The 72,089-nt window shown below is 45.4% G+C and overlaps 1 protein-coding gene across 1 annotated transcript; it reads left to right on the top strand.

Moving 5' to 3' along the window:
• Positions 1 to 12,758: 12,758 nt before the first annotated feature.
• On the top strand, positions 12,759 to 19,480 carry LOC137547660 (probable ATP-dependent RNA helicase DDX46). Its single transcript, XM_068271113.1, has 5 exons — positions 12,759 to 12,893; positions 13,876 to 14,065; positions 14,216 to 14,437; positions 14,608 to 14,694; positions 19,213 to 19,480. The coding sequence occupies exons 1-5, from the start codon at positions 12,759 to 12,761 to the stop codon at positions 19,446 to 19,448; spliced, it is 870 nt and encodes a 289-aa protein (XP_068127214.1). The 3' UTR covers positions 19,449 to 19,480.
• The last annotated feature ends 52,609 nt before the right edge of the window (positions 19,481 to 72,089 follow it).

Here is a 72,089-nt window from a genome sequence, read left to right as displayed (position 1 = left end):
ATGATCAGCAGATTGACAGACAGGAGTACAACAACTAAACACACTGACACTGCTCACTCAGCAGCAGCACAGCAGCAATAATCTGTAGTATTAGCACTGTCTGCAACTACACAATATAAAACCACAGTAGCAGTAGAAATAGCAGCCCAGCCAGCAGCAAGGAGCCTGGAGTGTGTGCACACAGACACAGCACACACAAAGACACAGGACCTAGTAGCAGGCACAGGCAGCTGCTGCAGCTGAAAGACTGACTGACAAGACTGACTGACACTAACAAATTACACAGACTAGCTAAGCTAACTACAACACAGTAAAACAGTAAAAACAGAAGGTGTTTTAGTGTTAAAACGCTGGGTTATCACTGGGATAATGTACTTGCTTCAGCCAAACACACTGGACAAACTATCTCAGTGGCAGTCACAAAGCAAGGACGAGATTCTTAACATGGCCCCCTCCTTATATACAGGAGGGACTGGACAAGGTTCCCCTCTGTGATTGGGTGCTTGGGCTTAGGCTGGGAGCGCTCTGATTGGCTGAATGACGTCATGGACATTATGTCCATGGTTACAGTACCCGGATTCGGATATCCGACCGGTATCCGCGGATATCCGGGTTATGCGACCAACTATCCGCATAGAGCTATCCGGATTTCCGTCCAGCTATCCGGAGACCGGATCCGATCGGATAGGCCTAAAAAGTTCGGATATCCGAGTCTATTCGGATATCCGGTATCCTGATGAGCAGCACTGCTACTTAGCACCCTGGTTAGCACGTCTAAAGACGTGCTAAGTACGTTAGCACCACTTTGTGAATCAAGCCCATAATCTGCTGAATCTTGAAACTCCAACAAATTTCCCACTTATCATTAAAAAAAATCTTATCCTGCTGAAGAGCAATCTGATTATCCATGTCCTTCAGCACATTAACTTTACCTACCCATTATTTAATGGTATTGGGATCTTGACATTTCTACTTAATTGGAATCAAACCTTTAGCAGCTATCAGCTATCAGCATTTGGGGAACAATCAATCTCTTATAACTTCCAACACACTTCAACGTATCATGCAACAACACCTTGGGAGGATCCCAGTCAATACTTTCCTCACCCAATCTATCTATACATTTTAATACATTCTCCCTCTCCCAAAACCTAGAAATAATAGGACATTCCCACATACGATGTATTAATGTGGGCACTCCAGATAGGTTCCACTGCAACATCATACCCTGAATTAAACTCAGTTATACCAGGGATGGTCGTAGTTAGCCAACTTCGCTACGCTGGAACTACCCATAGTTTTACGCAATTACGCTTCGCCAAACTACGGCATCGAAATCAAATATTTGCTTCGTATGCATTTCGTAGACTACGCATTCAAATATGCAATTACGCGTAGTGCGAAGCGTAGTGTATGCGGACGCTCATGCTATTATGCGGAAAAATTTATGCAATAATTCCTCTGCAAATGCTTGTACCAGGAACACTTCTATGCGTACATTCCCCTTTCCAATGCGCAATTTTGTAAGCATACAATCGTACGCGGAAAAATAGATGCGAATAATGCATTCGTAGTTTACTTCGCAATACACATGTGAACTATGTGTAGGGGGTAAACTACACGTAACGATTCTTCGCTATGCATTAAATCGTAAGCGTAGTTTTGAAACTTTGCCTGCGAACTACGATGCGTAGATGCGAACTACGATGCGTAAATTCTCACTGGCGTAGTTTCTGCTCATCCCAGAGTTATACTTGTTTTTAAAGAAAGCCATATACAGTGGGGTGCGAAAGTTTTGGCAACCTTGTTAATCCTCATGATTTTCCTGTATAAATCGTTGGTTGTCACTAGGGTTGCTCGGAATTGCAAATCCGTGTACCGCGGTAAATTCCGCATACCGCCGATCCGGAATTCCGTTACCGGGTCATTCCGCGGTATTCCGGATGGTTTCCGCGGTATTCCGGAGGGTTTCCACGGTATTCCGGCTATATTCCGGAATTTTCCGAGTGTATGTTTCCGTATTTTTATTACGGACTTCCGTAAATTACGTTAGCGTTGTTCATTCCGTCTTTTTGCTTATTGAATAAAGTTTTTGTGTATGGTTTAAATTTGTGATAACAGCGTGCTTTCGTCAGTTTCCGCCCATTTTTCCGGAATTCCGTTTTTTTTTCAATGATACACTGGGGGGCGGATCCCTGGAGGAATTCCGTGGTTTGCTCACTTCCAGGAACTTGTTGTGGAGTCTGGTGAGGCAGAGAGACCTGGAGGAGCAGATTGCACCTGCTATTGAGGTAAGTGAATAATATGTACATATATTTGTTTACATAGATGTTTATTATGTTTAATGATGAATGCAATTATTCCTTTTTTTTAGGTTAGAAAAACAAGTTACCATATTTGTGTGTTTGACACTGACCTGTCAGTCATTTGATTAGGAATAGGATAGCATCATGTTTCATTTGATGGAGATTTGTGGCATGCACTTTCTGTGCATGAAGTTACCTTCGTGGGCATGTAGCGCGGTTTTTATTCCAGACCACATGGTGGAGGAGGGCCAGTGTTAGGAGTTGGACCCAGGAATCTAAATTGGGTTGCAAGGGTTAGTGCTGCTGATGGGCATTATGGGGTTAATGTATGACTTTGCACGTGTTCAATTTCATTTGTATGCTATTTTGTCGGGTATGCTGAAATGTTGGAACAAAGTGCAGACTGATTAGTCGCAGCTGTGCCCACAAAGTGCAGTCTGATTGGTCGCAGATGTGCCCACAAAGTAAAGTCCGATTGGTCGCAGATGTGTCCATAAAGTGCATTCTGATTGGTCGCAGCTGTGCCCACAAAGTGCAGTCTGATTGGTCGCAGCTGTGCCCACAAAGTGCAGTCTGATTGGTCGCAGCTGTGCCCAGAAAGTGCAGTCTGATTGGTCGCAGATGTGCCCAGAAAGTGCAGTCTGATTGGTCGCAGATGTGTCCACAAAGTGCAGTTTGATTGGTTGCAGATGTGCCCAGAAAGTGCAGTCTGATTGGTCGCAGATGTGTGCACAAAGTGCAGTCTGATTGGTCGCAGCTGTGCCCAGAAAGTGCAGTCTGATTGGTCGCAGCTGTGCCCAGAAAGTGCAGTCTGATTGGTTGCAGAGGTGTCCACAAAGTGCATTCTGATTGGTCGCAGATGTGTCCACAAAGTGCATTCTGATTGGTCGCAGATCTGGCCACAAAGTGCAGTCTTATTGTTCGCAGCTTTGCCCACTAAGTGCAGTCTGATTGTTCGCAGCTGTGTCCACAAAGTGCAGTCTGATTGGTCACAGCTGTGCCCAGAAAGTGCAGTCTGATTGGTCGCAGATGTGTCCACAAAGTGCAGTTTGATTGGTTGCAGATGTGCCACAAAGTGCAGTCTGATTGGTCGCAGATGTGTCCACAAAGTGCAGTCTGATTGGTTGCAGCTTTGCCCACTAAGTGCAGTCTGATTGGTCGCAGCTGTGCCCACTAAGTGCAGTCTGATTGGTCGCAGATGTGGCCACAAATTGCAGTCTTATTGTTCGCAGAAGTGTCCACAAAGTGCAGTCAGATTGGTCGCAGCTGTGCCCAGAAAGTGCAGTCTGATTGGTCGCAGATGTGCCCAGAAAGTGCAGTCTGATTGGTCGCAGATGTGTCCACAAAGTGCAGTTTGATTGGTTGCAGATGTGCCCAGAAAGTGCAGTCTGATTGGTCGCAGATGTGTGCACAAAGTGCAGTCTGATTGGTCGCAGCTGTGCCCAGAAAGTGCAGTCTGATTGGTCGCAGCTGTGCCCAGAAAGTGCAGTCTGATTGGTTGCAGAGGTGTCCACAAAGTGCATTCTGATTGGTCGCAGATGTGTCCACAAAGTGCATTCTGATTGGTCGCAGATCTGGCCACAAAGTGCAGTCTTATTGTTCGCAGCTTTGCCCACTAAGTGCAGTCTGATTGTTCGCAGCTGTGTCCACAAAGTGCAGTCTGATTGGTCACAGCTGTGCCCAGAAAGTGCAGTCTGATTGGTCGCAGATGTGTCCACAAAGTGCAGTTTGATTGGTTGCAGATGTGCCACAAAGTGCAGTCTGATTGGTCGCAGATGTGTCCACAAAGTGCAGTCTGATTGGTTGCAGCTTTGCCCACTAAGTGCAGTCTGATTGGTCGCAGATGTGGCCACAAATTGCAGTCTTATTGTTCGCAGAAGTGTCCACAAAGTGCAGTCAGATTGGTCGCAGCTGTGCCCAGAAAGTGCAGTCTGATTGGTCGCAGATGTGCCCAGAAAGTGCAGTCTGATTGGTCGCAGATGTGTCCACAAAGTGCAGTTTGATTGGTTGCAGATGTGCCCAGAAAGTGCAGTCTGATTGGTCGCAGATGTGTGCACAAAGTGCAGTCTGATTGGTCGCAGCTGTGCCCAGAAAGTGCAGTCTGATTGGTCGCAGCTGTGCCCAGAAAGTGCAGTCTGATTGGTTGCAGAGGTGTCCACAAAGTGCATTCTGATTGGTCGCAGATGTGTCCACAAAGTGCATTCTGATTGGTCGCAGATCTGGCCACAAAGTGCAGTCTTATTGTTCGCAGCTTTGCCCACTAAGTGCAGTCTGATTGTTCGCAGCTGTGTCCACAAAGTGCAGTCTGATTGGTCACAGCTGTGCCCAGAAAGTGCAGTCTGATTGGTCGCAGATGTGTCCACAAAGTGCAGTTTGATTGGTTGCAGATGTGCCACAAAGTGCAGTCTGATTGGTCGCAGATGTGTCCACAAAGTGCAGTCTGATTGGTTGCAGCTTTGCCCACTAAGTGCAGTCTGATTGGTCGCAGCTGTGCCCACTAAGTGCAGTCTGATTGGTCGCAGATGTGGCCACAAATTGCAGTCTTATTGTTCGCAGAAGTGTCCACAAAGTGCAGTCAGATTGGTCGCAGCTGTGCCCAGAAAGTGCAGTCTGATTGGTCGCAGATGTGCCCAGAAAGTGCAGTCTGATTGGTCGCAGATGTGTCCACAAAGTGCAGTTTGATTGGTTGCAGATGTGCCCAGAAAGTGCAGTCTGATTGGTCGCAGATGTGTGCACAAAGTGCAGTCTGATTGGTCGCAGCTGTGCCCAGAAAGTGCAGTCTGATTGGTCGCAGCTGTGCCCAGAAAGTGCAGTCTGATTGGTTGCAGAGGTGTCCACAAAGTGCATTCTGATTGGTCGCAGATGTGTCCACAAAGTGCATTCTGATTGGTCGCAGATCTGGCCACAAAGTGCAGTCTTATTGTTCGCAGCTTTGCCCACTAAGTGCAGTCTGATTGTTCGCAGCTGTGTCCACAAAGTGCAGTCTGATTGGTCACAGCTGTGCCCAGAAAGTGCAGTCTGATTGGTCGCAGATGTGTCCACAAAGTGCAGTTTGATTGGTTGCAGATGTGCCACAAAGTGCAGTCTGATTGGTCGCAGATGTGTCCACAAAGTGCAGTCTGATTGGTTGCAGCTTTGCCCACTAAGTGCAGTCTGATTGGTCGCAGCTGTGCCCACTAAGTGCAGTCTGATTGGTCGCAGATGTGGCCACAAATTGCAGTCCTATTGTTCGCAGAAGTGTCCACAAAGTGCAGTCAGATTGGTCGCAGCTGTGCCCAGAAAGTGCAGTCTGATTGGTCGCAGATGTGCCCAGAAAGTGCAGTCTGATTGGTTGCAGATGTGCCACAAAGTGCAGTCTGATTGGTCGCAGATGTGTCCACAAAGTGCAGTCTGATTGGTTGCAGCTTTGCCCACTAAGTGCAGTCTGATTGGTAGCAGCTGTGCCCACTAAGTGCAGTCTGATTGGTCGCAGATGTGGCCACAAATTGCAGTCTTATTGTTCGCAGCTGTGTCCACAAAGTGCAATTTGATTGGTCGCAGCTGTGCCCAGAAAGTGCAGTCTGATTGGTCGCAGATGTGCCCAGAAAGTGCAGTCTGATTGGTCGCAGATGTGTCCACAAAGTGCAGTTTGATTGGTTGCAGATGTGCCACAAAGTGCAGTCTGATTGGTCGCAGATGTGTCCACAAAGTGCAGTCTGATTGGTTGCAGCTTTGCCCACTAAGTGCAGTCTGATTGGTAGCAGCTGTGCCCACTAAGTGCAGTCTGATTGGTCGCAGATGTGGCCACAAATTGCAGTCTTATTGTTCGCAGAAGTGTCCACAAAGTGCAGTCAGATTGGTCGCAGCTGTGCCCTCAAAGTGCAGTTTGATTGGTTGCAGATGTGTCCACAAAGTGCAGTCTGATTGGTCGCAGATGTGTCCACAAAGTGCATTCTGATTGGTCGCAGATCTGGCCACAAAGTGCAGTCTTATTGTTCGCAGCTTTGCCCACTAAGTGCAGTCTGATTGTTCGCAGCTGTGTCCACAAAGTGCAGTCTGATTGGTCACAGCTGTGCCCAGAAAGTGCAGTCTGATTGGTCGCAGATGTGTCCACAAAGTGCAGTTTGATTGGTTGCAGATGTGCCACAAAGTGCAGTCTGATTGGTCGCAGATGTGTCCACAAAGTGCAGTCTGATTGGTTGCAGCTTTGCCCACTAAGTGCAGTCTGATTGGTCGCAGCTGTGCCCACTAAGTGCAGTCTGATTGGTCGCAGATGTGGCCACAAATTGCAGTCTTATTGTTCGCAGAAGTGTCCACAAAGTGCAGTCAGATTGGTCGCAGCTGTGCCCAGAAAGTGCAGTCTGATTGGTCGCAGATGTGTCCACAAAGTGCAGTTTGATTGGTTGCAGATGTGCCACAAAGTGCAGTCTGGTCGCAGATGTGTCCACAAAGTGCAGTCTGATTGGTTGCAGCTTTGCCCACTAAGTGCAGTCTGATTGGTCGCAGCTGTGCCCACTAAGTGCAGTCTGATTGGTCGCAGATGTGGCCACAAATTGCAGTCTTATTGTTCGCAGAAGTGTCCACAAAGTGCAGTCAGATTGGTCGCAGCTGTGCCCTCAAAGTGCAGTTTGATTGGTTGCAGATGTGTCCACAAAGTGCAGTCTGATTGGTCGCAGATGTGTCCACAAAGTGCATTCTGATTGGTCGCAGATCTGGCCACAAAGTGCAGTCTTATTGTTCGCAGCTTTGCCCACTAAGTGCAGTCTGATTGTTCGCAGCTGTGTCCACAAAGTGCAGTCTGATTGGTCACAGCTGTGCCCAGAAAGTGCAGTCTGATTGGTCGCAGCTGTGCCCACTAAGTGCAGTCTGATTGGTCGCAGATGTGGCCACAAATTGCAGTCTTATTGTTCGCAGAAGTGTCCACAAAGTGCAGTCTTATTGTTCGCAGCTGTGTCCACAAAGTGCAATTTGATTGGTCGCAGCTGTGCCCAGAAAGTGCAGTCTGATTGGTCGCAGATGTGCCCAGAAAGTGCAGTCTGATTGGTCACAGATGTGTACACAAAGTGCAGTTTGATTGGTTGCAGATGTGCCACAAAGTGCAGTCTGATTGGTCGCAGATGTGTCCACAAAGTGCAGTCTGATTGGTTGCAGCTTTGCCCACTAAGTGCAGTCTGATTGGTAGCAGCTGTGCCCACTAAGTGCAGTCTGATTGGTCGCAGATGTGGCCACAAATTGCAGTCTTATTGTTCGCAGAAGTGTCCACAAAGTGCAGTCAGATTGGTCGCAGCTGTGCCCTCAAAGTGCAGTTTGATTGGTTGCAGATGTGTCCACAAAGTGCAGTCTGATTGGTCGCAGATGTGTCCACAAAGTGCATTCTGATTGGTCGCAGATCTGGCCACAAAGTGCAGTCTTATTGTTCGCAGCTTTGCCCACTAAGTGCAGTCTGATTGTTCGCAGCTGTGTCCACAAAGTGCAGTCTGATTGGTCACAGCTGTGCCCAGAAAGTGCAGTCTGATTGGTCGCAGATGTGTCCACAAAGTGCAGTTTGATTGGTTGCAGATGTGCCACAAAGTGCAGTCTGATTGGTCGCAGATGTGTCCACAAAGTGCAGTCTGATTGGTTGCAGCTTTGCCCACTAAGTGCAGTCTGATTGGTCGCAGCTGTGCCCACTAAGTGCAGTCTGATTGGTCGCAGATGTGGCCACAAATTGCAGTCTTATTGTTCGCAGAAGTGTCCACGAAGTGCAGTCAGATTGGTCGCAGCTGTGCCCAGAAAGTGCAGTCTGATTGGTCGTAGATGTGTCCACAAAGTGCAGTTTGATTGGTTGCAGATGTGCCACAAAGTGCAGTCTGATTGGTCGCAGATGTGTCCACAAAGTGCAGTCTGATTGGTTGCAGCTTTGCCCACTAAGTGCAGTCTGATTGTTCGCAGCTGTGTCCACAAAGTGCAGTCTGATTGGTCACAGCTGTGCCCAGAAAGTGCAGTCTGATTGGTCGCAGATGTGTCCACAAAGTGCAGTTTGATTGGTTGCAGATGTGCCACAAAGTGCAGTCTGATTGGTCGCAGATGTGTCCACAAAGTGCAGTCTGATTGGTTGCAGCTTTGCCCACTAAGTGCAGTCTGATTGGTCGCAGCTGTGCCCACTAAGTGCAGTCTGATTGGTCGCAGATGTGGCCACAAATTGCAGTCTTATTGTTCGCAGAAGTGTCCACAAAGTGCAGTCAGATTGGTCGCAGCTGTGCCCTCAAAGTGCAGTTTGATTGGTTGCAGATGTGTCCACAAAGTGCAGTCTGATTGGTCGCAGATGTGTCCACAAAGTGCATTCTGATTGGTCGCAGATCTGGCCACAAAGTGCAGTCTTATTGTTCGCAGCTTTGCCCACTAAGTGCAGTCTGATTGTTCGCAGCTGTGTCCACAAAGTGCAGTCTGATTGGTCACAGCTGTGCCCAGAAAGTGCAGTCTGATTGGTCGCAGATGTGTCCACAAAGTGCAGTTTGATTGGTTGCAGATGTGCCACAAAGTGCAGTCTGATTGGTCGCAGATGTGTCCACAAAGTGCAGTCTGATTGGTTGCAGCTTTGCCCACTAAGTGCAGTCTGATTGGTCGCAGCTGTGCCCACTAAGTGCAGTCTGATTGGTCGCAGATGTGGCCACAAATTGCAGTCTTATTGTTCGCAGAAGTGTCCACAAAGTGCAGTCAGATTGGTCGCAGCTGTGCCCAGAAAGTGCAGTCTGATTGGTCGCAGATGTGTCCACAAAGTGCAGTTTGATTGGTTGCAGATGTGCCACAAAGTGCAGTCTGGTCGCAGATGTGTCCACAAAGTGCAGTCTGATTGGTTGCAGCTTTGCCCACTAAGTGCAGTCTGATTGGTCGCAGCTGTGCCCACTAAGTGCAGTCTGATTGGTCGCAGATGTGGCCACAAATTGCAGTCTTATTGTTCGCAGAAGTGTCCACAAAGTGCAGTCAGATTGGTCGCAGCTGTGCCCTCAAAGTGCAGTTTGATTGGTTGCAGATGTGTCCACAAAGTGCAGTCTGATTGGTCGCAGATGTGTCCACAAAGTGCATTCTGATTGGTCGCAGATCTGGCCACAAAGTGCAGTCTTATTGTTCGCAGCTTTGCCCACTAAGTGCAGTCTGATTGTTCGCAGCTGTGTCCACAAAGTGCAGTCTGATTGGTCACAGCTGTGCCCAGAAAGTGCAGTCTGATTGGTCGCAGCTGTGCCCACTAAGTGCAGTCTGATTGGTCGCAGATGTGGCCACAAATTGCAGTCTTATTGTTCGCAGAAGTGTCCACAAAGTGCAGTCTTATTGTTCGCAGCTGTGTCCACAAAGTGCAATTTGATTGGTCGCAGCTGTGCCCAGAAAGTGCAGTCTGATTGGTCGCAGATGTGCCCAGAAAGTGCAGTCTGATTGGTCACAGATGTGTACACAAAGTGCAGTTTGATTGGTTGCAGATGTGCCACAAAGTGCAGTCTGATTGGTCGCAGATGTGTCCACAAAGTGCAGTCTGATTGGTTGCAGCTTTGCCCACTAAGTGCAGTCTGATTGGTAGCAGCTGTGCCCACTAAGTGCAGTCTGATTGGTCGCAGATGTGGCCACAAATTGCAGTCTTATTGTTCGCAGAAGTGTCCACAAAGTGCAGTCAGATTGGTCGCAGCTGTGCCCTCAAAGTGCAGTTTGATTGGTTGCAGATGTGTCCACAAAGTGCAGTCTGATTGGTCGCAGATGTGTCCACAAAGTGCATTCTGATTGGTCGCAGATCTGGCCACAAAGTGCAGTCTTATTGTTCGCAGCTTTGCCCACTAAGTGCAGTCTGATTGTTCGCAGCTGTGTCCACAAAGTGCAGTCTGATTGGTCACAGCTGTGCCCAGAAAGTGCAGTCTGATTGGTCGCAGATGTGTCCACAAAGTGCAGTTTGATTGGTTGCAGATGTGCCACAAAGTGCAGTCTGATTGGTCGCAGATGTGTCCACAAAGTGCAGTCTGATTGGTTGCAGCTTTGCCCACTAAGTGCAGTCTGATTGGTCGCAGCTGTGCCCACTAAGTGCAGTCTGATTGGTCGCAGATGTGGCCACAAATTGCAGTCTTATTGTTCGCAGAAGTGTCCACGAAGTGCAGTCAGATTGGTCGCAGCTGTGCCCAGAAAGTGCAGTCTGATTGGTCGTAGATGTGTCCACAAAGTGCAGTTTGATTGGTTGCAGATGTGCCACAAAGTGCAGTCTGATTGGTCGCAGATGTGTCCACAAAGTGCAGTCTGATTGGTTGCAGCTTTGCCCACTAAGTGCAGTCTGATTGTTCGCAGCTGTGTCCACAAAGTGCAGTCTGATTGGTCACAGCTGTGCCCAGAAAGTGCAGTCTGATTGGTCGCAGATGTGTCCACAAAGTGCAGTTTGATTGGTTGCAGATGTGCCACAAAGTGCAGTCTGATTGGTCGCAGATGTGTCCACAAAGTGCAGTCTGATTGGTTGCAGCTTTGCCCACTAAGTGCAGTCTGATTGGTCGCAGCTGTGCCCACTAAGTGCAGTCTGATTGGTCGCAGATGTGGCCACAAATTGCAGTCTTATTGTTCGCAGAAGTGTCCACAAAGTGCAGTCAGATTGGTCGCAGCTGTGCCCAGAAAGTGCAGTCTGATTGGTCGCAGATGTGCCCAGAAAGTGCAGTCTGATTGGTCGCAGATGTGTCCACAAAGTGCAGTTTGATTGGTTGCAGATGTGCCCAGAAAGTGCAGTCTGATTGGTCGCAGATGTGTGCACAAAGTGCAGTCTGATTGGTCGCAGCTGTGCCCAGAAAGTGCAGTCTGATTGGTCGCAGCTGTGCCCAGAAAGTGCAGTCTGATTGGTTGCAGAGGTGTCCACAAAGTGCATTCTGATTGGTCGCAGATGTGTCCACAAAGTGCATTCTGATTGGTCGCAGATCTGGCCACAAAGTGCAGTCTTATTGTTCGCAGCTTTGCCCACTAAGTGCAGTCTGATTGTTCGCAGCTGTGTCCACAAAGTGCAGTCTGATTGGTCACAGCTGTGCCCAGAAAGTGCAGTCTGATTGGTCGCAGATGTGTCCACAAAGTGCAGTTTGATTGGTCGCAGATGTGGCCACAAATTGCAGTCTTATTGTTCGCAGAAGTGTCCACAAAGTGCAGTCAGATTGGTCGCAGCTGTGCCCAGAAAGTGCAGTCTGATTGGTCGTAGATGTGTCCACAAAGTGCAGTTTGATTGGTTGCAGATGTGCCACAAAGTGCAGTCTGATTGGTCGCAGATGTGTCCACAAAGTGCAGTCTGATTGGTTGCAGCTTTGCCCACTAAGTGCAGTCTGATTGGTAGCAGCTGTGCCCACTAAGTGCAGTCTGATTGGTCGCAGATGTGCCCAGAAAGTGCAGTCTGATTGGTCGTAGATGTGTCCACAAAGTGCAGTTTGATTGGTTGCAGATGTGCCACAAAGTGCAGTCTGATTGGTCGCAGATGTGTCCACAAAGTGCAGTCTGATTGGTTGCAGCTTTGCCCACTAAGTGCAGTCTGATTGGTAGCAGCTGTGCCCACTAAGTGCAGTCTGATTGGTCGCAGATGTGGCCACAAATTGCAGTCTTATTGTTCGCAGAAGTGTCCACAAAGTGCAGTCAGATTGGTCGCAGCTGTGCCCTCAAAGTGCAGTTTGATTGGTTGCAGATGTGTCCACAAAGTGCAGTCTGATTGGTCGCAGATGTGTCCACAAAGTGCATTCTGATTGGTCGCAGATCTGGCCACAAAGTGCAGTCTTATTGTTCGCAGCTTTGCCCACTAAGTGCAGTCTGATTGTTCGCAGCTGTGTCCACAAAGTGCAGTCTGATTGGTCACAGCTGTGCCCAGAAAGTGCAGTCTGATTGGTCGCAGATGTGTCCACAAAGTGCAGTTTGATTGGTTGCAGATGTGCCACAAAGTGCAGTCTGATTGGTCGCAGATGTGTCCACAAAGTGCAGTCTGATTGGTTGCAGCTTTGCCCACTAAGTGCAGTCTGATTGGTCGCAGCTGTGCCCACTAAGTGCAGTCTGATTGGTCGCAGATGTGGCCACAAATTGCAGTCTTATTGTTCGCAGAAGTGTCCACAAAGTGCAGTCAGATTGGTCGCAGCTGTGCCCAGAAAGTGCAGTCAGATTGGTCGCAGCTGTGCCCTCAAAGTGCAGTTTGATTGGTTGCAGATGTGTCCACAAAGTGCAGTCTGATTGGTCGCAGATGTGTCCACAAAGTGCAGTCTGATTGGTCGCAGATGTGCCCTCAAAGTGCAGTCGGATTGGTCGCAGATGTGCCCACTAAGTGCATTCTAATTGGTCGCAGCTGTGCCCACAAAGTGCAGTCAGATTGGTCGCAGCTGTGCCCACAAAGTGCAGTCAGATTGGTCGCAGCTGTGCCCACAAAGTGCAGTCTGATTGGTCGCAGATGTGGCCACAAAGTGCAGTCTGATTGGTCGCAGATGTGGCCACAAAGTGCAGTCTGATTGGTAGCAGATGTGCCCTAGATTGTCCACGCTCCTCCTATGCAGCGTGGACAATCCAGAACGCCGCACGCTGCCAGCTCCAGATGACACCAACGCTCTCTCCGTGTTCCCAGAGGCGGAAGCAGCGCTGTCTTCCGCCAAAATGGTAATTTTCTTATTCATTACTGCTCCCTAGCAAGTACATCAGGAATTTCTAGCACTTCAGAAGTATATGAAAGTATTAGATATCCACTTCCGTATTACTATTAATCAGATGATTTGTAACTAGATAGCCATTTACACAATAGTCATTGTACAGAGTATAGAACGCTATGTCGCTGTGTTTGCCTCAAAACAGCAAACTCATTGCAATTATACATGTTTTGATCATAAATAATTTCTCGTATGTGAAAAAATATATTTGATATTTTGCAATGTTATTATTCATAGAGTTGTACGATCATGGCAGATGCTGCTGAAGCCGGTGGGAGTGGTGGTGGTGATGGTGATGGTGGGAGGAGCAGGACGTCAGCCTCTGCTGCCTCCGCTGCACGCCTGCGGAAGCGGGAAAAGAATTTGATTATTAAAGTAAGTTTATTTATTTTTTTCTTCACTGTATTAATCCATGACTTTCAATTTATTTTGCTTGACTGTGTAATGCATGCTGCATCTGTAGCTACTTTAATAGTACCATGAAGCTTTGCAATTGAAGGGCTTAATGTTCAGACTACACAACTGTACGCCCCATACACACACTCAAGTCAACACTCAACAGCGGTCTGTAAAGGCCGCCGGGCGGATTGCTCAGAACCTCAGAAAGAGCCTTATCAGTCAGCCGACAGCCTGTAGACACGTCGGACTGTCCACGGAAAATCTGACCAGCGGGAGATGACTACAGACCCGTCGTTGCCTCCCGTGTAGCGTTTGTACTGGCCTTTAGGCTCTCATAACTTTGATTTCGATTAACTTACTGAAAATCTACTTCTATTGTTCAAGGAGTTGATAAGACTGCTGATGATAAGTCAATTGAACATTAAATTGACTTTTCATCAGTCTTATCATATGTTAGTACAATAGCAAGCGATGTAGGTATTGTAAAGGTTACTTTTAGCGGATCATTAATTTTGTTGTTGTTTTTTTTTTTTCAGACAATGTTACGAGGGGCCTACGATAAGAGGAAGAGGGAGGAGAAGAGGGCTATCCTGGACCAGCTACAGCGGGACCTTGAGACCCGATACCACCGCACATGGTCGGTCAAGAAGATCCAGACCATGTGGAGCGACTTCAAGTCGAAGACACCATGTGCGGTGAGGAGAATTAAAGACCAGCTTCGGGAATGTAAGTAAATAATGTGTTTTTCATATATGTAGCGTGATGTGTACGTGTTTTCAACCTTGGAAATCCTTACGATTTTCATGTCTAACAAATTGTCTCTCCTATTGGGTATGTAACTCACAATTTTAAAAACAATCTCACATTCTTTTTTAGTGGATCGGTCTCAGGCACGCAGGCGGGCCCGTTCCGCCTCTGCTCCTCCCTCTTCCCGCAATATTGTGGACCCCACTCAGGAGGATCCTGCTGCTGCCTCCCCCCCTGCTGATGATGAGGCTGGACCCAGCAACAGCCAAAGGCCCCGTAGCAGCCGGCAGCGTGGGCGAAGGCGCTGCCGGCAGCGTGGGCGAAGGCGCTCCCGGAGCCGATCTGTGGCATGTAAGTATTTTTTTAACAAAGTTGCAACATTAATCAGATGACAGTGCTACGTCTCTTAGGAGATTAGTACATAATGTTTTTTTTGTACAGAATATAATTTTTTTTTTTTTTTACAGTCCCAAAAAAAAAAAAAAAAAGGTGAATGATACCATGTCTTCTTTTTATCTTAGCCTCTATCTCTGTGCGATTGCGCAGACGCCGGCCACGGCAACTTTCCTCCGGCAGGCCAGAAAGTGGTGCCATTGAAACAGCTGAGTGTAAGTGAAATTTATTGTTGTAGAACAAAATACATTAATAAGTGTTTGATGCAGCTTATTGATTTGGAGCCATTGTGTAGTGTATGTATCGTATTGTACTCTAGGGTCTATTCAGGGGGAAGCCAAGTATACTAGTTGTAGATGTTTTGGATGTGGGCGGAAGAATGAGTGCTAGGAGGAAAACAATACAGACCGAAGTAAAAATAATTTTCTTCATCATAATTTTTTATTACATTTCAAATACAGAGTTCCATAGTAATGAAAACAGCTGACTGCATAATATTCATCATACATTCAAATACACTTGCAAACTATTCTATGAATAACACCCCTGGTCTGTCTTATTCCCATGAAGAACAGAGGGAGGTAATACATGAAGCACTCCTATGCGCTTAGTCCAGCCTGGGAGTTTTAACTTGACCCATAATAGGTAACCCCCAGGGCTCGGACATCAATGTACTGTATCAATTCAGTGGCCCGAAGGTTAGCCCTTGATACAGGGTTACAGGGATCCTGTTTCAGTGCTAGAGTGTCTACATAATGCTCGTCGCTGTAGTGAGTATAAAGTACAACACCTGTGGGAAGGACGGACGAGGTCTGACTAGTCTACCATAAGTAACACTACCTACTTAACTTATAGTGTATAGTATACCAGGAGCTATATTGGAAGTGAGATTCTAGTTAGTGTATTCCAACCAGGTACTAGGAAGGGTGAAGATCTTATGGTCCACTGAGGATCTTAGTCTAATTTTATATTCCATATTCAGGTTGCTGTTTACTAGGGAGATTAGTTGGGTAATAGATAGGTAGTCGGCCGATTTCCAATTGCTAGTTATCTGGGAGAGTGCCGACAGAATGATATGCATAACCTGGGGCTGCAAATTTAGTGGGATCTCCTCTAGCCCTACTAAGAGTAAAGCTAATTTAGCTGATAGACGTACGTAAGTAGGGAAGGAAAAAGCTATTAATTAAGGGCTGGTTCAGACGGACGTTTGCAGAGCGTTTACAGCCAGCGTTCAGGGCTTGGTGCTAAACGCTCCCATTCAAGTGAATGGGAGCGTTTGTACCAAGCTTTCAAGCACGTTTACACAAACGCGGCGTTTGGGTCCCGATTTTCCCTGGCGTTCAAGGAGCCCCTGGAAGCTACATGTAGCTTCCAGGGGAGGTTAACCGCGACGGCTAATGTCCCCCTAGGGGAAGAAAAAACGCGACCGCATCCAAACGCACACGAACGCTGCTGAACGCGACGCCAACGAACGCAACGCCTCCAAACGTCCATCTGAACCAGCCCTAAGAGTTCCACATGGTCCCAAAACTGAGCAATATTAGGGCACTCCCATAGCATGTGGAGTAGAGTCCCCACTGAGTTCTTACAATGCCAGCAGTTGGGGGAGTTATCCTCTGAGAACGAGGCCATTCTTCTGGGGGTCAGATACCACCTGAAAATAACTTTACGTGAAAGTTCACAGTGGGAGTTGTTCTTTGAGAGTTTTAGGCTTTTAGAAGTGGTCCTGACTGAGCACATGCTGGTCAGTTATGTTAGATTGTAGGTCATTGGACCAGGCTAAAGCATATCTTTTCAGTGAGGCATCACTCACTTCTAGTATCGACGTATACCAAGTGGAGATACATCCGGCCAAAATGTGTGTGTGGGGGGGGGGCCTTTATTGTTAATGGCTGTTAGGATTAGGATATGACTATTGAGCTGGGGTATATTAATTGTGTTATTTTTGATCAGGCTATATATCCTATGGTAGGTAAAGAGTTGGTTGAATGGTAATTGGAATTCTTTATGTAATTCCTCAAATGTTTTAAGCTGAGAGCCTTGTGACAGTTGGTTTAGTGAGGTGATTTTAACTTTATCCCATGCGGATAGGTTCAAATGGGGGCTGAGGATTTTAAGGGCATTTAAAGAGATGGTAGGACTATGAGTCAGGGACGACTTAGGCGGGAATTTGATAAAGTGTTCCCATGCCAGCAAGAGAGCCTGGATAGTTGTGTATTGGGAAGATGGTCTCTTTGCTCCCAGGAGCATAGCTTCTGACAGAAGTAAAAACTTAAAGGACCACTATCTTGAACAAAGTTGGCAGTTAAAATGGGACAGATGACAGGTTTTGGGCCAGTCCATGTTTTTAAGGGGGATTCTCAGGGATTTCTTTGTTTGCAACAGCATTTCCTGAACATTTGCAAAATGTCACTGACATAATACAGTGGACTGTTCAAGTGATTAGTGTGGCCGGCTGGTTTCTTGCTAATTTTTCAGTTAATCAGATGTTATTGTTCAGGAAATGCAGTTGAAAACAAAGCAAACCCTTGAAATACCCTATGAGGAGATGGATTGTCCCAAAATCTGTCGGTTATGTCAGATTTTCAATGCCTACTGTTTTTTGCGCTCGTGGTCCTTTAAGGCATACAGTAAAAAATGGCGCGGAGGAAATAATGGCGCACCGTTCTGCCGATTATAAAACGCTATTTACCGTTTTAATGTAAATACATTAAAACGGTAAATAGCGTTTTATAAAACAGCAGAATGGTGCGCCATTGAAAAATGCAGGGAACTAGCAGAGGGGGTCGGGCTGGCAGCGGGGGTCGGGCTGGAGAGGCAGCGGGCAGTGGGCTGGCAGCGGTGTCAGGGTGGAGAGGCAGCGGGCTGGCAGCGGGGGTCGGGCTGAAGAGGCAGCGGGGTGGAGGGAGGATTACGCAGCATGTGTATATTGTGTATACATTACCTTGTCCCGGCCGGCGATCGCTCCTTCACTTCATAGCTTGCACGAGTTCTGCATCCAGCCAATCACCATGCGGCTTCAGTTTCCGCATGGTGATTGGCTGGATGCAGAACTCGTGCAAGCTATGAAGTGAAGGAACGATCGCCGGCCGGGACAAGGTAATGTATACACAATATACACATGCTGCGTAATCCTCCCTCCACCCCGCTGCCTCTTCAGCCCGACCCCCGCTGCCAGCCCGCTGCCTCTCCACCCTGACACCGCTGCCAGCCCACTGCCCGCTGCTTCTCCAGCCCGACCCCCTACTGCCCGCTGCCTCTCCAGCCCGACCCCGCTGCCAGCCCGCTGCCTCTCCAGCACGATCCCTGCTAAAAAAATTGAACATATAAAACGTTAAATATCGTTGTAATGCAGCGCCATTCTGACACTATTGGCGCTGTGCGCCATTTTTGCCTGTCCCCCCTTTAAGAACTACATCCCGATGTTGAAGGGATTGGAATCGTTGAAAAGCAAGAGCACTAACACACCAACCACCACTACATCACCCTGCCTCCAAATTAGAACACTTCTTCCGGCCAGTGATTATGTCCATAGTAAAACTAGTGTATCATCTGTAAATATAATGTAAGGACATGCTTTAATTTCACAACTTCAAAGGAAGCTTCATTCAAATTTGGCCATAAATAAATGTACATAATGGGGCAACATATCACTTGAAGAAATGTTGACAAGCTGCAGTACTATGCATGTGTGGAATGGTAGTATAAAGGTATTTCACATCCATTGTAGCCACAACAAGTTCTAATACATGTTTGATTTTTTTGGGTGGATTGCAAGGCACTACTTTTGGCAGTCATATTTCATTACTCTTTCTTTACTTTAGGTAAAACCAGGAGTTTTGTTTTTGAATCTGGATGATACCATTCATTGTCAAACTTAGACATGAGTAAACAGTGAGCTTTCGGATTTTAAAATGCCTTCGGCGGACTGGTTCCTGACTAAAAATGAAAACCACACTTTATGTACACTGACATACAGAGTTGAATAATTTTTCGGCAAACATTAATGTATTTTTACATGTCTTAACTGTTACTCAGAACACTTTTCCTGGCCTCTGGGCTAAATTGATAAGTTAAACAGTTCCCTTCATGTAACGTAAAGTACACTCTGGTGATGATGATGGGTAACTATTGGAAATTCCAAGTTGAAATACTAACTGGGCTAGTAGTCATATGCCACATTAATTTTAAACTAAAGAGCATTCTGGCATTTCAAACCAGCAAATGCAAGTAAAAAATAATGCATAGTGACAGTAAACAGTAAACACCATCAAACGCAAGCATATAACAGAAAAATTGAATTGAAAAATTAAAAATAAAATAAAAAGAATATTGTAATATTGAAAAGCCATTGTACCAGCAAGAGAAGTTGTAAACAAGAGTCCTGGTTTTAACCATGTTGTACAGATATGATCCAATGTATGTACTTTGTCTCTTTTTTAAATCTCATTTCTGACTTTAAGCCACCCATTAATACAGTGAATGTCAATGTTTGTAAGCCGTGTTTTCAGTGTTGGTCAGGGAAAAGTACAAGGAAGCCTTTTTATAATTAGAAAAATCTCATGTTATTTTTCTCAAAAACAGCCAATAAATGCTATCATCCTGTTTCAAAACTCCTTGTTTTTATGGCTAATACGGTACCACACTGTACTGGTTTGACTTTTATTAAACGTTATTGTACAATGTCCATGTATAGTGTAATTTTGTAATTTTGTACATCTTGTTTTTTACAGCTTCTGAAGTAACCGCCCGTGTTGCTGCCCTTGAGCAACAAGTACAGCAGCAGCGGGTGGAATATGAAGCGCGCCTCCAGCAGCTACAAGCTGCTTTTCAGCAGCAGATAGAGCAACTGCAACAACAGCTGGAGGCACAGATTGAGGACCAACGGCAGAGGATTCTGGCCTGCAGGGAGGAGGGAGAACGGCTCCATGAGTATTTTGCCCAGGTTGCCGGGAAAAGGAGGATGTAAGGCGGGTCCTCCTGGAGTCCTCCGGAGTCAGATTAGATGGACAGCGTGTGTGAACAGCTTTTTTCAGATCTTCCCACTGATTCTACATTGGATTTAGATCTGGACTTTGGATGGGCCTTTCTAATACATAGTTATGTTTTGTTTGAAACCATTCCATTGTTGCCCTGCCTTTATGTTTAGGGTCATTGTCCTGCTGAAAGGTGAACCTCCGCCCCAGTCTCAAGTCTTTTGCAGAGTCCAAGAGGTTTTCTTCCAAGTTTGCCCTGTATTTGGCACCATCCATCTTCCCATCAACTCTGACCAGCTTCTCTGTCCCTGCTGAAGAGAAGCACCCCCAGAGCATGATGCTGCCACCACCATATTTGACAGTGGGGATGGTGTGGTCAGAGTGATGTGCACTGTTAGTTTTCTGCCACACATAGCGTTTTGGATTTTGGACCAAAAGTTCCATTTTGGTCTCCTCTGACCAGAGCACCTTGTTCCACATGTTTACCGTGTCCCCCAACATGGCTTGTGTCAAACTGCAAACTGGACTTCTTATGCTTTTCTGTTAACAATGGCTTTCTTCTTGCCACTATACCATAAAGGCCAACTTTGTGCAGTGCATGACTAATAGTTGTCCTATGGACAGTCTCCCACCTGAGCTGTAGATCTCTGCAGCTCGTCCAGAGTCACCATGGGCCTCTTGACTGCATTTCTGATCAGCGCTCTCCTTGTTTGGCCTGTGAGTTTAGGTGGACGGCCTTGTCTTAGTAGGTTTACAGTTGTGCCATACTCCTTCCATTTCTGAATGATTGCTTGAACAGTGCTCTGTGGGATGTTCAAGGCTTTGGAAATGTTTTTGTAGCCTAAACCAGCTTTACGTTTTTCTATAACTTGATCCCTGACCTGTCTTGTGTGTTCTTTTTACTTCACAGTGCTGTTAGTGTTGATCCAAATATTCTCTTAAGACAACCTCTGAGGCCCTCACAGAGCAGCTGTATTTGTACTGAGATTACATTACAGACAGGTGCACTCTAATCTCTTACCCACCCTGTTTTAAAAGAGCAGGCAAATGGTTGATTTGATGTTGGCAGCCAACCTTTTGTTGAGGTGACAGGGGGCCAGATTTATCAAGAGCGTTTTAAACAAAATATTAGTTTTATTTTTAAAAATCCTTGCAGAACTGTCTCAGACAGCCGAAAAAAATCACTAGATAATGAAGATTCCTTCTTAAACTGTAAGGAATAGAAGGAGATAGGAAGGTCTCTCAGGCAGTGCAATGTGTGTGGAAAATTGCTGTGGCTAAGGCTACCAACACACCTGCTGTCAGCAAACTCTGACTGAGAGGGGAGGAGCCCTTCACAAATCACATCTAGCCTACACTATCTGTAGAACTGCTAATGAGCACTTTTCGGCAACATTAAAGGAATGGATTTGCACATTTCTTAAATGTTCAGTTTATTGATTTTTATTATTTAAATGAATCACATATCAGTTACTTCATATGGAGAGCATATCTTTCTCCATAGACCTTGTGTTAAAAAAAATAGTTGCTATCACTTATTTTTGCTTTGGCAGCGAGCTGAGCTGGCTCATTAGCATACTGTACGACGACGGGCTTCAGCCTGCTTATAGCAGACACTCCAGCTGATTTATTATAACGCTGACTCACACACTACAGACAGCTGCTGTTCTGAGTTCTCTGTAACCAGTTAATTGAATAGATAAAGCAGTCGGCTAATTATGTACTTATGAAAAAGCATGTTTGTTTATTTACTTATCTAGTTACAGAGAACCGCAGCTCTCTGTAGTGAGTGAGTTAGCGTTATCAGCTTGAGTGTCTGCTATCAGAGAAGTCCGTCCGGCGCATGACACAGCCCAGCTCTCTGTGGTGTATGAGACAGCCTTATAAATCAGCTGGAGTGTCTGCTAGCCTATAAGCAGGCTGAAGCCTGTCGTCGCATACTATGCTAATGAGCCATCGGCCAAAGCAAAACTAAGTGATAGCATCTACTTTTTTTTAACACAAGGGCGTCAATTCACCAGAGAGGATTTACTAAGAGAAAAAAGGTAGGTAGATTATCTCATGAGGTATTTTAACACTCTGGAGTCAATTCACCAGTGTGAGAGGACAGAGAGAAAAGTGTTCGATAGCAGGGGATAATGGAGAGATATACATGAGGAAAGTGTGAGAAAGCAGAGATTTAGGTAATAATCGGTATTAATGATTTACATGGGTTACTTCTCCGCTCTGTAAGCATGAAAGTGAAGCATTGTGGGTAGGAGGCAGAGTTTAACCACTACATGACCAGAGTATTCCCGCCTTATACTGCCGGATCACATCATCAATCATATCATTCACGAGTGATTCTGAACGTCTTAACCACCTCTGTCTCAGTAAAATTATCACGAACTGTTCTCACACGAAAAATACGAGGGGCGATTAAACAGACCCTCCTCCTGCGCCTTCGTATCCTCATAATAGAAGCAAGCTCTAAGGCCTAGTGCACACCAGAGCGGTTCGGCTGCATTTTTTGCGATCCGCTTGCGGCTGCGGATACGCGTGGGAGGCGTTTTGCATAAACGCATACTCCCGGGCTGCTGCAGATTTAGGATTGCGGAGGCGTTTCTGACTCAATGTTAAGTATAGGAAAAACGCAAACCGCTCTGAAAACCTGCACTTCACAGCGGTTTGTCAGGCGGTTTTTGTTACAGTAGCTGTTCAGTAACAGCTTTACTGTAACAATACAGAAAATCTACTACACCAAAAACGCTTCACAGAACTGAAAAATGCTAGCTGAAACGCTACAGAAAAACTAGAAAAAGCGTTTCACAATCTGCTAGCATTTTGCGAATATACTAGCGGTTTTTGGTGTGCATCAGGCCTAACAGAGTAAGCTCAAAAGGCTCCATCTTCCACAGCAGCAGCTGCTGTGTGAAAACCACGATATCTCCAGGTTAATTCAGGGGGTTAAGAGATGTAAAAATTACGAATGACCACACACCGTTTCTTCCCTGGTGAAATGTGATTTGGGGAAAAACTAACTACTAACTATCACTTATTTATCTCATACTTATCTCACATTTATCTCTTGCATTTCTCTCGATCGATAATTTCCCCTATACTTCTGGATAATTGCTACTTGGAGATATCACAGGAGGTTAATTACCTCCCAAGAGATATTTAGGTTGTTAACCTCTGGTGAATTGACGCCAAGGTCGATGGAGAAAGATAAGCTCTCCATATAAAATAACAGATATGTGATTAATGTAAATAGTAATTATCAATAAACTGCCCCTTCAAATAGAGACACTGAAGCGAAAAAAAATTATGCTATTATGATTTGTATGTGTAGTACAGCTAAGAAATAAAACGTTAAGATCAGATACATCAGTCTAATTGTTTCCAGTACAAGAAGTGTTAATAAACTCCAGTTGTTATCTCTATGCAAAGAAGCCATTAATCTCTACGGCTTTCAGAGTCGTGGAATGGGCTGTTTTATGACTTTTATTATCTGAAATGTTATTGAACTATTTAATATTTCTCTGCCAGAGGCGAGGTCAGTAGTTCACAGACTGCTCGGAAAGAAGAATTCTGAATGCTGAGTGATGTGTAATCTGAACATAGTGTATAATGATCCAATGTTATAAATACAACTATATACCTAAAAAAAGGGAATATTTTCTTTTCTGCAAATCTTCCAGTAATTATTCATAGTACACTACAAATTCATTATATCATATATTTTTTTTTCTCTTCAGAGTCTTTTTAACTGTAGTGTAGCTCTAGAAATCCACGCTAAACTGTCGCTATTACATAGGCTTTGCGAATTTTCTTACTATCATGCAGAACTATTCTTCAACTGGCTAGAACAGTTTTAGAAGAATAAACTGTCGGTAATGCTTTGAGAAATCTGGCCCAGGGACTATGTTACACAGTGCCAACTGTCCTGTGTCCTGGTCACCCCTCCCAGTTGATAGACAATGCACTGTTATGTTGATGGAGTAGTAGACATCAGAAGTTTCCTGTCTCGTCCAACTACAATTCTCGCAAACTCTTTCTGTTGTAAGAAAGGAAAGTTTTATGTTTTCCTGTGTTTCTTGTTTTGTACCTTTTTTAAAAAAAATTGACAAAACTTATTGCAAATTGCAATAAAAGTTTTTTAAAAAACCTGGTCTTTGTTGTATTGTATGTATTGCACAATGCATATCTAACTGGCTGGTGATGACAACCATTAGGCTCTTGCCTGCCTGGCATTACTTTTTTGTCTGTTGTAGGCACCACAACGTCCGGTAGTTGAATTGTCACAGGCTCAGCAGCAGAAGTACGTCTCATAAGGTTTGACACAAAAGGTAATTGGCAGCAGAGTACACACAGGTCCTCGCACACTAGAGACCTTGGTTGAGGGATATCATGTCCGGTAGTTGACTGGTCGCAGCATCAGAAGCAAAGTAAGTATCACAAGGTTAGACACAACAGGTAATTGGCAGCAGAGTAGACACAGGTCCTCACACACTCAAGACCTTGGTTGAAGGATATCATGTCCGGTAGTTGACGGGTCGCAGCAGCAGAAGTAAAGTAAGTATCATAATATTTGACACAACAGGTAATTGGCAGCAGAGTAGACAGGCCCTTGCCCCTTAGGGACATGGTTTGAAGGATATAACGTCCAGGAAATGGACTTGTCACAGCAGTAGTAAGTATCATTAGGTTTTAGAGTCTTGAGACAGCAGGTAACGGCAGCAGAGAGTAGACAGGCCCTTGCCCTTTAGAGACATGGTTTGAAGGATATAACGTCCAGGAAATGGACTTGTCACAGCAGTAGTAAGTATCATTAGGTCTTAGAGTCTTGAGACAGCAGGTAACGGCAGCAGAGTAGACAGGCCCTTGCCCCTTAGGGACCTGTGTTGAAGGATATAAAGTCCAGGAAATGGACTTGTCACAGCAGTAGTAAGTATCATTAGGTTTTAGAGTCTTGAGACAGCAGCTAACGGCAGCAGAGTAGACAGGCCCTTGCCCCTTAGGGACCTGTGTTGAAGGATATAAAGTCCAGGAAATGGACTTGTCACAGCAGTAGTAAGTATCATTAGGTTTATGAGTCTTGAGACAGCAGCTAACGGCAGCAGAGTAGACAGGCCCTTGCCCCTTAGGGACCTGTGTTGAAGGATATAAAGTCCAGGAAATGGACTTGTCACAGCAGTAGTAAGTATCATTAGGTTTTAGAGTCTTGAGACAGCAGGTAACGGCAGCAGAGTAGACAGGCCCTTGCCCCTTAGGGACCTGTGTTGAAGGATATAAAGTCCAGGAAATGGACTTGTCACAGCAGTAGTAAGTATCATTAGGTTTATGAGTCTTGAGACAGCAGCTAACGGCAGCAGAGTAGACAGGCCCTTGCCCCTTAGGGACCTGTGTTGAAGGATATAAAGTCCAGGAAATGGACTTGTCACAGCAGTAGTAAGTATCATTAGGTTTTAGAGTCTTGAGACAGCAGGTAACGGCAGCAGAGTAGACAGGCCCTTGCCCCTTAGGGACATGGTTTGAAGGATATAACGTCCAGGAAATGGACTTGTCACAGCAGTAGTAAGTATCATTAGGTTTTAGAGTCTTGAGACAGCAGGTAACGGCAGCAGAGTAGACAGGCCCTTGCCCCTTAGGGACATGGTTTGAAGGATATAACGTCCAGGAAATGGACTTGTCACAGCAGTAGTAAGTATCATTAGGTTTTAGAGTCTTGAGACAGCAGGTAACGGCAGCAGAGTAGACAGGCCCTTGCCCCTTAGGGACATGGTTTGAAGGATATAACGTCCAGGAAATGGACTTGTCACAGCAGTAGTAAGTATCATTAGGTTTATGAGTCTTGAGACAGCAGCTAACGGCAGCAGAGTAGACAGGCCCTTGCCCCTTAGGGACCTGTGTTGAAGGATATAAAGTCCAGGAAATGGACTTGTCACAGCAGTAGTAAGTATCATTAGGTTTTAGAGTCTTGAGACAGCAGGTAACGGCAGCAGAGTAGACAGGCCCTTGCCCCTTAGGGACATGGTTTGAAGGATATAACGTCCAGGAAATGGACTTGTCACAGCAGTAGTAAGTATCATTAGGTTTTAGAGTCTTGAGACAGCAGGTAACGGCAGCAGAGTAGACAGGCCCTTGCCCCTTAGGGACATGGTTTGAAGGATATAACGTCCAGGAAATGGACTTGTCACAGCAGTAGTAAGTATCATTAGGTTTTAGAGTCTTGAGACAGCAGGTAACGGCAGCAGAGTAGACAGGCCCTTGCCCCTTAGGGACATGGTTTGAAGGATATAACGTCCAGGAAATGGACTTGTCACAGCAGTAGTAAGTATCATTAGGTTTATGAGTCTTGAGACAGCAGCTAACGGCAGCAGAGTAGACAGGCCCTTGCCCCTTAGGGACCTGTGTTGAAGGATATAAAGTCCAGGAAATGGACTTGTCACAGCAGTAGTAAGTATCATTAGGTTTATGAGTCTTGAGACAGCAGCTAACGGCAGCAGAGTAGACAGGCCCTTGCCCCTTAGGGACCTGTGTTGAAGGATATAAAGTCCAGGAAATGGACTTGTCACAGCAGTAGTAAGTATCATTAGGTTTTAGAGTCTTGAGACAGCAGGTAACGGCAGCAGAGTAGACAGGCCCTTGCCCCTTAGGGACATGGTTTGAAGGATATAACGTCCAGGAAATGGACTTGTCACAGCAGTAGTAAGTATCATTAGGTCTTAGAGTCTTGAGACAGCAGGTAACGGCAGCAGAGTAGACAGGCCCTTGCCCCTTAGGGACCTGTGTTGAAGGATATAAAGTCCAGGAAATGGACTTGTCACAGCAGTAGTAAGTATCATTAGGTTTATGAGTCTTGAGACAGCAGCTAACGGCAGCAGAGTAGACAGGCCCTTGCCCCTTAGGGACCTGTGTTGAAGGATATAAAGTCCAGGAAATGGACTTGTCACAGCAGTAGTAAGTATCATTAGGTTTTAGAGTCTTGAGACAGCAGGTAACGGCAGCAGAGTAGACAGGCCCTTGCCCCTTAGGGACATGGTTTGAAGGATATAACGTCCAGGAAATGGACTTGTCACAGCAGTAGTAAGTATCATTAGGTTTTAGAGTCTTGAGACAGCAGGTAACGGCAGCAGAGTAGACAGGCCCTTGCCCCTTAGGGACATGGTTTGAAGGATATAACGTCCAGGAAATGGACTTGTCACAGCAGTAGTAAGTATCATTAGGTTTATGAGTCTTGAGACAGCAGCTAACGGCAGCAGAGTAGACAGGCCCTTGCCCCTTAGGGACCTGTGTTGAAGGATATAAAGTCCAGGAAATGGACTTGTCACAGCAGTAGTAAGTATCATTAGGTTTTAGAGTCTTGAGACAGCAGGTAACGGCAGCAGAGTAGACAGGCCCTTGCCCCTTAGGGACATGGTTTGAAGGATATAACGTCCAGGAAATGGACTTGTCACAGCAGTAGTAAGTATCATTAGGTTTTAGAGTCTTGAGACAGCAGGTAACGGCAGCAGAGTAGACAGGCCCTTGCCCCTTAGGGACATGGTTTGAAGGATATAACGTCCAGGAAATGGACTTGTCACAGCAGTAGTAAGTATCATTAGGTTTTAGAGTCTTGAGACAGCAGGTAACGGCAGCAGAGTAGACAGGCCCTTGCCCCTTAGGGACATGGTTTGAAGGATATAACGTCCAGGAAATGGACTTGTCACAGCAGTAGTAAGTATCATTAGGTTTATGAGTCTTGAGACAGCAGCTAACGGCAGCAGAGTAGACAGGCCCTTGCCCCTTAGGGACCTGTGTTGAAGGATATAAAGTCCAGGAAATGGACTTGTCACAGCAGTAGTAAGTATCATTAGGTTTATGAGTCTTGAGACAGCAGCTAACGGCAGCAGAGTAGACAGGCCCTTGCCCCTTAGGGACCTGTGTTGAAGGATATAAAGTCCAGGAAATGGACTTGTCACAGCAGTAGTAAGTATCATTAGGTTTTAGAGTCTTGAGACAGCAGGTAACGGCAGCAGAGTAGACAGGCCCTTGCCCCTTAGGGACATGGTTTGAAGGATATAACGTCCAGGAAATGGACTTGTCACAGCAGTAGTAAGTATCATTAGGTTTATGAGTCTTGAGACAGCAGCTAACGGCAGCAGAGTAGACAGGCCCTTGCCCCTTAGGGACCTGTGTTGAAGGATATAAAGTCCAGGAAATGGACTTGTCACAGCAGTAGTAAGTATCATTAGGTTTATGAGTCTTGAGACAGCAGCTAACGGCAGCAGAGTAGACAGGCCCTTGCCCCTTAGGGACCTGTGTTGAAGGATATAAAGTCCAGGAAATGGACTTGTCACAGCAGTAGTAAGTATCATTAGGTTTTAGAGTCTTGAGACAGCAGGTAACGGCAGCAGAGTAGACAGGCCCTTGCCCCTTAGGGACATGGTTTGAAGGATATAACGTCCAGGAAATGGACTTGTCACAGCAGTAGTAAGTATCATTAGGTTTTAGAGTCTTGAGACAGCAGGTAACGGCAGCAGAGTAGACAGGCCCTTGCCCCTTAGGGACATGGTTTGAAGGATATAACGTCCAGGAAATGGACTTGTCACAGCAGTAGTAAGTATCATTAGGTCTTAGAGTCTTGAAACAGCAGGTAACGGCAGCAGAGTAGACAGGCCCTTGCCCCTTAGGGACCTGTGTTGAAGGATATAAAGTCCAGGAAATGGACTTGTCACAGCAGTAGTAAGTATCATTAGGTTTTAGAGTCTTGAGACAGCAGCTAACGGCAGCAGAGTAGACAGGCCCTTGCCCCTTAGGGACCTGTGTTGAAGGATATAAAGTCCAGGAAATGGACTTGTCACAGCAGTAGTAAGTATCATTAGGTTTATGAGTCTTGAGACAGCAGCTAACGGCAGCAGAGTAGACAGGCCCTTGCCCCTTAGGGACCTGTGTTGAAGGATATAAAGTCCAGGAAATGGACTTGTCACAGCAGTAGTAAGTATCATTAGGTTTTAGAGTCTTGAGACAGCAGGTAACGGCAGCAGAGTAGACAGGCCCTTGCCCCTTAGGGACATGGTTTGAAGGATATAACGTCCAGGAAATGGACTTGTCACAGCAGTAGTAAGTATCATTAGGTTTTAGAGTCTTGAGACAGCAGGTAACGGCAGCAGAGTAGACAGGCCCTTGCCCCTTAGGGACATGGTTTGAAGGATATAACGTCCAGGAAATGGACTTGTCACAGCAGTAGTAAGTATCATTAGGTCTTAGAGTCTTGAAACAGCAGGTAACGGCAGCAGAGTAGACAGGCCCTTGCCCCTTAGGGACCTGTGTTGAAGGATATAAAGTCCAGGAAATGGACTTGTCACAGCAGTAGTAAGTATCATTAGGTTTTAGAGTCTTGAGACAGCAGGTAACGGCAGCAGAGTAGACAGGCCCTTGCCCCTTAGGGACATGGTTTGAAGGATATAACGTCCAGGAAATGGACTTGTCACAGCAGTAGTAAGTATCATTAGGTTTTAGAGTCTTGAGACAGCAGGTAACGGCAGCAGAGTAGACAGGCCCTTGCCCCTTAGGGACATGGTTTGAAGGATATAACGTCCAGGAAATGGACTTGTCACAGCAGTAGTAAGTATCAATAGGTCTTAGAGTCTTGAAACAGCAGGTAACGGCAGCAGAGTAGACAGGCACTTGCCCTTTAGAGACATGGTTTGAAGGATATAACGTCCAGGAAATGGACTTGTCACAGCAGTAGTAAGTATCATTAGGTCTTAGAGTCTTGAGACAGCAGGTAACGGCAGCAGAGTAGACAGGCCCTTGCCCCTTAGGGACCTGTGTTGAAGGATATAACGTCCGGCAGTTGAATTGACACAGCAGTAGTAGTAGTAGTAAGTATAATTAGGTTTATGAGTCTTGAGACAGCAGGTAACGGCAGCAGAGTACACAGGCCCTTGCCCCTTAGGGACCTGTGTTGAAGGATATAACGTCCGGCAGTAGACTTGTCACAGCAGTAGTAGTAAGTATCATATTAGGTTTGAGACTGCAGGTTTTTGATGTAAAATTCACGGGGGAAAAAATCAGATACAATATTCGCCAAGTTTGTAAGGGATAATTTTCATTTTCTTCAACAATTTTATTTTATTTGGTCTCCTTAAGGATCAATAAGAGGGGCATTAAAATCATCATTAATCCAGGATTCGTTCATTTTGATGAATGTGAGTCTGTCCACATTTTCTGCAGACAGACGTGTCCGGTAGTCAGTGACCACGCCACCTGCCGCACTAAACACTCTCTCAGATAGAACACTTGAGGCGGGGCATGCAAGTACCTCCAGCGCATACTGAGCAAGTTCTGGCCAGGTGTCAATTTTTTTGGTCCAGTACTCCATGGGGTCATTACTCTCTATGTTATCAGGAGCACTAGCCGACCCTAAATAGTCACTCACCATACGGTCCAGCCGCTGGCGGTGACTACTATTGCTGCTGGTGCTGCTGCATGGAGCATTGGAAGACTCTGGCTGATAAAAGTCATAAAACATACTCAGCAAATTTTGTGGTTTTTTGGTACTGCTGGGACCACCACAAGTTTGCTGAGTACTTTGCAGAGGAGTGAAAACTGTGGCCCGGGGTGAAGGTGCGGGAAAAGCATCTTCAACCCAGCGAGCAAGGGCTTCATGGATCTTTCGCATCATGTTGTCTGCCTGGGATGGGGGAAGGAACTGCCTTAATTTCCCTTTACAGCGGGGATCTAAAATGGTGGCCACCCACATGTCCAGCCTCACTTTCAATTTCTTTATCCGGGGGTCACTCTTGAAGCACTGGATCATGTGAGCAGCCATAGGAAAGAGGTGCCTGCCAGAAATCTCCTCTTCCGGCCTGTTATCACAGCTGTCACCATCCTGCTCCAGCAGCTCATCAATCTCTTCCCACCCCCGTACAATTGCCTCTTCCTCCTCCTCCTCCTCAACCTCTGCCTCTCCTACGTCCTCTTCCTGGGCATCAGCATGATCAGACACTCCCAAATTTGCCTGTGCACTCTGATCTCCACGTCCAAGCAAGTTAAACAACATTTTGTCAAGCATGAAGATAAGGGGGAGTACTTGTGAGATGCTACAGTTCTCCATGCTGACCAACTTTGTGGCTTGCTCGAAAGGCTGCAAAACTTGGCAAACCTGACCAATTTGCTCCCACTGGTCCCCAGTAATGTAGTCCAGTGACAAATTTGAGGAAGCTGTCTCAGAAAGATAGATTCTGACTGCCATTCGCTGCTCCCACAACCTCTGCAACATGTAGAGGGTGGAGTTCCACCGCGTTGGGCAATCACTTATGAGTCTGTGCTGCGGAAGATTATGACGGCGCTGCAACAACTTCAAAGAAGCGGAGGCGGTTGCTGAGCGCCGGATGTGAGCTGACACCTTTCGTGCTGTTGAAACAGCGTCCTTTAACCCTTCATATGTTCCTAAGAACTTACTAACTATAAGATTGAAGACGTGGGCCAAACAGGGAAGATGGGTGTAGCCACCTAGACGCATAGCAGACAGCATATTAGACCCATTGTCAGAGACGACAATTCCTGTAAGAAGTTTCCGTGGGGCCAACCACTGGCGGATCTGATCTTCAAAGGCACTAAGGATTTCAGATCCTGTTTGCCTCTTCTCTTCCATCGATACCAGCTTCAGCATTGCTTGGCATCGATGGTGCTGCATGCCAGTATACGAGCGAAACTGCTTGATGGGAGGCTCATCAACTACCTGGCCTGCCACAGAACAGGTGGCAGAGGGGAGTGGAGCGGGCCTCCCCTTGACCCCACGAGGTGGCACCACAAGCTGTTGAGATACTGGACAAGATCTTCCACCATCCCCAGCACGATGTAGAGTGACCCAATGGGCTGTATAAGTTATATACTTCCCCTGCCCATGCCTGCTGCTCCAGGCATCTGTAGTAAAATGGACCTTTCCACCCACCGCATGGTCCATTGACCGGGCTACACACGCCACCATTTGCTGGTGTAGGGCAGGTATCGCTTTCCTGGCAAAATAATGTCGGCTGGGGATCCTCCATTGTGGCGCCACACTGCTCATAAGTTTGCGGAAGGGGGCACTGTCCACAAAATTGTAGGGTAGCAGCTGTTGGGCCAACATTTTTGCCAGGAGCCCATTATTTTTTACAACAAATTTGTCATTTGCAGGGAGCATACGCTTCCTCTGCAACATTTCAGGAACCGAAGGCTGGCGCTGAAAACCTAATGAGGTGGATTGGTGCACTATTCCAGCCTGGCATGCAGAGAGAATCGGAGAGGATTGGGAAGGTGCAGGCTGAATAGGGACAGGCCGAAGGCTGGAAGGAGGAAGGGGTGGGCCTGCTGTTGCTGCTGTTCCAGCCACACTCTTCCCAGAATTCTGTACCCACTGAAATGCACTGTGGTGATGGACGCGCAGATGGCTTCTCATGCCAGAAGTGCCAAAGCCGCTGCCCTTTTGGCCTCTGCTTACCGCTTTGCGGCATATGGTACAGACCACCTTGCAAACGTCCTCTGCATGGTCTGTAAAGAAATGCCATGCTGGGGATGACCTTTCTGCACTCCTACTGGTTTTTTTGGTTGTTTTTTTACCAGCATTGGAATTGGCAGCAACAGGAATTACAGCTGGAAGTTGCTGGCCAACTGGATGATCACTTTGACCATGGTGATTGTGCCTACTGCTGCTGACACCTAGGCCACGAGATGCCGTCCATGTAGGAACATTAGCCTCACAATCATCTACTTCAACCACAGAATTATCATCTTGTTCCTCCACCTGCACACTGTGCAAATCAGTGGTTGTATTAAGAAGTTGAGTAGTACCACTGGTGTCACAAGCTTGTGGAGCTTTTCTGCATGACAAAAAAATGGGGGCCATTTCTGTCAAAACATCACCCACTATTTCTTGAGAGCTTGGACCCAAGGTCTCTGCCAATGCCTCATCCAAATCTTTTTGCAAATCCCTCTCCTCATCCTGAAATGTTAAATTTAGCTCTGGAGAAGAGCACTGGGAGGAGGCAATCACATCACAATCAGCAACTGCCGCCAGGGTTTTCGCAGCCTCACGAGGAACATGAGAACTGGTGCTGCTGTGACTGTCAAGACTACCTAACAATTCCTCAGACTGGGTACAGGGCTCCTTTTCAAAATAGTTCAGGACAGTATTGGCTCGTTCCTCATTAATAGTTATCCTGCGACCAAACACAGGGAACAAATTGCGTACCAAAGGGGATCTATTCCTGCTGCCACCTTCTGCCTGATCACGTGCTTTGCGTGATCCACCATCGCTCCACTGTCTTTTTGGAGTGAAAGGTGCATCCTGCTGCTTTCGATCCATTGCCTTTGGACTCAGTAGATAAAATAAAAATTTTATATATATATATATAAAATTATAAATATATGTATATATATATATATATATATACACACACACACTCTCTCTGTCACACCACAGTAAGCTAACTATCCCTGACCCTCTCTCACACTACAGCAAGTACACTCTCTATCACACTACACCTGACTCTCTCTCTCTATATATATATCACTCTAAGCTAAACCTGACTCTCTCTCTCTATATCACACTAACCTAAGCCTGAATCTATATCACACTAACCTAAGCCTACCTCTCTGATTCTCCTCACAGCAAATATTACACACTACACTACAATCTAGCTCTCACACTCAATCTACAATCTGTCACAAATACCCAGCTAACTCACTAATCCTCACTCTAGTCTAAGCTCACTCACACACAGTCTTTAAAAAGACTATTGGTTTATTATTTATACAGTAAAGTATATATCTCAAACTCAGTCAGTAACAAAATATGGGTCTGTCTCTCTCCTCTGCTCCACAAGACTGAAACCCACAAAATGGAGGACAGCCTCTCCTCTATTTTATACAAGATGGGTGGGATAAGTTGTGATAGGTCGCTAGGAAATGGTTGCTAACGTATGATTGGTCTATCTTTTTAAAGCAGCCCTATTTGTTCAGCAATTTCGCGGATTTCCGCGGAATTCCGAATTCCGGCAGTTGCCTGATTGGTTCATTCATTCCGAATGCAATGATTGGCTTAAAAATACCGTTCTGCCGGAATCGCGGAAATTCCGCGGAATTCCGTTTCCGTTAACGGAAAATTCCGCGTTCCGCGTTCCGATGCGGAAACGTAATTTCCGGCCGGAATTGCGGAAATTACAATTCCGCGATATCCGAGCGAGCAACCCTGGTTGTCACAATAAAAAAATGTCAGTTAAATCTATATATATAAAATCGGATGTATGTGTGTGTGTGTGTGTATGTGTATGTGCCGCGATCACGCGAAAACGCCTTGACCGATTTGAACGAAACTTGGTATGCAGATCCCTGACTACCTGGGATGATATGTTCTGGGGGTCTTGCGTCCCCCCTGCACACCTGGGCAGAGCTACAAACAGCCAATCAGATTCCACCCATTTAAGTGAATGGAAAAAATGTGTAAAAGGCTGCCATTCTCACAGTAATCAAGCCAGAGTCCCCACACTTGGCACAGTTGGTCACTTGGTGACCAAGGTTACAAATCCAGGAAAAGTGGGCGGAGCATAAAACAGCCAATCAAATTTCAGCCATTCATTTTAAATGGGATAATGTAAACTGCAGCCATTCTTACACTGTTAATCGCAGGGTTTTAAAACTTGGCACACTTGATCACTGGGTGAATGATATTAATATTCAGGAAAGTAGGTGGAGCCTACAACAGCCAATCAAAAGTCACCTATTGATTTTCAAAGAAAATATTAAAACTGCTGCCATTCTTACACTGTTAATGGCAGAGGCTTCAAACTTGCTACAGTCAGTCATTGGGTGACTGGGGTCCAAATTCACTAAAGGGGCGGGGCCACAAACAGCCAATCAGACTTTCTTGGTGGATAAATTGCTTCCATTTACACATTTTTGATGCCAGGAACCTGAAAGCTCACAAACTTGGTCATTGAGTGACTGTGTGTTACAAGTGTTACAAATAGTTACAAAAAGTGGGCGGAGCCAAAAATAAAGTTCACTAGGAAAATATAAACTGCAGCCATTCTTACACTGTTACTGGCAGGGTTCTCAAACTTTGCACAGTTGGTCACTGGGTAAATGGGATGAATATTCAAGAGAGTGGGTGGAGCCTACAACAGCCAATTAAAATTCACCTGTTGATTTTTAAAGGGAATATTTACATTGCTGCCATTCTTACACTGTTAATAGCAGATGCTTCAAACCTGGTACTGTTAGTCACTGGGTGACTGGGGTTCAAATTCGGAAAGGGGGCGGAGCCACAAACAGCCAATCAGATTTTTTTTAATTTCAATGGGAATATACAAATTATTGATACCAAAAGCCCAAAGCTCATAAACTCAGTCATTGAGTGACTGTATGTCAAGGTTAGAAAAAGTGGGTGGAGCCAACAAATACCTTTTTTCCAGGTGAAAATATAAACTGCAGCCATTCTTACACTGTTAATGGCAGGGTTCCCAAACTTGACACAGTGGGCCACTGTGTCACTGGGATTAATATTCAGAAATGCCAATCAAATTTCACCTATTGATTTTCAAGGGGAATATCTACATTGCTAGCATTCTTACACTGTTAATGGCAGAGGCCTCTTACCTAATAGGTGACTGGGGTCCAAATTCACTAAAGGGGGTGGAGCCACAAACAGTTAATCAGATTTGTTACATTGATTTCAGCCATTCTGTTATTGGCAGGGTTCTCAAACAGGACACAGTTGGTCAATAGATGACTGGGATTAATATTCAGGAAAGTGGGTGGAACCTACAACAGCCAATCAAAATTTACCTATTGATTTTTAAGGGAAATATTGAAACTGCTGCCACTCTTACACTAATAATTGCAGAAGCCTCAAACCAGCTACAGTCGGTCATGAAGTGGCTGGGGTTCAAATCCACTAAAGAGGTGGAGCCACAAACAACCAATCAGATTACTTTACTGGATAAACTGCTTCCATTCACACAATTTTGATGGCAGAAAATCCAAAAGCTTAAAACTTGGTCACTGGGTGACTGGGATTAATTGGTGACTGGGATTAATATTCAGAAAAGTGGGTGGAGACTTAAAAGTAAATCAAAATTCACCTGTTGATTTTCAAGGGAAATATTTAAATTGCTGCCATTCTTGCACTGTTAATGGCACAAGCCTCAAACCTGGTACAGTTGGTCATTGGGTCACTGGGGTTCAAATTCAGAAAAGGGGTGGAGCTACAAACAGCCAGTCAGATTTGTTTTATCTCACTGGTAAATTACAAATTATTGATGCCACGGACCCCAGAGCTCACAAACTTGGTCATTGAGTGACTGTGTGTCAAGGTTACAGAAAGTGGGCGGAGTCAAAACCAAATTTCACTAGGAAAATATAGACCACAGCCATTCTTACACTGTTAATGGCAGGGTTCTCAAACTTTGCCTAGATGGTCACTGTGTGGTCACTGGGTGACTGAGATTAATATTATGGGAAATGGGTGAAGCCTATAATAGCCAATCAAAATTCACCTGTTGATTTTCAAGGGGAATATTTGAATTGCTTCCATTTTTCAAATCTGCTGCAGTTGGTCATTGGGTGACTGGGGTTCAAATGCCGGAGAGGGGCAGAGCCACAAACAGCTAATCTGATTTTTTTAATTTCTATGGGAATATACAAATTATTGATGACAAAGAACCCAAAGTTCACAAACTTGGTCATTGACTATTGACAATTGTATGTTAGGGTTAGAAAAAGTGGCCGGAGCTAACACCAGCCAAATACATACCCGGGCAACGCTGATTCCTCAGCTATTACTCATAAAAGTGGATGGAGCCTACAAAAGCCAAAATTCATCTATTGATTTTCAAGGGGAATTTTTCATTGCTGCCATTCTTGCACTGTTAATGGCACGAGCCCCAAATTGGGTACAGTTATTTATTGGGTGACTGGGGTTCAAATTCAGAAAAGGGGTGGAGACACAAACAGCCCATCAGATTTGTTTCATTTCAATGCAAATTATTGATGCCAAAGACTGCAAAGCTCACAAATTTGGTCATTAAGTAATTAAGTAATTGTCTGTTACTGTTAGAAAAAGTAGGCAAAGCCAACACCAGCCAAATACATACCCAGGCAATGCTGGGTCATCAGTGGGCGGAGACAAATACACATTTCACTGGGAAAATTGTAACCATGCAGCCATTCTTACACTGTTAATGGCAGGGTTCTCAAACTTTGCACAGTTGGTCACTGGGTGACTGGGATTAATATTCATAAAGAGGGTGGAGCCTACAAAAGCCAATCCAAATTCATTTATTGCCTTTCAAGGGGAATGTTCAATTGTTGCCATTCTTGCACTGTTAAGGACACAAGCTTAAAGGGACACTATAGGGTGTCGGGGAAAATGAGTTGAACTTACCAGGGGCTTCTAACGGTCCCCCACAGACATCCTGTGCCCGCGCAGCCACTCACTGATGCTCCGGCCCCACCTCTGGTTCACTTCTGGAATTTCAGACTTTAAAGTCTGAAAACCACTGCGCTTGCGTTGCCGTGTCCTCGATCCCGCTGATGTCACCAGGAGCATACTGTGCAGGCCCAGTATGGTCTGTGCCTGTGCAGTACACTCCTGGTTACATCAGCAGGAGCGAGGACACTGCAATGCAGGCATAGTGGTTTTCAGACTTTAAAGTCTGAAATTCCAGAAGTGAACCCGGGCGGGGCCAGAGCATCGGTGAGTGGCTGCGCGGGCACAGGATGTCTGTGGGGGACTGTTAGAAGCCCCGGGTAAGTTCAACTCATTTTCCCCTGACCCACCTACAGTATCCCTTTAAAACCTGGTACAGTTGGTCATTGGGTCACTGGGGTTCAAATTCAGAAAAGAGGGTTGAGCCACAGACAATCAGATTTGTTTCATTTCAATGCAAATTATTGATGCCAAACAATGCAAAGCTCACAAACGAAATCATTGTGTGTTAGGGTTAGAAAAGTGAGCGGAGCCAACACCAGCCAAATACATACCCGGGCAAAGCCGGGCAATCAGCTAGTATATCATATAGGAGACACACACAGTGATATTTGAGACATGAAATAAAGTTTATTGGATTTACATAAAGTGTGCAATAATTATTTAAATACAATTAAGCAGGTGCATAAATGTGGGCACTGTTGTCATTTTATTGCTTCCAAAACCTTTAGAACGAATTATTGGAATTCAAATTGGCTTGGTGTAACGATTGTGGAATTATTTCCGTGGTCAGCGCACAGGATGCGTGCTGACACTGCGGAAATCCTCCACAAGCGTATAATCTGAGAGAACCCAGCTGCAGTACAATGCACCTGTAGAGGGGAATTCCTGCCGGCAGATGGAGCTGTGGAGAACAGAGGAACAACCTCTCTGTACTGCCACAGATGCCAGATAGGAAAGTACAAAAAAGGATCCGCAAGCCAGAGCAGGATGAGGTAAAAAAAGGGCTGAAATGTTTATTAGAAAAATCCACAGACAAGGCAATAAAATCACAGGATCAACTAACGCGTATCGGGCCTACCATCTGCCCTTAGTCGTAGTTGCCAGATAGGAATTGTACGAGGGGAAGCAATGAAGGGCAAGATAGCCCTTAAAGAGAGAGAGAACACAGAGACAGAATGTATGTGTGTCCACCAATTTAATCACCACCCAGCGACGGCGAACAAACAACAGCGGAAACCAAGTGAGAATGCAATCGCAAGAGATGACGATTGCCAACAGTGACACAAGACTGAATAAGCACAGAGGTGGAATGTATGTATGTCCACCAATCCAGTCGCCACCCAGCGATGGCGAACACACAACAACGGAAACGAAGTGGGAACGCAATCGCAAGAGTGGAGATTGCCAATAGGAATGAGCACAGGGACAGAATGTATGTGTGTCCCCCAATCTAGTCACCACCCAGCAATGGTGAAAACACAACAGCAGAAACAAAGTAGGAACGCAATCGCAAGAGTGGCGATTGCCAACAGACACAAGACTGAATAAAGACAGAGCAGAAGTGTAGCAGGAAAGACACAGCAATAAACAATGATCAGAACATCAAGGAAAATAACAAACACTAGCTAAACGCGAACACCGCACTCATTCGCAACAGCGAACGTGTTGTAGACATGATCACCGCGCGTTAGGCGCCCAGTGATAAGCGTGCCACCCTAACTAACCAACACAACACAAACACGAAATAGAGAATGCGAGCGCTTGCTAAACAGGTACCTCACCGAGCCTACAGCAAGCGTTCGTACCAGACAAGACAGAGAGAAGGAGCAGCCAGCAGCAACCGCAGCTCTGGCCTACACTCCCAGACAGAGCACAGAAGGAACCACCGCTGCTACCGCTAGAGCGGATGCGATCCAGAAAGACAAACAGATGGGGATACCAGGGGATACCAGTAGCAACCAGTAGCAACCGCTGCTCTGATTATCACCCCTAAGGCAGAATACAGAAGGAACCACTGCCACTACCGTTAGGGCGAGTGCGATCCAAACAGACAGAACGATTTCCTGTCGACTGCCACTGGCGACAAGACAATCGCAAGACAGAATGATTCACAATCGCCAACCGCTGGCGACCATGCAATCGCACAGACAAAACAGATAATACAACCTGACTGCACTAGAAGGAATGCCTAGTGCAGTCCCAAAGAATTACTCTAAGATAATCTTTGCAAACAATAGCAAAGGCTGACACTCCAAGTGTTAGCAGGAACAAACCATCATGACCAGCAAAGGACTCTGGGAGAACAAGGTATTTATACTGCAAGCCTTCAAAGGAGGCAGGTAGGCAATTTGCCTGACAAGTGTATGCAAATTCCTCAGCAGAGCAACTCTGAAACTTGCAAAGCGAAGACAGGTCTGCTTTCCAGAGACCTGCAGCCCACAGACTCAAGGAATGGTCAAACAGCTGTCTGCCTGTGCAGACAGCTGAGCGGATCATTACACTTGGTAAGCTCAGTGACCCTTGACCTACATACACAGGTGAATCCAATTATGAGAAAGACTATTTAAGGGGGTAAATTTTATGTTTTCCTCCTCTTTAAATGTTCTCTGAAGAGTAGCAACATAGGGGTCCCAAAACAACTCTCAAATGACCTGAAGACAAAGATTGTTCACCATCATGGTTTAGGGAAAGGATACAGAAAGCTGTCTCAGAGATTTCAGCTGTCTTTTTCCACAGTTAGGGACATATTGAGGAAATGGAAGACCGCAGGCTCAGTTCAAGCTAAGGTTCGAAGTGGCAGACCAAGAAAAATCTCGGATAAGCAGAAGCGACGAATGGTGAGAACAGTCAGAGTCCACCCACAGACCAGCACCAAAGGCCTACAACGTCTTGCTGTAGATGGAGTCCCTGTGCATCGTTCAATCATTGGCACACTTTACACAAGGAGATGCTGTATGTGATGCAGAGGAAGCCTTTTCTCCGCCCACATCACAAATAGAGCCGCTTAAGGTATGCTAAGGCACATTTGCACAAGCCAGCTTCATTTTGGAATAAGGTGCTGTGGACTGATGAAACTAAAATTGAGTTATTGGGGCCTTATACATGGAGGAAAAAGATTACAGCATTCCAAGAAAAACACCTGCTACCTACAGTAAAATATAGTGGTGGTTCCATCATGCTGTGGGGCTGTGTGGCCAGTGCAGGGACTGGGGATCTTGTCAAAGTTGAGGGACGCATGGATTCCACTCAGTATCAGCAGATTCTGGAGACAAATGTCCAGGAATCAGTGGCAAAGCTGAAACTGTGCCAGGGATGGATCTTTCAACAAGACAACGACTCTAGACACTGCTCAAAATCCACTAAGACATTCACGCAGAGGAACACGTACAACGTTCTGGAATGGTCATCTTAGTCCCCAGACCTGAATATGATTGACAATCTGTGGTGTGAGTTAAAGAGAGCTGTCCATGCTCGGAAGCCATCAAACCTGAATAAACTAGAGATGTTTTTGTTTTGTAAAGAGGAATGGTCCAAAATACCTTCAACCAGAATCCAGAATTCCAATCATTGGAACCTACAGGAAGCATTTAGAGGCTGTAATTTCTGCAAAAGGAGGATCTACTAAATATTGATTTAATGTCTTTTTTGTGGTGCCCAAATTTATGCACCTGCCTAATTTTGTTTCTGTAAAGCCATTTCATTTCTCAAACATCACTGTGTGTGTCTCCTATATGATATATTTAACTGACATTTTTTATCAAAACAACCATTTATACAAGAAAATCATGATGATTAACAAGGTTGCCCAAACTTTCGCACCCTACTGTAGATGAGGGATCTGACCATGGTATAGGGTTAATCTTAGTATCTTAAGCTCTTTAAAACAATGAAGTATCTAACAGAGGTTCCATACAAGCATTGAAGTCACCCCTGATCCAGTAGCTCCATCCTTTTCTAACCTTTTCCTCACTGATCTGGATCAGGACATGTTTAACAACTATCCACAATACAAGGACCATATCATGGCCTATTTTCTGTTTGTTGACAACGTCCTGATTTTGTGGCATGGCCCTCAGGAGCTGTTCCAAGAGATGGTGGATGAAGCTAATTTGGCCTACCCAACCATCAAGTTTGCAGCAGAATGCTCAATGAGCAGTATTAATTATCTTGATGTTACAATTTTTGTGGAGAATGGATAGTTTTCTTCCATTTTTGGTTAAGAAAGGCTTTCCCAAGGGGCAGTTCCTGAGGTCCAGGTGTATCTTATCGTGTGTGAGGATTACAACCGTTTGTTGGACAATTTAATCAAGAAGTTCTTGGAGCAGGGATAGGACGAGCATGTCCTGAGAAAGGTCAGTGAGGAGGTGAGATCCCTGGATAGACAAAGCTTATTTCTTCCCAAAATGAAAAAGTACTCAGGTTGCATACAATTTGTATAAAATTATGGCCACTTGTATGAGAAAGTCATGTCTGTGGTGCACAAATTCTGGCTGATTTTGGGAGGTTATTCAGTGAGCCGCCAGTTTTGCTTACCGCAGAGGGAGAACCATTAAGGAAAGGGTGTGCAGTACTGATATTGTAAAGAAAGAAAAAAACGATTGCGCCAGAAGCATAAAGGGGTACAGTACCGTGCCTGAGCTGCAATTGTTGCAACGCATTAGTGAAAGGGAACCACATCTCTCATCCGTCTACTGGTGAGATAGTACAGATCAGGGGCAGATTTACCTGCTTGATTCCATACGTGGTGTATGCGGTCTCAAGTGCCCCTGTGGTCTCATTTACATTGTTAACTTGTTGCAGACTGCGTCACGCCGATGGGTGTGGCCACGGCACCAGCCCCAGGACCGCCTAATGCCATTTGGCATAAAGTCATTGAGGCCTGTTTTGTTTTGCTCCGCCTTCAGCCTCCCAGTGGCGATCGCGGCTAGGAGGAGACTGTTAGACGGCGAAACCGCCATCTAATTAGCTTGTACATCACTGCGATCCACGGCAGCGCTGTACTGGGGACAGCCGTGTGACACAGCTGTCCCCTCTGTGGGCTCGGAGGTGATCCACTGTCATAGGCTAAAGCTTATGACAGGCAATCACAGTGACTGGCTGGGCGGCGGAGGGAGGGCTGGGCCATGGTGTAAATTAAAAAAAAATACATAATTTTAATTAAAAATAAAACATATAAATATTTATAAAAAACAAACAAACATTGGGGGAGCGATCATTGGGGAGAAAAGGGGGGATCACTTGTGTGTTGTTTTGTGCGGCCCTGCAGCAAGACCTTAAAGCTGCAGTGGCCCTTTTTGTGATAAACGGCCTGGTCTTTAGGGTGGTTTAACACTGCGGTCCTCAAGTGGTGAAGATGGAGAGAGCTGTGAAGCAGCGAATTCAAGAACATAAAATGAGTATAATAAACCTGACTGAAGGGAAAAAAGAATATGACTCTTCGGTCTTGAAAAATGTTATTTCTATGCATCATACTGCTGCCCATTTACAATGGTTTGTGGTAGAAGGAGTTCCAGCTCCAATTAGGGTGCGGGACAGAAGGAAATTGCTGCTACAACATGAAGCCAGGTGGATCAGTAAGTGTAATAGTGTATATGCTAATGGTCTTAATGAGTATTTAAGCCTGAAGTGCTTTCTTTGATTCTGCTCTTTTAGGAATCAATATGGACTGTCTTTGAGAACCTCAAACAGGAATTATCAAAATGTAAGTTTGGTATCATATAAAAACTGTAGCTATTTTGTTCCGACAGATGCTTTCCTCAATCCTTGGCTGGGTTAGACACCAGATAGTGTAGTTCCCCAGATGTAGATTATTGTTTTTGTACATAATTAATGTAAATGGGTTCAAACATGTGGTTTATTTGCATGATAATTAGTTCCTGAGGGTGGGTATAAAGGTGTCACATGGGTGAGGGGCGGTACACCTGAGGAAGGGCAACACCCGAAACATGTTGTGTGTACCTCTGTCTGCTCCTAATACAGTTGCATTGCTGAGCCAGTAGCGTGCTGTCTCCGTTCTTTATCCAGTGTGTTGCAGGAGTGGTGTACCTGCTGGAGCCTGGCACCGGTAACATGGTCTTGAATCAGAGGCCAGTGTGGTGGAGTAAGTGTAGCTTTTCTACTAACATCTCATAGTCAACAGATATTAACTTACAGTTATTGAGCAATAGGGGGTTGGGGGGGGGGGGAGAGATGGTCAGAAATGCCAATTTCCAATTCTGCAGAAATACTGATTTCTGCCAATGCCAATTACCGATACTGTGGATTTCCCATCTTACAACAGGATTACCACAGGAATACGATTTCCAAGTTTTGTTTTCCAATTTCAGAGTTCTGATCAGAAATGCTGATTTCCGATCAGAAATGTGAAAATTTCAATTCTGCAAAATCAGAATGAGCATCCCTATTGAAAAAACATAATCTTCTCTGTATACCAAAGAATTCTAGGGTAAATTGTAAAGCCATATGTGCGACAGCTGAAGCTTGGCCAAAATTGGGTCATGGAACAGGACAGTGGTTGCAAGCACAGTAGCAAATCTACAACAGAGCTGAAAAAAACATACAGATATAGTAAGACTATCATTTCATTCTGCTTCCAAGCAAGTGAGCTTTTGTGTTCTGGTCAGGCTTCAACAGTATTATATAACATTTTGGAAAGAAGATACAGCCAAGAAGTCCAGCACTAGATGTCATAATAGCAAAAACCTGCACAGCCACCATGTATTTCCCTTTGGTGCTCAGATAGGCCGGGATCATGGCAATCCAGACACTGCAGAACACCAGCATGCTGAACGTGATGTACTTGGCTTCATTAAAACTGTCCGGTAATGTCCTGGCTAAAAATGCTACTATGAAACTTACAGCTGCCAGAATTGCCAAATAACCTAGAACAGAGTAGAACCCGATAACTGACCCTTCATTACACTGAATGACAATCTTTTCTTGATAGGAGTAAATGTCTCGTTCCTGGAAGGGAGGAAAAGTAGACACCCAAGTGACACAGATTATGACTTGTACAGATGAACACACAAGCATTATACTGTTGGACAGTTTGGATCCCATCCATTTCTTCCAGGAATTCCCAGGTTTGCTGGCTTTAAAAGCAATAAAAACCATGACAGTCTTGGCAAGCAGACAAGACACAGCTACTGAGAAGATAATCCCAAAAGATGTCACACGCAGCCTGCAGGTTACATCTACTGGAGGTCCAAGGAAGAAGAAGACACAGAGGAAGCTCAGCATGATGGAGACCAGGAGAACATAGCTCAGGTTCCTGTTATTAGCTTTAACAATGGGGGTATTCCGCTGATATACAAAAATTCCAAATATGAAACCAGTCAGAAGACAACAGTGAATGGAGAGAGCTGAAAATACTGCGGTAATTGTGTCATCAGTGTAAGAGAGAAATTCCTCCAGTTTTGGAAGACACTGATTCTTCTTCTCATTTGGCCATTCTTCATCAGGACATTTCACACAAGTCTTAATGTCTGCAAGTAATGATAAATAATTGAAAGTGTCAGAGAAAGCAGTAGAATTACAAAAACATCAAAGAGCCCTCCAGCAGAACTTAGTGGCACCCCCTCCCCCAACAGGAATGTGGTGTAAAATATAGGGAACAACTATAAAGATGTGGAATTGGGATTTAAAACGTGACAGATAAAAATGGCGCACAGCGCCAGGGGAATGAAAATGGTGCCGCATTGACTTTAATTATATAACGCTACTTAGCGTTATAAGTGTTAAAAATAATGGCGCAGGCAGTGTGCCTTACACTTATAATGATAAATAGCGTTATAAGTCTTAAAAACTGCAGAGGGCAGTGGGGGTCGGTGGGAGAGAGGCAGCGGGACACTGGAGGGAATAGGCATAGGTGGAGGATGTGTGTAATATGCATACATTACCTTGTCCTGGGCCGCCGATCGCTCCTTCACTTCTTCCATTAGTTTGCTGTCGGATCCGTGAATAATGGCGCACAGTGCCTCTGCATAAAAATGGCGCCGCATTAAAAAGATACGCTTATCGCTATTCATCGTTAGTACTGCATAATAATGGTACACAGGGAAAAAAGAAGAAAAATGGCACACACTAACATTATTTATCAATAGTGGCACACACTAACGTTATTTATCAATAGTGGCACACACTAACGTTATTTATCAATAGTGGCTCACACTAACATTGTTTATCAATAGTGGCTCACACTAACATTGTTTATCAATAGCGCCCTACATAAGCCAAACTGCAGACGTTATTTAACTGCAAAATGGTAAATGGATTTAATGTAACACTGTCAAGGTTAGGGTTAGGCACCACTGGGGGGGGGTCTTAGGGTTAGGCACCACCAGGGGGGTCTTAGGGTTAGGCACCACTAGGGGGGTGGTTAGGGTTAGGCACCACTGGGGGGGGGGGTCTTAGGGTAAGGCACCACCAGGTGGGTCTTAGGGTTAGACACCACTAGGGGGGTGGTTAGGGTTAGGCACCACCAGGGGTGGTTTAGGGGTTAGGGACAGGTACAGAGAGGGTTCTGTGTGTTAACGCTAAATAACAATAAGGCTTTAACGTTAAATAGCGATAAGCGGCAAACGGATTAGCGGCAACACCGTGCGCCATTATTCGCAAGCGCCATTTTCAGATGGATCCGCGCCCCCTTCCCGAGATGGCCCGAACGGTTCCCGGCGAACTTCCGTGATTCGCCAGTGATCGCAAAATTTATGGCGGTTTGATTCGCCTCCCATAGTGCACCATTAGGGTCAACTTTGACCCTCTACATCACAGTCAGCAGGCACATTGTAGACTCTCATAGGGAAAGCTTAGTTAGGCTTTTGTAGGCTTGTTAGCTTGCTCCTTGCTTATTCCTATTGCTAAAGAAGCACCTCTCAACAGCTCTTTTGAGAGCTAATCTTGTTCTTGTGTTCTATTTTTTTTTTTTTTTTTGTGGCCCACTCAGCTCAGTCAGTCGCAGCTGGCCTTTGGTCCCTTGGTGGTATAATTACTACTGTGCCAGGTGCTCATTGTAATACCCATCACTGCATATGCCTACCTGTTGTTCACTTCAGTGCAAACCTACGTGAGCGCACGCAGTGTCACTGTGCCTGTCCGGTACCTGTCTGTGTGTGACAGGTACAAATAGTAATACCCATCACTGCATATACCTTCCTGTTGTTCACTTCAGTGCACCCACCTACCTACCAACGTGAGCGCACGCAGTGGCACTGTGCCTGTCCGGTAATTGACTGTGTGTGACTGGTGCACATTGTAATACCCATCACTGCATATACCTACCTGTTGTTCACTTCAGTGCACCAGCCTACCCACCTACGTGAGCGCACGCAGTGTCACTATGCCTGTCCAGTACCTGTCTGTGTGTGACAGGTACAGATAGTAATACCCATCACTGCATATACCTACCTGTTGTTCACTTCAGTGCACCCACCTACCTACCAACGTGAGCGCACGCAGTGGCACTGTGCCTGTCCGGATGGGCGGGGTCATGTCCCGTCCTGTGTGAGCGTCTCACTTCCGGCTGGCAAAGTTTTGCGGACCCGAGCTGCTGAACCGCTGCTCCCTGCTGTTGACTAGCGTGGTAGAGCGAGGCGGTGGAAGACAGAGCCAGGCATCCGTGCTGCTGACTTGGACGGGGGGAAGCTACCATCACGCTGTCCTCTGACTGGTGAGATCTGCTGGTCTGGAAAACGCTGCTGGTTGTATTGCATGCCCTTGATGTCAGCAAAGGAGTTGCTGTGTTTACGGAATTCTCATTTACTGTCAGCTGATGTCACCTTGGTCTAAGGAAGATTCTCAATACTCTCCTCCCCTCCCCACTCTGAAGAAAATCCGGAGTATGTGGTACCGGTACCAGTGTGGGTGAGGTATGGGTGGTGTGTGTTTGGCCATGTGTGAGGAGCGCTCCACAGGTGGTTTTTAAGTGTTTTTAGGCAATCGGATCTAATTTGCAGCTATTGATGACTGAATAAAGGTTTATATTGATTGGTTAACTCCCTGAGCAGTTGCCTTATTTTGAATTTAGACTGTGCCTGTCCGGTACCTGTCTGTGTGTGACTGGTGCACATTGTAATACCCATCACTGCATATACCTACCTGTTGTTCACAGTGCACCCACCTACCTACCTACATGAGCACACACACTGTCACTGTGCCTGTCCGGTACCTGTCTGTGTGTGACAGGTGCACATTGTAATACTCATCACTGCATATAACTACCTTTTGTGTTCAGTGCACCCACTGACTTATGTGATCGCACACAGTGTGATATATCACTCTGTGCATATCTGTTAATTGCACCTGTGTGACTGCACATTGTATTAGTCAAGTCAGTGCATACCTTTCACTTCATCCTCCCCGATATGGACAAAACGGACAAAACAGATAGAGGCAGAGGTACAGGCAGACCCAGGGGAAGGCCACCCGGCAGGTCTGTGCGAGGTCATGCTGATGTGATTTCGTGCGGCCCTGGACCAAAATACAGTGCTCAGAAGAAGGCACATCCCATTGACATCATTGACAGTCATGACGTGGTTGACTATTTAACACAGAACACCTGATCTTCCGCAGCCACCAGCGCTACTACAATCACCACATCCGCTGCATTTGACACTTCGCAGGAGTTATTTGGTGGGAAAATCACTGATTCACAGCCACTACTGTTAAAATGAGATGAAGGCGCTAAGCAAGTTACACCACCTCATATGTGTGAGTTAGGCGTCACTATGGACATAACGTGTGAGGCGGTGGATGATGAAGTATCTGCTGTTGCTGCAGTTTTGGAGGTGTATGATGCAAGCGAAGCTGGGGAGCATGATTAAGCTGATTATGATGATGCTACGGATGTCACGTGTGTTCCCAATAGAGGAGATAAACAGCGGGACTGTTCAGAGGGGGAGTCAGAGAGGAGTAGGAGGAGACGAGTTGCTTAAAGAAGCAGGGTGAGCTCGTTGTCAGAAACAACTGGTGGCAGTGTCCGTGCCATGTATCGCCACCTATGGACAGCCAGCCAACATGCCCTTCAACTTCAGCTGGTGATGCCACCATAGTGCCATCACCCCAAGGGGGCTCATCGGTTTGGAAATTTTTTAATGTGTCTGTCTCAGATCAGAGCAATGACATCTGTTCTCTCTGCCTCCAAAAATTGAGCCGTGGAAAGACCAACACCCACGTAGGGACAATTGCCTTACGAAGGCGCATGCAGAAAAGGCAGAAACTGCAATGGGAAGACCACCTGAGCAAAAGCAGCACACAAAAGAAAAGCCACCCTCCTTCCCCTCTTCTTCCTTCAGGTGCATTATCTTCTACAGCCGCGTTCTCCCTTGCAACTTCACAGCCACCCTCCTCCACTCTGCCTCTGACCTTGAGCGGTTCCTGCTCCTCTGCCCACAGCAGCCAGGTGTCTGTGAAGGAAATCATTGAGCGGAAGAAGCCAATTTCTGCCAGTCACCCCCTTGACCGGCGTCTGACAGCTGGCTGTTACCATACCAGCTGGTGGACTCTGAGGCCTTGCGTAAATTTGTGGCCATTGGGACACCGCGGTGGAAGATATCAGGTCGCAATTATTTCTCTAAAGAGGTGATACCCAAACTGTACAGTGAAGTTGAGAGGCAAGTGGTGTCATCTCTGGCACACAGCTTTGGATCAAGGGTCCATTTGACCACGGATGCCTGGTCTGCCAAGCATGGTCAGGGCAGGTACATTACTTACACAGCCCATTGGGTCAACCTGGAGTACGTGCCTGTGCAGCAGACCAACTTGTGACACCTCCATGGCTTGCAGGCAGGCCTACTGCCACCTCCTCTCCTCCTGCTACATCCTCTTCGCTGTCATCCTCCTCCTCCTCCTTGGCTGAGTGGCAGTTCAACTCTACTGGTGCTGTGATCCCCTCTCCAGCTACACAGCCCCAGCTCCCCAGGGCCTATGCTTCATGCCAGGTATGACGATGTCACACCATCTTAGACATGTCTTGCCTCAAAGTGGAGAGTCACACTGGAGCAGCTCTCCTGGCTGCTCTTAACAGGTGGATCAGTAGCTAACCCTGCAACAACTGGAGATTGGCAACATGGTGTGTGAAAACTGCAGCAATCTCATTTCCACTTTGAATTTGGGAAAGCTGACACATGTACCTTGCACGGCTCATGTGCTGAATCTAGCCATTCAAAGATCTTGGTCAAAGTACCCAGGCTTAGAGGACGTCCTGAAGCAGGCCAGGAAGGTGTGTGGGCATTTCAGGCTGTCTTACAAGGCCATGGCACACACAAGTTTCCGGTGAGACGCCTGATTTGCGATAGCCTGACTCGCTGGAATTCGACCCTGCTGATGTTCAACCACCTGCTAGACCAGGAGAAAGTCATCACCCAGTACCTCTACAACTACAGTAGAAGGACACACTCTGGGGAGATCAGACACAAAAGTGTTCAGTACCTCACGTTTATCAAAATTAATGAGGCATGGATCCCGGAGGGCTACTGCCTGCCCCAAGACTAAGTCAGTCCCCACACACAGCATCTCTGCCTGCACTCTCGTGTGACTGCCTGCCCCAAGAATAAGTCGGTCCCCACACAGCATCTCTGCCTGCAGGCTGCTTGACTGCCTTCTCCGCCACCACGAACAGGGTCTAGGACAGCAGGTGGATTCCTGAATTTTTAAGGCCACTGCTAGCTAAAATCATTTTTCTGGTGCGTGTACGTGCCTGCCTAAATTTTCTGGCTGCACTGCAGCTGCAACAACAAAACAAAAGGCATGTACATGTGGCGATTCCCCTTCGTGATCATTACCTTGCCGCGGTGAAGGGGCTTGCGTATCACAATGAAGCAATGACCGCCGGCTATATGAGTGTCTTGGGGGGGGGGGCACACCCAAGATAATAAGGTTATTGTTTCATTGTGGTCAGACCAAGTTCGATCAGCTGACAGTGACTGTTGTCCTATCATTGAGTTACCACAGCCTGGCGATTATATGGGCTTGAAAACCGCCACAGCCTGCACTATCGCCATGGTGTGCACCAGTCCAGGATGGCCGTCACTACACAAACAGCTGTTTGCAGGGCGTTACATAGTGAGTTTGGTGTGTCAGTGTGAAGCAGTACTCTAATTACACTGCCTGATTGATGTATACACATGCAAGATGTTTTAAAGCACCTTAGACCTGCAATTTAGCATTTAGCATTTTCTTACTGAGCGCGCCCAGCCGGGCTGCAGCTATCTTAAGCTGCTCCAGACCTTGTCTCGGATTTCTACACCATTAAACCTATTTGTGCTGAAACTGGACTCAAAATACAGAGGATTTCCACCCACCACGACTAAGGCTACAACTACAACCAGCCAGAACAATCGGATTACTTTGGATGGCAGAGATTTAAACTGGATTGAAATCCTCCATGAAGCTTACCACTGCTGAACACACCAAGCCTTCTAACAGCTGACCTGAAACAAGCCCTTCAACCTCTCTGAAGACTTGATTGCCTGTGATTGCCCTCACTCCACCCTGTGAGTAATCCTTTATCCATTATCCAGGGCATATGCACCAAGTGACTATTTTCCACATTTATGTTATCATTTATCATCTAACTCTAAAACAAGGAACTTTACTTAAAATAAATCTATGATCCAACTCTGTGTAGGAATGAAAGGAGCTTGCACAGATCCCCTTTGATCTCAGCAGGACTCCAGAAGTACAAGCTATCAGAACAAGTCTTTTGTCTCTAATGTCAACATACAAATACTCATCAAAGGACCTTTTCTCTGCCTGCCCTCCAAAGAATCAATTACAAATTAACACCTCACTAGCTCTCCTTTTAAAATCCTTTGGGATACTCAGGAAAAGCAGAAGGGGGCGGAGAGGTAGTGGATCCAAAAATAAACACCAGGGAAGCAACACCAGGCAAAGGATAACAAGTTTGACAGTGAAGCCTAAAAAACATCCCCAGCAAAGCTCAATCACAGCCACACTCTGCAACGCCAGATCGATAAATAATAAGACTGCAACTATACATGACCTAATAGAGCTCTCTGATTTGACCTTTTTGACAGAGACCTGGCTTGGGAAGCATGCAGGCCCAACTCTTGAAGCAACCGTGCCGACCAATTATTCAGTTTTGCACTGTGAGAGACAAGTCCGCAAGGGTGGGGGGGGGGGGGGGGGGGGGTTGTCATATGCTTCAGATCCTCTTTGAACATAAGGCCCCTGCCCATAGGCCCCACTGAAACCTTTGAATGTATTGCAGCCCAACTGTCAGCAGAAGTAAACATCAACATATTGCTCATATACCGCCCCCCAAAAAATGGTCCAGCCTTTCTTAAGGAAATATCTGAACTCTTATCCTGCCTAACAGTGGAACACCCTAGATGGATCATCCTGGGAGACTTCAATGCATGGGTGGATGATCACGACTCCCACCTAGGAAGTGAACTACTTCTCATAATGAATGAACTGGGTCTCTCTCAGGCTGTCAACCTCCCCACCCACAAGAAAGGGCACACCCTGGATCTTATATTTCATTCCGGACTTTTAATATCACACATGGATATAAACCCAGTGGTATGGTCAGACCACCACACCATCCACTTCTCTCTGACAGCACCAGCGATAAAACACAGAGGGAAAGAACTCATAAAATACCGTTCACTGAAAGATGTCTCATCCCAGCACGTTCAGAATACCCTCAACTTCGACGCATTAACCAATCATTGCGCAGACCCAGACTCCATGGCCCTGATGTACAACCACGCAGTGTCATCTGCCTATGACGCCCTTGCTCCAGTTTGCATTAAACGGTCTACACCACTTCACCATGCACGGTGGTTTGACAGCTCACTAAAGGACATGAAGAAAGAAGTGCGCAGACTAGAAAGGAAATGGCGAAAATCCCAGAATTCAAAAGATAAACACACCCTTGTCTCTCACCTGGAAAACTACCAAAATGCGATCACCAAGAAAAAATCCTTCTACCTATCACAGGAGATCGCAAAGGCCGCAAAACAGGCCAGCCCAACTATTCCGCACAGTTGATAGACTATGTAATCCATCCTGTCTAAAACCTACTATAACTCAGTGCTGGGCCGAAATTACGCATTAGCGTAATTACGCATCGTAATTCACTACAAATGCACCGTAAGCGTTAGGTGTAAGGTTACGGTATTACGCATAATTAATTACGCGTAGACCGTAGGGTTACGTTTTACGCGTAACAAATTACGCGTAAGACAGTAAACTCCCATTGAAATTACACAGTCTGCCGTAATCGCGTAATATTACGCTCCCGTATAATATAAAAAAGCCGCCGACTTTAAGGGTTAATAGCAAAGCCCCCTTAAGTGCTAAGAGCCTCAAATTTGGAGAATATATTAAGGACATCAGAAGGAATAAGAGGAAAATTTTTTTTTCAAAAAGACCTTATAGTTTTTGAGAAAATCGATGTTAAAGTTTCAAAGGAAAAATATATACATTTAAAAACCCGCCGACTTTAACGGTTAATAGCAAAGCCTGCTTAAAATTTAGGAACACCAAATTCACAGGGTATATTAAGGGGATCAGTGGGAATAAGAGGAAAAATTTTTTTTTCAAAAAGACCTTATAGTTTTTGAGAAAATCGATTTTTAAGTTTCAAGGGCGAAAATGTCTTTTAAATGCGGAAAATGTCAGTTTTTTTTGCACAGGTAACAATAGTGTTTTATTTTCATAGATTCCCCCAAGTGGGAAGAGTTTTACTTACTTCGTTCTGAGTGTGGTAAATATAAAAAAAAAACGACGTGGGGTCCCCCCTCCCAGACCTCTTTAACCCCTTGTCCCCCATGCAGACTGGGATAGCCAGAATGCGGAGCACCGGCCGCGTGGGGCTCCGCACCCTGACTATACCAGCCCGCATGGTCCATGGATTGGGGGGTCTTGGAAGGGGAGGGGCAGCCAAGCTTTCCCCTCCCCCTCCGAGCCCTTGTCCAATCCAAGGACAAGGGGCTCTTCTCCACCTCCGATGGGCGGTGGAGGTGGAGGCCGCGATTTCCTGGGGAGGGGTTCATGGTGGCATCTGGGAGTCCCCTTTAAAAAGGGGTCCCCCAGATGCCCACCCCCCTCCCAGGAGAAATGAGTATAGAGGTACTTGTAGTACCCCTTACCCATTTCCTTTAAGAGTTAAAAGTAAATAAACACACAAAGACATAGAAAAAGTATTTTAATTGAACAAAAAACATAACCACGAAAAAAGTCCTTTAATATTCTTAATTAACCATTAATACTTACCTGTCCCTTTAAAAGCCAGTTCCCACGCAATATCCTCGGAAATATACTAATCAGTTACAATGTAACAAAGTTATTACAATGTAACAACTTTGTTACATTGTAACTACGCCGCACCCCACGTCACTCACCGGCGCCGCCGCCACCGCGTCTGTGCTGCAGGACCCGACAGAGCTCTGAGCTATAGCTCAGAGCTCTCTAAGCATCTTTGTATTTGGGCTCCAAGGAGCCCCATTGGTCCTTAGCAGACCAATGGGGTTCCTTCTGATTTGAAGGAACCCCATTGGTCTGCTAAGGACCAATGGGGCTCCTTGGAGCCCAAATACAAAGATGCTTTCGAGAGCTCTGAGCTAATATAGCTCAGAGCTCTGTCGGGTGAAGGGACGCTAAGTCCCCGCCGGCTCCGCTGCCCTCCCCGCCTCTCCCACATGTCACCTATATACATGCTGGCACCCATGGGTGCCAGCATGTATATGAGTGACAGGTGTGGGCGGAGTGGACGGCGGGAGCCGGCGGGGACTAGCGTGTATGCGGCGGCCGGCGGGTGAGCGGCGAGTGACGTCGGGTGCGGTGGTGTTACAAAGTAACAAAGTTGTTACATTGTAATAACTTTGTTACATTGTAACTGATTAGTATATTTCCGAGGATATTGCGTGGGAACTGGCTTTTAAAGGGACAGGTAAGTATTAATGGTTAATTAAGAATATTAAAGGACTTTTTTCGTGGTTATGTTTTTTGTTCAATTAAAATACTTTTTCTATGTCTTTGTGTGTTTATTTACTTTTAACTCTTAAAGGAAATGGGTAAGGGGTACTACAAGTACCTCTATACTCATTTCTCCTGGGAGGGGGGTGGGCATCTGGGGGACCCCTTTTTAAAGGGGACTCCCAGATGCCACCATGAACCCCTCCCCAGGAAATTGCGGCCTCCACCTCCACCGCCCATCGGAGGTGGAGAAGAGCCCCTTGTCCTTGGATTGGACAAGGGCTCGGAGGGGGAGGGGAAAGCTTGGCTGCCCCTCCCCTTCCGAGACCCCCCAATCCATGGACCATGCGGGCTGGTATAGTCAGGGTGCGGAGCCCCACGCGGCCGGTGCTCCGCATTCTGGCTATCCCAGTCTGCATGGGGGACAAGGGGTTAAAGAGGTCTGGGAGGGGGGACCCCACGTCGTTTTTTTTTATATTTACCACACTCAGAACGAAGTAAGTAAAACTCTTCCCACTTGGGGGAATCTATGAAAATAAAACACTATTGTTACCTGTGCAAAAAAAACTGACATTTTCCGCATTTAAAAGACATTTTCGCCCTTGAAACTTAAAAATCGATTTTCTCAAAAACTATAAGGTCTTTTTGAAAAAAAATTTTTTTCCTCTTATTCCCACTGATCCCCTTAATATACCCTGTGAATTTGGTGTTCCTAAATTTTAAGCAGGCTTTGCTATTAACCGTTAAAGTCGGCGGGTTTTTAAATGTATATATTTTTCCTTTGAAACTTTAACATCGATTTTCTCAAAAACTATAAGGTCTTTTTGAAAAAAATTTTTTTCCTCTTATTCCTTCTGATCTCCTTAATATATTCTCCAAATTTGAGGCTCTTAGCACTTAATGGGGCTTTGCTATTAACCCTTAAAGTCGGCGGCTACCTAACATTGATCCATGCGTCAACTTTTCCGCTTGGCAGCATGACCTTACGCATTAATTGCTAGTAGGATTTTACGCGTAAACCTATAACGTAATAACCTGAATTACGGTATACTTACGCGTAATTGCGTAAGTGCTATGCGTAATTATAGACATGTACCGAAATTGACTGTCTATGCCGTAAGCGTAATTTCGTAATGCGTAATAGCGTAAAATTACGCGTAATGATCCGTAAGCGTAGCTTTCTCCATTACGACCAGCACTGCTATAACTCCCTCAAAGGAGCTATGTGAGAAATTTGCTTGCTACTTTGCTGACAAAGTATCCTCTATTCGGTCTCTCATTCAATTATTCGGTCTCTCATTCAATCCACAGCACCCAAGACTCATGCAACTCCTGGAAATAGCTGCAAAAACAACCTAACACCCTGGACTGACTTCAAAAGTATTAGTGAGGAAGAGATCTCAGACATCCTCCGTCGCCTCCGCCAGACAACCTGCGACCTGGACCCTGGACCAACTAAACATATGCTGAAATGCCCTGACCTGCTTGGTCCAGCATTTCACAAAATAGTAAATTGCTCTCTGCAAGCAGGGAGGTTTCCTACCTCTCTAAAAGAAGGAATCATCAAGCCCCTTCTTAAAAAACCTTCCATGGATCCAGATGCTATGAGCAGCTACAGACCTGTCTCCAACCTCCCCTTCTTAGGTAAAGTTATTGAAAAGGCTGTCTATCTGCAACTTGAAACAAGGCTGTCAGTAAACAACATCCTTCACCCTCTACAATCTGGCTTTAAGAAACACCACAGCTGTGAAACAGCCCTCATCCAAGTCTGCAACGATCTGCTCATGGCAAGGGACAGAGGGGAATGCTCCATCCTAATCCTGTTGGATCTCTCAGCGGCTTTTGATACAGTTGACCATGAAATCCTGCTTAACAGACTGCAGGAGTACTGTGGCATCAGTGGACCAGTCCTCCAGTGGTTCAGATCATTCCTGACTGACAGAACACAGAGAGTATCCCTAGGACCTATAATGTCCAAACCTGCACCTCTACAATTCGGAGTGCCACAAGGATCAATCCTATCCCCTTTGCTGTTTGCAATCTACATGTTGCCACTCGGCACACTTATCCAACGACATGGCCTGACGTACCACTGCTACGCCGATGACACACAGCTATACCTGTCCTTCAAACCTGGTGGAACAGACCCTACCCCAAAAATAAACTCTTGCTTAGCTGAGCTACAGGCATGGATGAATGATAACTGGTTGAAACTGAATGCTGACAAAACTGAGGTCCTGTTTGTCCAAGGCCAGTGCCCGCCATCAAAACAGCTCTATACTAAAGCAACACCAATCAGGATTGGGAATTCAGACATAAACAGCTCCAACCTTGTGCGCAGCCTTGGCGTACTAATCGATGGGGAATTGAGTTTCAGAAACCAAATTTCATCTGTAGTTAAATCCTCCTTCTTTCATCTGAAGAACATTGCAAAGATTAAACATCTGATTCCCCCAGAGGATCTTCCAACCCTAGTCCACGCCTTCATCACATCACGACTGGACTACTGCAATGCCCTTTATGTTGGCCTCCCCAAAAAGAACCTGCGTCGCCTGCAATTAGTGCAGAATTCTGCTGCCAGATTGCTAACAAACCAGCCTCGCCACTGTCACATTACACCGATCCTTCGCTCACTGCACTGGCTACCAGTAGAATGGAGAGTACTCTTCAAGATTGGACTGCTGACATTCAAATCCCTGCACAGTCTGGGCCCTGGATACATGAAGGACTTGCTAAAGCTGCACCACACCTCTCACAACCTCAGATCAGCAAGTTCTGTAAACTTGGTCACTCCCAGAGTGCACCTCAAAAAATCTGGAGATAGAGCCTTCTGCCATGCTGCCCCTACTCTCTGGAACTCCCTACCACACCAAGTAAAGACAGCACCATCCCTGGAGCTATTCAAATCCAGACTGAAAAGCTACCTGTTTAGCCTGGCATTTCCAGACTTATAAAATTTCTTCCTCTGTACCACGATGGTCTGAGCCATGCTTATGCGCTTTGAGTCCCACGGGAGAAAAGCGCTTTACAAATGTTATTTGTTGTTGTTGTTGTTAAAGCACCTTAGACCTGCAATTTAGCATTCAATGTGATTTCTGCCCTTAAACTGCTGCTTTGCGTCAAATCCAGATTTTCCCCGGGACTTTTGGCATCTATACCACTCCTCCATGCAAAAACTCAGATGTTAGACCCCTTTAAACATCTTTTCCATCACTTTGGTGGCCAGCATAAATGTTTCTAGTTTTCAAAGTTCGCCTCCCCATTGAAGTCTGTTGCGGTTCGTGAAAGTTCGCGCAAACCAAACTTTTGCGGAAGTTTGCGTTCGTGGTTCACGAACTGAAAATCGGAGGTTCGGGCCATCTCTACTGCTCATGGTCATCCACCCGTCTGCCTGGCAAGAGCCACAGGTCTCCACCTGCGCACTCGGGTGCCTGACAGAGATGCAGCCCATGAATGCAGATTCTTTGGCTTTTATTAGGCAACACATACATTACATTGACCAAATGTACTCGTCATCTCCCACACCTAACTATTAAGAGAAATACTAAATAGAAACTTTACCATACATGCTGGAGATCTCCCCCTCTGCACACGGGGTACAGTCATAACAGCATTTATAAATGGAAGATCCAGTTTTTTTCCTGTATCCAGGCAAACAGGGATCTGAGCATCGGGATACCGGAGGCTGCAACGACATGCGATTCTTAGATACAATGCAAACCAGGAAAAAGTGACTTCTGGCAACTGTCTCACAATTCACAAACCGTATACAGTGGGATGCAAAAGTTTGGGCAACCTTGTTAATTTTCATGATTTTCCTGTGTAAATCGTTAGTTGTTACAATAAGAAATGTCAGTTAAATATAATCATATAGGAGACACACACAGAGATATTTGAGAAGTGAAATGAAGTTTATTGGATTTATAGAAAGTGTGCAATAATTGTTTAAACAAAATTAGGCAGGTGCATAAAAAAGAAATGAAATCAATATTTAGTAGATCCTCCTTTTGCTGAAATTACAGCCTCTAAACGCTTCCTGTAGGTTCCAATGAGAGTCTGGATTTTGGTTGAAGGTATTCTGGACTCTTTACAAAACATCTGTAGTTCATTCAGGTTTGATGGCTCCCGAGCAGGGACAGCTCTCTGTAACTCACACCACAGATTTCCAATTACAGTGGGTTGCAAAAGTATTCAGCCCCCTTGAAGTTTTCCACATTTTGTCACATTACTGCCACAAACATGCATCAATTTTATTGGAATTCCATGTGAAAGACCAATACAAAGTGGTGTGCATGTGAGAAGTGGAACGAAAATCATACATTATTCCAAACATTTTTTTACAAATAAATAACTGCAAAGTGGGGTGTGCGTAATTATTCGGCCCCCTGAGTCAATACTTTGTAGAACCACCTTTTGCTGCAATTACAGCTGCCAGTCTTTTAGGGTATGTCTCTACCAGCTTTGCACATCTAGAGACTAAAATCCTTGCCCATTCTTCTTTGCAAAACAGCTCCAGCTCAGTCAGATTAGATGGACAGAGTTTGTGAACAGCAGTTTTCAGATCTTGCCACAGATTCTCGATTGGATTTAGATCTGGACTTTGACTGGGCCATTCTAACACATACAGTGGTGTGAAAAACTATTTGCTCCCTTCCTGATTTCTTATTCTTTTGCATGTTTGTCACACTTAAATGTTTCTGCTCATCAAAAACCGTTAACTATTAGTCAAAGATAACATGATTTAACACAAAATGCAGTTTTAAATGATGGTTTTTATTATTTAGTGAGAAAAAAAACTCAAAATCTACATGGCCCTGTGTGAAAAAGTGATTGCCCCCCTTGTTAAAAAAATAACTTAACTGTGGTTTAACACACCTGAGTTCATATTTCTGTAGTCACCTCCAGGCCTGATTACTGCCACGCCTATTTCAATCAAGAAATCACTTAAATAGGAGCTATCTGACACAGAGAAGTAGACCAAAAGCACCTCAAAAGCTAGACATCATGCCAAGATCCAAAGAAATTCAGGAACAGATGAGAACAAAAGTACTGTAATTGAGATCTATCAGTCTGGTAAAGGGTATAAAGCCATTTCTAAAGCTTTGGGACTCCAGCAAACCACAGGGAGAGCCATTATCCACAAATGGCAAAAACATGGAACAGTGATGAACCTTCCCAGGAGTGGCCAGCCAACCAAAATTACCCCAAGAGCGCAGAGAAAACTCATCCGAGAGGCCACAAAAGACCCCAGGACAACATCTAAAGAACTGCAGGCCTCACTTGCCTCAATTAAGTCCAGTGTTCACGACTCCACCATAAGAAAAACACTGAGCAAAAACGGCCTGCATGGCAGACATCTAAGGCGGTAAACCACTTTTAAGCAAAAAGAACATTAAGGCTCGTCTCAATTTTGCTAAAAAACATCTCAATGATTGCCAAGACTTTGGGGAAAATACCTTGTGGACCGACGAGACAAAAGTTGAACTTTTGGAAGGTGTGTGTCCTGTTACATCTGGCGTAGAAGTAACACAGCATTTCAGCAAAAGAACATCATACCACCAGTAAAATATGGTGGTGGTAGTGTGATGGTCTGGGGTTGTTTTGCTGCTTCAGGACCTTGAAGGCTTGCTGTGATAGATGGAACTATGAATTCTACTGTCTACCAAAAAATGTCCGGCCATCTGTTAGTCAACTCAAGCTGAAGCGATCTTGGATGCTGCAGCAGGACAATAACCCAAAACACACCAGCAAATCCACCTCTGAATGGCTGAAGAAAAACAAAATGAAGACTTTGGAGTGGCCTAGTCAAAGTCCTGACCTGAATCCTATTGAGATGTTGTGGCATGACCTTAAAAAGGCGGTTCATGCTAGAAAACCCTCAAATAAAGCTGAATTACAACAATTCTGCAAAGATGAGTGGGCCAAAATTCCTCCAGAGCGCTGTAAAAGACTTGTTGCAAGTTCTCACAAACGCTTGATTGCAATTATTGCTGCTAAGGGTGGCCCAACCAGTTATTAGGTTCAGGGGGCAATTTCTTTTTCACACAGGGCCATGTAGGCTTTGAGTTTTTTTTCTCACTAAAAAATAAAAAAACATAATTTAAAACTGCATTTTGTGTTCAGTTATGTTATCTTTGACTAATAGTTAACGGTTTTTGATGAGCAGAAACATTTAAGTGTGACAAACATGCAAAAGAATAAGAAATCAGTAAGGGGGCAAATAGTTTTTCACACCACTGTAGATATGTTTTGTTTTAAACCATTCCATTGTTGCCCTGGCTTTATGTTTAGGGTTGTTGTCCTGCTGGACGGTGAACCTCCGCCCCAGTCTCAAGTATTTTGCAAACGGGACTTCTTATGCTTTCTGTTAACAATGCCTTTCTTCTTGCCACTCTTCCATAAAGTCCAACTTTGTACAGTGCATGACTAATAGTTGTCCTATGGACAGAGTCTCCCACCTGAGCTGTAAATCTCTGCAGCTCGTCCAGAGTCACCATGGGCCTCTTGACTGCAATTCTGATCAGCGCTCTCCTTGTTCGGCCTGTGAGTTTAGGTGGATGGCCTTGTCTTGGTAGGTGTACAGTTGTGCCATACTCCTTCCATTTCTGAATGATCGCTTGAGCAGTGCTCCGTGGGATGTTCAAGGCTTTGGAAATCTTTTTGTAGCCTAAGCCTGCTTTAAATTTCTCAATAACTTGATTCCTGACCTGTCTTGTGTGTTCTTTGGACTTCACAGTGTTGTTGCTCCCAATATTCTCTTAGACAACCTCTGAGGCCCTCACAGAGCAGCTGTATTTGTACTGACATTAGATTACACACAGGTGCACTCTATTTAGTCATTAGCACTCATCAGGCAATGCCTATAGGCAACTGGCTGCACTCAGATCAAAGGGGGTCGAACCACCACCATATTTTACTGTAGATAGCAGGTGTTTTTCTTGGAATGCTGTTGTTTTTCCTCCATGCATAACGCCCCTCATTATGCCCAAATAAATCAATTTTTGTTTCATCAGTCCACAGCACCTTATTCCAAAATGAAGCTGGTTTGTCCAAATGTGCTTTAGCATACCTCAAGCGGCTCTGTTTGTGCTGTGGGTGGAGAAAAGGCTTCCTCTGCAACTCGCATACAGCATCTCTATGTGTAAAGTGCGCCGTATGGTTGAACGATGTTTAGTGACTCCATCTGCAGCAATATGATGTTGTAGGTCTTTGGTGTTGGTCTGTGGGTTGACTCGGACTGGCGTCACCATTCGTCGCTTCTGTTTATCCGAGATTTTTCTTGGTCTGCCAAGCCTTAACGTGAACTGAGCCTGTGGTCTTCCATTTCCTCAGTATGTTCCTAATCCTAACTGTGCAGAAAGGATGAAGCCGGCACCATCAGGTTGCTCTTGAGTAATTTATTAAAAGACTGTCATCGAGTACAGATGAGTACAATGTGCGATGTTTCGGGACGTTGGAACATGCCCCTTTATCAAGCCATGACAGTCTCAATCTATCATAGAAACACACAGTTTAAATAGTACATCATATTCAGAAACACCAATCACAGGCTATCTAATTCACTAGCCTATCCCCATCCACTATATAAGAAGTGGACCTGATGGGGAACCTATTGCCTGAGGTCTAAGCCAATAGATTTAAAGTTCGCCCAACTGACCAAGTTGGCCAACTCCCCTACAGCGCACCACCTCCGCCCCTCGCCGTCACCGCAAGTAGAGGTATCCACCCACCGGTCAGTCGGACCTGCATCCGCATGCGTCCTAGAGGGCAGGATGAACGTCACTACCCGACGCCGGCTGACCAAACAGCCGGCCCTGCGTATCCCTATATGGCAAACGCGGCCAAACAGCCGCAACGACGCGGCCAGACAGCCGCAATAAAGCGGCTGCATCACCGCTACAAAGCGGCCGGATCGCCACGAAACTACAGCTGCAACGCCGCAAAAAAGCGGCAATAACGCCGCAACAAAGCGACAGAGCAGCCGCCATGCCAGGCGATGAAAAACCAAAGGGGCAGGAGATAACGCGCCAAGGGGGGGTGCCACCATGGACATAACAAACAGTAGGGAGTTGCAAATGTCACATCAGTACAAGGCAGAAACCACTGGTCAATATATAATATAATACATGAGAAAAATAATACATGAGAAAAATACATCTAGCAGCTACTATCAAAGGGACTGCAACATAAAATAAAAATATAAAGTAAATAAACAAAGGAAATTGCAGCCGCTTTATTGTGCCTGTCTGGCCACGTCGTTGCGGCTGTTTGGCCGCGTTTGCCATATAGGGAGACGCAGGGCCGGCTGTTTGGTCAGCCGTCGTCGGGTAGTGACGTTCGTCCTGCCCTCTAGGACGCATGCGGATTTCCGTCCGCGTCCTATGCGTCTCCCTAGTAACGTCGATGACGTTACGGCGCCGCCTCCCCGCAAGTTCCCCATCAGGTCCGACTGACCGGTGGGTGGATACCTCTACTTGCGGTGACGGCGAGGGGCGGAGGTGGTGCGCTATAGGGGAGTTGGCCAACTTGGTCAGTTGGGCGAACTTTAAATCTATTGGCTTAGACTTCAGGCAATAGGTTCCCCATCAGGTCCACTTCTTATATAGTGGATGTGGATAGGCTAGTGAATTAGATAGCCTGTGATTGGTGTTTCTGAATATGATGTACTATTTAAACTGTGTGTTTCTATGATAGATTGAGACTGTCATGGCTTGATAAAGGGGCATGTTCCAACGCCCCGAAACGTCGCACATTGTACTCATCTGTACTCGATGACAGTCTTTTAATAAATTACTCAAGAGCAACTTGATGGTGCCGGCTTCATCCTTTCTGAAGATTTATGCTCAGGTGGTGCTGGGTCAGCCGAGGCACATCTAATTTATCATCAAGGGTTGGTGCATTTCTACATCTGTAATCCTAACTGTGGAAACAGACAGCTGAAATCTCTGAGACAGCTTTCTGTAGCCCTCCCCTAAACCAGAGTTCCCCAACCCTGCCCTCAAGGCCCACCAACAGTACATGTTTTGTAGAAAGCCACAAACATTCACAGGTGAGGTAATTAGTGTCTCAGCAGAGTCGATTAACCACCTTTGAGGATTTCCACAAAACATGCACTGCTGGTGGGCCTTGAGGACAGGGTTGGGGAACACTGCGCCTAAACCATGATGGTGAACAAGCTTTATCTTCAGGTCATTTGAGTCCCCCATGTTGCTTTGAGGCCCCCATGTTGCTACTCTTCAGAGAAACTTAAAAGGAGGAGGAAAACTTGCAATTGACCCCCTTAAATACTCTTTCTCATAATTGGGTTCACCTGTGTATGTAGGTCAGGGTTCACTGAGCTTACCAAGCCAATTTGAGTTCCAATAATTAGTTCTAAAGGTTTTGGAATCAATAAACTGAAGTGCCCAAATTTATGCACCTGCCTAATTTTATTAAAACAATTATTGCACACTTTCTGTAAATCCAATAAACTTCATTTCACTTCTCAAATATCTCGCCCGGCATTGCCCGGGTATGTATTGCCTGGGTTGCCTGGTGTTGGCCCCGCCCACTTTTCAGCCAAATACATAAGCGGGCAACAGGGGGTCATAAGTGGGTGGAGACAAATACAAATTTTACTGGGAAAATGTAAACTGCAGCCATTCTTACACTGTTAATGGTAGAGGTCTCAAACTTTGCACAATTGGTCACTGGGTGACTGGGATTAATATTCATAAAAGTGGGTGGAGCCTACAAAAGCTAATCAATATTAAAACCTATTGATTTTCAAGGGGAATATTTAATTGCTGCCATTCTTGCACTGTTAATGGCACAAGCATCTTGTACTGTTAATCACCTGTACCTGGTACACTTGGCCATTGGGTGATTGGGGTTCAAATTCAGAAAAGTGGTGGAGCCACAGTCAATCAGATTTATTTTATTTCAATGCAAATTATTGATGCCAAAGCTTACAAACTTGGTCATTAAGTAATTAAGTAATTGTGTGTTAGGGTTAGGAAAAGATGGCGGGGCCAACACCACCCTAATACGTACCCAGGCAACGCCGGGCGTCCAGCTGGTATATATATATATATATATATATAATCTCCTACTAATCCTACTAATATAATAAATGGGAAAGTTCGGATGTTTGGATGTTTGGATGTTTGTTACTCGATCACGCAAAGATGGCTGAACAGATTTGAATGAAATTTGGCACACACATAGTACATTACCTGGAATAAAGTATAGGATACTTTTTATTCCCATAACTAAAAAGGGGCGGAGACAAATACAAATTTAACTGGAAAATGTAAACTGCAACCATTCTTACACTGTTAATGGTAGGGTTCTCAAACTTTGAACAGTTGGTCGCTGGGTGACTGGGATTACTATTCAGAAAGGTGGGTGGAGTCTATAAAAGCCAATCAAAATTAACCTATTGATTTTCAAGGGGAATATTTACATTGTTGCCATTCTTGCACTGTTATTGTCATAAGCCTCAAACCTGCTACAGTTGATCATTGGGTGACTAGGGTTCAATTTCAGAAAGGGGGTGGAGCCACAAACAGACAATTAGATTTGTTTCATTTCAATGCAAATTATTGATGCCAAACACCGCAAAGATCACAAACTTGGTAATTGATTAATTGTGTGTTAGGGTTAGAAAAGTAGGCACAGCCAACACCAGCCAAATACATAAGCGGGCAACACCGGGTCATAAGTGGGCAGAGACAAATACAAATTTTACTGGGAAAATGTAAACAGTAGCCATTCTTACACTGTTAATGGTAGGGTTCTCAAACTTTGCACAGTTGGTTACTGGGTGACTGGGATTAATATTCAAAAAAGTGGTTGCTTTGCTGCATTGCTGCCATTCTTGCACTGTTAATGGCACAAGCCTCAAACCTGTTACAGTTGATCATTGGGTGACTAAGGTTCAATTTCAGAAAGGTGGTGGAGCCACAAACAGCCAATTTGATTTATTTCATTCCAATGCAAATTATTGATGCCAAACACTGCAAAGCTCACAAACTTGGTAATTGAGTAATTGATTAATTGTGCGTTAGGGTTAGAAAAGTGGGCACAGCCAGCACCAGCCAAATACATAAGCGTGCAACGCCGGGTCATAAGTGGGCGGGGACAAATACAAATTTTACGGGGAAAATGTAAACAGCAGCCATTCTTACACTGTTAATGGTAGGGTTCTCAAACTTTGCAAAGTTGGTTACTGGGTGACTGGGGTTAATATTCAGAAAAGTTGGTGGAGCCTACAAAAGCCAATCAAAAATTACCTATTGATTTTTCAAGGGAATATTTCATTGCTGCCATTCTTGCACTGTTAATGGCACAAGCCTCAAACCTGGTACAGTTGATCATTGCGTGACTGGGGTTTACATTCATAAAACAGGGTAGAGCCACACACAGCCAATATGATTTGTTTCATTTTAATGCAGGTTATTGATGCCAAAGACCACAAAGCTCACAAACTTGGTCATTGAGTAATTGATTAATTGTGCGTTAGGGTTAGAAAAGTGGGCGCAGCCAGCACCTGCAAAATACATAATCAGGCAATGCCGGGTCATCAGTAGGCAGAGACAAATGCAAATTTCACTGAGAAATGTACACTTTTAATGGTAGGGTTCTCACACGTTGCACAATTGGTCACTGGGTGACTGGGATTAATATTCAGAAAAGTGGGTGGAGCCTATAAAAGCCAATCAAAATCCACCTATTGATTTTTAAGGGGAATATTTAATTGGTGCCATTCTTTCACTGTTAATCACCTGTACCTGGTACAGTTGGCTATTGGGTGATTGGGGTTCAAATTCAGTAAAGAGGTGGAGCCACATCCAATCAGATTAATTTTATTTCATTGCAAATTAGTGATGCCAAAGACCGCAAAGCTTACATACTTGGGCATTAAGTAATTGTGTGTTAGGGTTAGGAAAAGTGGGCAGAGCCAAAGCTAGCCAAATATATACCCGGGCAACGCCAGGCGTCCAGCTAATGTGTATATATATATATATATATATATATATATATATATATCCTACTAATATAATAAATGGGAAAGTTCGGATGTTTGGATGTTTGGTTGTTTGTTACTCGATCACGCACAAATGGCTGAACGGATTTAAATGAAATTTGGCACACACATAGTACATTACCTGGAATAAAGTATAGGATACTTTTTATTCCCATAACCAAAAAGGGGGCGGCGACAAATACTAATTTCACTGGGAAAATGTAAACTGCAGCCATTCTTACACTGTTAATGGTAGGGTTCTCAAACTTTGCAGAGTTGGTTATTGGGTGACTGGGATTAATATTCAGAAAGGTGGGAGGAGACTACAAAAGCCAATCATAATTTACCTATTGATTTGCAAGGGGAATATTTACATTGCTGCCATTCTTGCACTGTTATTGTCATAAGCCTCAAACCTGCTACAGTTGATCATTGGGTGACTAGGGTTAAATTTCCGAAAGGGGGTGGAGCCACAAACAGCCAATTAGTTTTGTTTCATTCCAATACAAATTATTGATTCTAAACACCGCAAAGGTCACAAACTTGGTAATTGAGTAATTGATTAATTGTGTGTGAGGGTTAGAAAAGTGGGCACAGCCAACACCAGCCAAATACATAAGCGGGCAACATGGGGTCATAAGTGGGTGGAGACAAATACAAATTTTACTGGGAAAATGTAAACTGCAGCCATCAGTGGACAGAAAAAATACACATTTCACTGGCATAATGTAAATTGCAGCCACTGTCAATGGTATAGTTCTCAAGCTTTGCATAGTTGATCACTAGGTGACTGGGATTAATATTCAGAAAAGTGGGTGGAGCCTACAAAAACCAATAAAAAATCACCTATTGTTTTTCAAGGGAAAGTATTTAATTGCTGCCATTCTTGCACTGTTAATTGCACAATCCTCAAACCTGGTACATTTGGCCTTTTGGTTACTGGGGTTCAAATTCAGAAAAGGGGGTGGAGCCACAGCCAATTAGATTCATTTCATTTCAATGCAAATTATTGATGCCAAAGACTACAAAGCTCACAAACTAGGTCATTGAGCAATTGTGTGTTGGGATTCGAAAAAGTGGGCACAGCCAAAATTAGCCAAATACATACTCGGGCAACACCAACACCAGGTGACCAGCATAAATATATATATATATATATATATATATATATATATATATATATATATATATATATATATATATATATATATACCAAGGGGTAAGCAGCACAAACCACATTTTTATGCAATTCTATGCAAAGCATGCACGCAGCACAGGAGGTCCCCAAACTCCATAAGAAATATATAATTACAGAGGGGCTGCAGCACACAACAGGAAAACAGTGACAGGGGCTCTTGGTTATGCTTTAACATGCTTAAGCTCACCAACTGCGCCAAAGTGTCCCCGATCTGGTGAGTCCTACTCTACCATGCAAAATACCAGTTTTTATAAGCAGTCTAGTGGGAACTAAATCAAAAACCCAAGAGTCAACTAAATGGGGAAAAAAGGAAATTAAAAACACCTTACCTTTCACTAGCTACCAAATGAACTCTCTGAACATGTGCAATGCACTCATTTATATGCTTAACTGTGCTAGAGGTGGGCGTGGTTATGCAGGCTTACAGGGGAAAATTATTAATTACAGAGGGGCTGCAGCACACAACAGGAAAACAGTGTTTTCCTGTTGTGTGCTGCAACCCCTCTGTGATTATATATATATATATATATATATATATATATATATATATATATATATATATATACACATATATACATATATATATATATATATATATATATATATATATATATGTATATATATATATATGTATATATATATGTATATATATATATATATATATATATATATATATATATATATATATATATATATATATATATATATATATATATATATATATACTAGCTGGACGCCCGGCGTTGCCCGGGTATATATTTGGCTAGTGTTGGCTCTGCCCACTTTTCCTAACCCTAACACACAATTACTTAATGACCAAGTATGTGAGCTTTGCGGTCTTTGGCATCAATCATTTGCAATGAAATAAAATTAATCTGATAGGATGTGGCTCCACCCCTTTTCTGAATTTGAACCCCAATCACCCAATGGCCAAGTGTACCAGGTACAGGTGATTAACAGTGCAAGAATGGCAGCAATTAAATATTCCCCTTAAAAATCAATAGGTGGATTTTAATTGGCTTCCGTAGGCTCCACCCACTTTTCTGAATATTAATCCCAGTCACCCAGTGACCAACTGTGCAAAGTTTGAGAACCCTACCATTAACAGTGTAAGAATGGCTGCAGTTTACATTTGCGCAATGAAATTTGTATTTTTCTCCACCCACTTATTTCCTAACATTGTTCAGGTATGTATTTGGCTGGTGTTGGCTCCGCCTACTATTTCTAACCCTAACACACAATTACTTAATAACCAAGTTTGTGAGCTTTGCGGTCTTTGGCATCAATAATTTGCATTGAGATTAAACAAATCTGATTGGCTGTTTGTGGCTCCACCCCTTTGTCTGAATTTGAACCCTAGTCATCCAATGACCAACTGTACCAGGTTTAAGGCTTGTGCCATTAACAGTGCAAGAATGGTAGCAATTACATATTCCCCTTGAAAATCAATAGGTGCATTTTGATTGGCCTTTGTAGGCTCCAACTAGTGTTGGGCGAACAGTGTTCGCCACTGTTCGGGTTCTGCAGAACATCACCCTGTTCGGGTGATGTTCGAGTTCGGCCGAACACCTGACGGTGTTCGGCCAAACCATTCGGCCACATGGCCGAACTAAGAGCGCATGGCCGAACGTTCCCCGAACGTTCGGCTAGCGCTGTGATTGGCCGAACGGGTCACGTGGTTCGGCCCCGAACGCGCTCTGATTGGCCGAACGGTCACGTGGTTCGGGTAAATAAATACCCGAACCACGTCATATCTCCGCCATTTGTCTGTGGGTTTAGCTTTGGGTAGGCAGGCAGGGTAGTTCGCTCTCCAGCCACGCTAGCCAGGGTCCCCCCCAGTCATTGTGTGTCGCTGCTGGGAACAGTAGTACACCGCTCGCTCAGCCACACTATATATAGCATTGTTTACTGCCACTGTGTACCTCGCTCAGCCACGCTATATATATAGCATTGTGTTTTCTGACACTCTGTGTACACGGCTTAGGCTAGTCTGACTAATATAGCATTGTGTGTACTGCCACTGTGCACCTCGCTCAGCCACGCTATATATAGCATTGTGTGTACTGCCACTGTGCACCTAGCTCAGCCACGCTATATATAGCATTGTGTGTACTGCCACTGTGCACCTCGCTCAGCCACGCTATATATATAGCATTGTGTTTTCTGACACTCTGTGTACACGGCTTAGCCTGACTAATATAGCATTGTGTGTACTGCCACTGTGCACCTCGCTCAGCCACGCTATATATAGCATTGTGTGTACTGCCACTGTGCACCTCGCTCAGCCACGCTATATATAGCATTGTGTGTACTGCCACTGTGCACCTCGCTCAGCCACGCTATATATAGCATTGTGTGTACTGCCACTGTGCACCTCGCTCAGCCACGCTATATATATAGCATTGTGTTTTCTGACACTCTGTGTACACGGCTTAGCCTGACTAATATAGCATTGTGTGTACTGCCACTGTGCACCTCGCTCAGCCACGCTATATATAGCATTGTGTGTACTGCCACTGTGCACCTCGCTCAGCCACGCTATATATAGCATTGTGTGTACTGCCACTGTGCACCTCGCTCAGCCACGCTATATATAGCATTGTGTGTACTGCCACTGTGCACCTCGCTCAGCCACGCTATATATAGCATTGTGTGTACTGCCACTGTGCACCTCGCTCAGCCACGCTATATATAGCATTGTGTGTACTGCCACTGTGCACCTCGCTCAGCCACGCTATATATATAGCATTGTGTTTTCTGACACTCTGTGTACACGGCTTAGCCTGACTAATATAGCATTGTGTGTACTGCCACTGTGCACCTCGCTCAGCCACGCTATATATAGAATTGTGTGTACTGCCACTGTGCACCTAGCTCAGCCACGCTATATATAGCATTGTGTGTACTGCCACTGTGCACCTCGCTCAGCCACGCTATATATATAGCATTGTGTTTTCTGACACTCTGTGTACACGGCTTAGCCTGACTAATATAGCATTGTGTGTACTGCCACTGTGCACCTCGCTCAGCCACGCTATATATAGCATTGTGTGTACTGCCACTGTGCACCTCGCTCAGCCACGCTATATATAGCATTGTGTGTACTGCCACTGTGCACCTCGCTCAGCCACGCTATATATAGCATTGTGTGTACTGCCACTGTGCACCTCGCTCAGCCACGCTATATATATAGCATTGTGTTTTCTGACACTCTGTGTACATGGCTTAGCCTGACTAATATAGCATTGTGTGTACTGCCACTGTGCACCTCGCTCAGCCACACTATATATAGCATTGTGTGTACTGCCACTGTGCACCTCGCTCAGCCACGCTATATATAGCATTGTGTGTACTGCCACTGTGCACCTCGCTCAGCCACGCTATATATATAGCATTGTGTTTTCTGACACTCTGTGTACACGGCTTAGCCTGACTAATATAGCATTGTGTGTACTGCCACTGTGCACCTCGCTCAGCCACGCTATATATAGCATTGTGTGTACTGCCACTGTGCACCTCGCTCAGCCACGCTATATATAGCATTGTGTGTACTGCCACTGTGCACCTCGCTCAGCCACGCTATATATAGCATTGTGTGTACTGCCACTGTGCACCTCGCTCAGCCACGCTATATATAGCATTGTGTGTACTGCCACTGTGCACCTCGCTCAGCCACGCTATATATATAGCATTGTGTTTTCTGACACTCTGTGTACACGGCTTAGCCTGACTAATATAGCATTGTGTGTACTGCCACTGTGCACCTCGCTCAGCCACGCTATATATAGCATTGTGTGTACTGCCACTGTGCACCTCGCTCAGCCACGCTATATATAGCATTGTGTGTACTGCCACTGTGCACCTCGCTCAGCCACGCTATATATAGCATTGTGTGTACTGCCACTGTGCACCTCGCTCAGCCACGCTATATATAGCATTGTGTTTACTGCCACTCTGTGTACACCGCTCAGCCAGACTATATACCGTTGTTTACTGACACTCTGTGTACACCGCTCAGCCAGACTATATACCATTGTTTACTGACACTCTGTGTACACGGCTCAGCCTGACTAATATAGCATTGTGTGTACTGCCACTGTGCACCTCGCTCAGCCACGCTATATATAGCATTGTGTTTTCTGACACTCTGTGTACACGGCTTAGCCAGACTATATAGCATTGTGTGTACTGCCACTCTGTGTACACCGCTCAGCCAGACTATATAGCATTGTGTTTACTTCCACTCTGTGTCTGCTGGGCCTGGGAACAGTAGTACACCGCTCACCCGCCACTGTATAGCATTGTGCTCTGTGTCGCTGCTGGGAATAGTGGTACTGTATAGCATTTCTGTGCTGCCACTGTACTGCTGCCAGTCAGCGTGTACTGTAAGGATAAGTGAAATGAGGAAGAAATCCGGTGAAAGAGGAAGGGGCAAGGGAAGAGGTGTTTCCCCTGACGGTTCACGTACAGGCCACAGGGGAGCACCCAAGAAAACCCACTCAATACCGCCCATGTTGTCCAGGACAACAACCCTCACAAATCCAAAAGAACAGGACCAGATAATTACTTGGATGACCTCTCAAGCGTCCAGCAGTGGGTTAAGCAGCACCAGCACATCACGCACGAGGTCCGAGTCCTCAGCCAGTTACAAGGAGCCAGTGGGCACAAAGCTGACACAACCGGCAGCGACACCACGCACACAACTGCCAGATAACCAGTCCTATGAATTACCTCAGGACACAATGGGGTATTCGCAGGAGCTATTCCCAGCCCAACAAACTTCCACCTATGAAAGGTCAATGGAGGAACAGCCAGAAATGTTGTGCCCGGATTCACAACCATTAACTGTGGGAAATGCACCGCGCACTGAAATACAAGGCGAGTCCGAGGAGGACTCGGAAACCCAAATCCCAGAGCAAGTTGGGCAGGAGGGGTTGCAATTGCAGGAGGTCGGCCGACAAGATCTGGAAGACGACGTTGGAGTGAGCTGCGCAGAGGTTGTTCTGGGGAGCTCTACTCCACGGCGGCGGCCCCCCACAATGACATAT

Source organism: Hyperolius riggenbachi, chromosome 1, assembly GCF_040937935.1.
Source record: "Hyperolius riggenbachi isolate aHypRig1 chromosome 1, aHypRig1.pri, whole genome shotgun sequence".
Taxonomy (NCBI): Eukaryota; Metazoa; Chordata; class Amphibia; order Anura; family Hyperoliidae; genus Hyperolius; species Hyperolius riggenbachi.
The sequence above is the reverse complement of the archived record's forward strand: the minus strand, read 5'-3'. Positions and strand labels throughout refer to the sequence as shown.

Excerpts from the sequence above, each read along its gene's own strand:
- LOC137547660 (XM_068271113.1), top strand. The coding sequence starts at position 12,759 with ATGTGCCCTAGATTGTCCACGCTCCTCCTATGCAGCGTGGACAATCCA. Across the intron at positions 12,894-13,875 it reads CGCTGTCTTCCGCCAAAATG|ACAATGTTACGAGGGGCCTA; the intron begins GTAATTTTCTTA and ends TTTTTTTTTCAG. Across the intron at positions 14,438-14,607 it reads CCGGAGCCGATCTGTGGCAT|CCTCTATCTCTGTGCGATTG; the intron begins GTAAGTATTTTT and ends TTTTTATCTTAG.